This window comes from Simochromis diagramma, unplaced genomic scaffold, assembly GCF_900408965.1.
Source record: "Simochromis diagramma unplaced genomic scaffold, fSimDia1.1 OVJJ01000334.1, whole genome shotgun sequence".
Lineage (NCBI taxonomy): Eukaryota > Metazoa > Chordata > Actinopteri > Cichliformes > Cichlidae > Simochromis > Simochromis diagramma.
The window spans coordinates 3,644,521-3,715,598 of record NW_024386764.1 but is presented as its reverse complement, the minus strand read 5'-3'; the positions used below and the strand labels follow the sequence as shown (position 1 = coordinate 3,715,598).

Sequence of the window (71,078 nt, the reverse complement as noted above, 5' to 3'; positions counted from 1 at the left end):
TTTTCTGAACATGGCAGCACTAAAAGAAGTATTTTCACTGAATTCACTTGAGGAGATGATATAAATCCCTGGGAATGTTCTGGATACAGTTTAACCGACCTTTGAAAAGTTGGGCCAAAACAAAGCAGAAGATTGTTTTTCTGGTAACTGTTCTCTTTTCAACTTACGTCCTCTTTCATTAGTGTGTCTCATATTTTTGCTGTTTTCCTCAGCATCTATAATATTGCCACTTTTTTTAAACATAGTTTTATTCAAGGATGTGACAGGTTCTGTTAAAATAAAAATCAATCCTCAAGTTTGGTGAATGAATTTCCTTGGAAATGTAAATGCCTCAAAAAACTTGTACTCTGCCGGTTAGTCTGTTAAGACACAAGAAAAGTGAAATTAGCTTCAAAGTAACACAAAAAAATCTTTTTTTTCATTTCATTTTTTATTAGTTGTTGTAATTTTCAGCCACAATAATCCAGTCGACAAGTCTGCCAGACAGAATAATGTCTCAACTAATTAGAATGCACAATTAAAGTCCAAACAACAATTAGAGAAGGTGAAAATGTGGTCTGGCATTTTGAAAAATTCTTGTTGTCTTATTCAGCCTTTTGTTTGAGATGTTCTTTGAAGTCATGACTGTTATTTGGCTGGGAAAAGGGCTAAAAATGAACACAGGTCCCTAAATCAAGGCTCAAATACTCATGTATTGCATCGGTTAAGCATGAGGAAAACACGTTGAAACATCCCCTCTCATTGTGTTCTTGTCTCTCTCGTGCTGTTTTTCAGTTGTCTTGGTTGTGGTTTTTGGAATCTGCTGGGCTCCATTTCACACTGACCGGCTAATGTGGAGTTTCATCAGTGACTGGACTGACACCCACTTGGAAATCTTCCAGTATGTGCACATCACCTCCGGAGTGTTTTTCTATCTCAGCTCAGCAGTCAACCCGATCTTGTATAACCTCATGTCAACACGCTTTAGAGAAATGTTCAAGGAGGTCATGTGCCATCGGCCACATCCCATCACTCCCAGAAAACATTCGCTCAGTGTCACCCGGGTGACGCTCCGCAGTACCCTGAGTGACGCGGCGCTCAGCAACGGAGCTGCTGTTGTTGAGGCAGAAGACGAAGAAGTGAGAATGAAATATGAGACCAGTTTTTCTTGTTAAAAACAAACAAACACATTTTATGTCATGTTATGGGGGACACATTAAGAGAGACTTGCTTGTTCTGAGCCAGTGCATCCATCAGCTGTCATCAACATCCAGTCTGCACAGATGCATCAGCAAAATATCTAAAATAGTCTTAAGTGGAAGAGTTGCAGAAAAAAAGTGCACTCCTCTGCTGAAGCTGTCAGACCGCTGTCTGTTTTGAAAACTTAACCCATAACTCAGCAAACCACACACCCCACATGAACACTAAACTTTTTTAAGAGGGGAGGCTTATGCTGATCAAGCTATAAAATATGTTCCATGAATGTACACACCCATCGGTTTATAAAGTTCTCAATACAGGTCACTACTATACATTGCAAAAAAAAAGCACTGCAGTAAATGTGGTTACATTACTTTGTTGTTACTCCAAAAAGCACATTGTTACATAATTACCAGTTAACAATATAAACCTCCCAATCTACTTCTGATTATCCTAGGAACCACAAGTAAGCCTGCAGTCTGTCAGTGAAGTGCTCGATTTGGATGATATGATCCTGTGAGGTCTTTAAGATCAGCCTGACTATTTAAGATCTTGCATGTCAGGGGGAGGATTGTAAATTAGATTCTGGATTTAACAGGGAGCAAATAAAAAGTATATATATGTGCTCATTCTAGTTAGTCCCTGTCAGTACTCTCACAGCAGCATTTTAGAATGAAGGATAGCTGGTTATAGCATACTTTTAAATGATGACATCGGTGTATTCTGAGAACCTGCATTCTCAACTTGCACTACAAAAGAGAAGCGTGGAACTCAACTAGTCCTGAAATCTACAGGTTTCTTTATATAATAACGGCAGGAGGCCACTGAAAAAACAGTTTATTTAAGCAGGGCCTTAAACATGACTCCCCAAATATCTGCAAATAGACATGACCAAGATGGCTGCCAAGTGGTCAGACTTGTTTCTATGTGAACCAATAAATGTGAAAGTCAGAAAGAAGCCACATTTGTGTGTACAGTAGAAAATGCTTTAAATGATGATATCATTGAGGAGTAATCTAGACATACAGTTTGCAGACAAAATAATAACATGACCAGTTGTGTTGAATTTATTTGTTATTTGTTAAAATACTATGAATATAATTTTGAATGTAAAACATTAATGTCTTTTGATGTAAGAGGTAAACTACACTGTATGTATATCAAATTATTGGTTATTTCTATCACCACAAACTACCTTGATGTGCATTTGAAAAATGTGTATGTGTACTGCTTATACTGGTGTTTTAATGCTTTGTGTACTTCTTAGAGTTGTAATATAAATGTTCTTTACTCACTGTTGCCGTTCAAAGTCTCAAAGATGTAACATTTACACTCAAACCTTTTGAGTGGATTTTTTCGGAGTATTGTGTTGAAAACAAAACATATTCAATCTTGGCTGTAAATGTGTTAAAAATACACATTCAAACCCATTTTTAAATTGAGTCTAGAATTTGTTTGTTTAGTTTTGCATCAGGAATAAAATGTTACTTTTACAGTGATTAGCCCCATTGTGAAATGTAGGAATGGCAAAGCTTGACTTTATATCTTAATTGGTCAAGCATGTACTGAAAATTCACCTAAACTCTCTCACCAACCGGCTAAGGTCCCACTTCCACACTCTCCTGTCATTCCTGTTATTAGCAAAGGGACTCCATAACAATAGCGACTAGGTGAGTGATGATGCGTCACAACAGTTCACGTTACTGTCCTTATTTCAGCCTCACCACCCCTGAAAAAGACAAAAAATACAAAAAACAAATCGCCTCACTTTAACTTTATTTCTGGCAGCCACCTGTGTGTAACAGAAACAAGGAAAAGAAGAGACTATGTGTTGTGGTCAAGAAACACATAACAAGTTATAGGATCCACGTTCTCATCATTACGAAGACAACAGCTAGAACAATCTTATCTGCAGACATGCAGATGATGGGGGTCAATATTCTAAATGATTTTCAAGTCAGCGTGTCCTGGCATGTGCCACATGGTACTCATGGTACTCTCAGTGAAAATTGGCCTCATGTCGATTAATCAGCCACTTACCATTTTATTCTCCCCCCCAAAACAGTTTTGAGTACTTTGTTTCTGTGCCAGAACAGCATATCACATAACAAAGCACCTAAAGGTCTACATTAGAAGATAACTCAGAAAAGCTGCAGATTTCAGCATGTTAACGTCACCGGTTTTCCACAGAGGACCCTTTTAGCAAGTGCTGCAGGCTCCTGGGATGCTGAGTGTTGCGCTGCTTTGCAAAACACCACATGTCTAGCTGACGGCAGTGTGGGGTAGCAAGTAGAAAATAATAGGGTAAGTGCTTTGGCATTTTGGCAGCGTGTGCTTTTGCTTTTACAAGTTTAAATTGAGGCAAATTTTTAGAATGAAACCTCGGACAAGTCAAAAGCTCAGCAGGAGTGAGAAATGCAGCTAATGGTCACAGATGGTGTGAGCAATACAGCAGTTTGTCTTTCTTACCAGTTTACAGCCTGCTGTGGCACAACAGGGAAAGTAATGAAAGTTGTTTTGTTTTTTAAATCAAAAGGGTAAAATTACAATAAACGGATTCGACATTTTTCATGACAACATTAAACCAGTGGGGGCGAACAACAGCAGGAAACAAATTTCACAGTCCGCCTCCTGAAATTAGATCCTTTTGTTTCCATCTATTCATCGTAGCTCGACAGGGAAACTGTAAAGGGGTCTGCTTTCTTACCTCAAAAAGGACCATTTAGAAAAATGGAAAATACAAGTTTCAGTTAAACTTTTTACCACACATTGCACATGAGTTTCCTCCTGTCTTACTTCTCTCTCGCAGCAGATGGCCCCGCCCCTCCCTGAGCCTGGTTCTGCTGGAGGTTTCTTCCTGTTAAAAGGGAGTTTTTCCTTCACACTGTTGCCAAAGTGCTTGCTCATAGGGGTCATATGATTGTTGGGTTTTTCTCTGTATTTATTATTGCAGGGTCTACCTTACAATATAAAGCGCCTTGAGGCGACTGTTGTTGTGATTTGGCGCTGTGTAAATACAATTGAATTTAATTGAATGAGGACTGTGTATCAGGGGAAGCGCATCAGAACGAGAGCGTCTAATAACTTCAAATCTGTTCACTAAAAACTCAAGGGATGCAGATTTGTTCACACTATGTGTCATCACCTCTCAAATGATCTTCTGTTTAAACCTGGATTTTTTGTGACATCTCAAAACATTTTATCATGGCACGGCCTGTTATTTTGCTAAAATAACTGTATGACACCACAAAACAATTTTAAATATCTCTATCTGGCTTTGTTTAGCAAGCTACGGGTATTAACCATGTGTGCCTCTTCCTTAAAATTGAAAAGGCATTGCTAATGGATTTTCAAGGCCTTTCAAGATAATCAAATCTCTCAGGGCTGGAGGCAGCGTAGTTTTAGCTGTTGTTAAAACAATATCTGGTTTTCAGGCAGAACGTTTCTCCTGAGGAATCTGCTGGATCAGCGTAATCATTACCAACAGGTACCATCAGCCACATGATTCTCTGGAACATCTGCAGTTTTCATATGTACCTACTTGACATATCTGAACAAGTTGAAAAAGGTAAATTCTTTTATAATACACGTGTAATTTGTGGAGGCGGATTTTTTGCAAATGTCACACTGTGTGCGAGGTCAGGCTACTTTTTGGAGTAAAGTTGTGCGATAGGAGTGAGAGCAAAAGAGAGAACGGGTGAGAGTGGGAAGCATTTTTTCCTTGTAGTTTTGTGAGATATTTCTCATAATGCTACTTGAATCTGACTTTTTGAGGGGAAAATTTACAAATGTCAGAAATGCAGACTGTTTTATCCTCAGACTTTCATCCACTTACTAGATTTCATATTATATCTAACCCACAACTCTGTAACTCGCTCCATAGATAAACATGTTATGTTACAGCAGCATATTCATTACTGAGACGTGTAAGTATTGTAGATATACAGTACGCACAGTTTCCCGATATATCTACATATAATGTTTGATCAAATTTAATATGAGAACATTTATGAACGTTTCCACATTCATGGATAAATCATATCATGAGACATAGAAGTTATACAGTGCATACAAAACAAATATTTACTAGTGATGGCAATGGCAATAGTGATGGTCTTTCAATCCTTTCATATTTGAATTGTAATAACTATATATAAAATTAGTTTATATTTAAATCAGTGCAGGACCTGAGGAGGTCTTCTGATCTAATTTAAGATGATGACTAAGTCTAATTGACTGCCCCATCCAGACAGCAGCATGAAACAATGCTCCCACTGTGCTTATCCAGCCATGTAAGAGTAATCCAACAACGTAGTGGTGAATGGAGCCCATTTGTTCTGACTTATCACGCCGGTCTCTGTCTCATGTGTGCTGCAGGACAGTGAGTCCTCGACAGGGTTAAATAAAAGGGACTTGATTGCCTTTTATTCCTCTTAATTAGCTTTGGGACCTGCAGTAATTTAACAGCTGTAGTGAAATATCTACATATTTGAACAAATCTATCCTGCTCTAACCAAAGACTATGATGAGGCAAGAAAAACTTGGTCCCTTTGTTCTCACTTGCCTGGTTGGGGTTTCTCTTTGGGCCAGTGTGAAGCAAAGCAAAGAGTAATCAGGAGTCTGATCAGGTGACATCATGTAGCCTTGTAACCTGTCCTTGCTGTATATGGGACCCCAGGGTGAACATCAGTTGGAGGTGTGAAAAGGGAGCGTTTTGGGAAACTGAGTGAGGTCCTACATCAGCAACTCAGATGATGCTAAAAATAATCAGCTGTGTTAGTCAATTCAATTCAGTTCAAAGGTCCTGGGTTCAAATCCACTGGCTGGCTGGCACTTTGCTAAGTGGAGATTTTGTGCTCTTCCTGTGCCTGTGAATAACTGTCTGGCTCTCGCTGTGTGTACGCTGGCCTGTCCAGCATGTATGCTTCCTCTTGCTCTGTGACAGCTGGGATAGACTCCAGCCCCACTGCAACCCTGGCTTGTAGAAGCAGAAGAAAACAGATGGATGGCTAAATGAATAAAACTGTGTGGATCAGCTGTGAGGCATGCAATGAGGAAGCATTTATTAAACATTAATACTGACACTATGGGAAAAGGAATTTCCCATTTAGGAGTTTCAGCACCTAGGTGCTTTAATTTGCATGTTCTCCCTCCCTGTCATTCCTCCCACAGTCCAAAGAGGTGCTTATGAAGTTAACTGGTCTAAACAGACTGTGGATGTGAATGTGAGTGTGTGATTGTTGGTCCTGGTTGTACCTCACCTCTTGTCCTTTGACAGCTAAGATAGGCTTCAGAAAATGGATAGATGGGCGGTTTGGCTCTATCCTCACATTTCTTCATTTTATCTATCTGAAGATTGTTAAAGAAAATAGTCATATTTAATTCTGTAAAGAGTTTCCACACAGGACGAATTTCTTTTTAGTATCGTCTGGTCTTCAGGCAGAATGTAACAGAAAAACAAACATGTTTCATGATTGATGTGCTGGTTTGTATGAGCACAAACTGCACTTGGTTGATAAGTGTGTCACTCTTTGTGGTTAGTTGGTGCATTCACCTGGTCACTTTACTTGATGATGAGCATCATGGGAGAGAAAGCCAGCTCAGAAATTAGAAGTATATATTTTTAATAACTGCAGCCTGTTTTTAGAATAAGACATTTTTATTTGTGTCCATTTTCTTCTTTTGCAATAGGACTTGAAAATACCACATGAAAAGGAACTGGAAGTGCAGCGTGATGATTTAGAAAAAAACATAAATGAGAGAAGTGGACAATGTCCAGTTGATTCTGTTGGTGTTAATGTGATGTTTCTGCTGTTTTGTCTCCTGCAGCTTATTGGCTTTTCATTTCTACTGACCAGCAGTCAGCCACATTACCTCTCTTCCTAATGCTCTGTTTGACCACAGGTATTATCACCATCATCATTACCCGTGTTGGCTGCAAAATACCCTGGAACAATTTCAATTTTCAAGTGCACCTTCTTCCTGGAGGGGTTCAGCTACATTAGTTACTATTGTAACTAATGTAGCTTGTGGGAGATTGAGGGAATGGTTACCTCTAAAGGTAAATCTTCAGTACTAACATATACATAAAAAAGCTATAGCTTCAATATGATCTTTTGCACTTAACAAATGCCTTAGAACAAACCTTCTGCCAAGATCAAAATAAAGGAGCTAAAGTATTCTGTCTAATAATGGTCATTGCTCTAACATAGTAATAAAATTGCAATACGATAACATAAAGGTGCAAAACGTTTGAAGTTCTTAGCCTAACTGCATCATCCCAAGGCTTAGCAGCAAGACTATTAAATTTCACAGATAAGATGAATTTTACCTTGATGGGGTGATGTGGGCAAATCGTTGTACCACCCACTTGAAGTGGTAATAATTTAACCACAGCAGCGGTAAAGCTGCAGTCCTGCCATGTTTAATGGCACCACAAAGACAAAATACACAGAACTCCTTCTAACTGTTGAATATTTCTTAACATTGCAGTGGATTTTAATCCCAGAAATGAGCCTGCCGAAAGGTAATTATTCAGGAAGCCTGGACATGTGACCACATAAGGACCCTTCATATCAAAGGAAAACTTGCCTTTCACTGGAGCTCTTAATATAAACTCTTTCTCTCGCTCTCTATGTTGTAATATATGCAAAAGTCTTGATCCACACCTTATCTCTTTACATTTTACTCGTCAAATATATATGAAAATACCATATAGAGAGAAAGTCAGTATTTAGTGTGACCTCCCTTCAGTCTTTTATATTGCTTGAACCTTCTTTGGCAAGCTTTCTTCAAAGCTCTTCTTTGGATGTTTCTGCCTTTTGTTCTATTTTCGGTCAAGACGATCCCACAATGCTTCAATAATGTTCAGCGCTAGCCTCTAGATGCACCAGTAAGACCTGTTGCCATGGATTTTCACTGCAGTTCTTGTGTAATTTGACATACTTCAGCCTTTCCCCCTGTTCTCCTTTCCTTAAATATGGCTTTGTGAAAACCGCCACGAGACTGTAGCAGCATAGCCACAGCATAATTTGCAGTCAAGCAGTTTGGCATTATATAAATAAAATTGAATTGATTTGGAAATAAGATCCAGCCCTGACTATAAACTTTATCAAAAGTACACCTTCAAGCCTAATCTTAAAAGTACAGGGAGTGCCTGTCTCCAGAAGCCAGACAGGGAGTTGAGTGGAGTCCAAAACACATGTAATCCTGCCCTACTGAGATAACTGGACATTATACAAGTCTGTAAGATATTATGAGGTCTTACATCCTTGGAAATATGAGAGCATGTTCTGTCTTTCTGTTCCCCGTCAGTATTCTGAATGTGCTACCTTCCTCTAACTGTAATTTCTTTATAAAGTTACTTTAAGTTACGAACAATTGCAGAGAGAAATGGTTATGTCCACGCAGTCATGCAAAAATTATTAGGAGGCTGGTGCAGTGGATGACAAGATAACTACACAAGGGAGGCATCTTTAACTTTGCTTTGCTCTTACATCTGTTACAGCTGTTTCATAGCAACAGAGCTAAAATGATTCATGTCTCACAGTCACATCCTTTATTTCTAACTAAATACACTTTCTGGTTCTGCAGAAGCATAAGAAGATCTACTGACCGCACCAGGTCATACCCGGACATCCTCGAGCAATGGTTTGTTGTCTTTTTCCACGGCCCCGGGGAAAAGAAGGGGACAGAGTTTGCAATCAGACCTCAGAAGCGCTGTATCAACCTACAAATTAAGAAATTAGGATGGCAGAGTCAGTTGCTTTATTTAGGTCATGTTTGAAAGGATTCTTTTATAAAAAGCTTTCCATGATTTTGACTTTTTTTAGTCATTTTGTTTCATTCTGCCTCACCTGTAAAACACTTTGTAATGGTTTTACATTTAAATTTTATGACAAAGCGAAGAACCTGAAATTATTTCATAATGGACATGCAGCTATGACCTCCTTCACACTGAAGTAATCACTTTTTGTTGCTCACTTGAATGTGTTGTTTACACGTCTTTGGAGGGTTGATAGAAAAACAAGCAATGCCATTCACCAAAATACTATCAGTTTTATGTTTACTATTAAAGCTGTCGCGATTTACAATGGAAATTAAAACGTAAATCATATCATCAGTTTAAATTCTCTCATTTGCAGAATGAGCAATGATGCTAATAAACTTACTGACTAATGAACATCTGAAGATTTCATTTCTGATTACTTGATATGCGTGGAGGATTTATCTGTCTTTGCAAGAAGCTCATGAGACACAGCGCATGGCTAAACCCTCAGTCTTAAGTAGTGCACATGTATTTTTCTACTAAATATTTAATTCTGATACTATTGCACATGCCTCCTGAAAAGAAATGTTGGATATTTCCATGACACAAATTTCCATCTTGGATGCTGCCTGTTTTATCTTTTTGCCCCCCGGCGAGGTGAGTAATGATGGCACTTCTCTGAAGGATGTAGCTTAAATCCCTTAAAGCTTGTAAAGGCCTCCAACTGTGCATTTTAGCGATGTCAGAATTTCACATTCCCCCTCAATAAAAATGTCTGAAAATCACTGAAAATGAAATCTCAGCAGGACACGAGGTCAACTTGAATGAGCCACTTGAAGATCAAAGGAAACACTTTTATTTTATTATTCTATTGCCCTTGCACAGTCTATTAAAGCACTACCTGTCTGCCAAAGAAGCCTGCTGCTCATTTTTCTTTAATGCTCATTTTTCACTGACTCTAAATTTGCATACTGCAGATTGAAAATGTCTTTAAACTAGGCTGGAGCCTACTTTAAGATGGCATAAAGGCTGAGAGGCAGGACGAACTGTGTACAGAGTGCCAGTGGATACGAGGATTAATGCCCCATTCATGCTCATATTTACACACCTACGACCAAACTAGAACTACTGGTTAACCTAACACATACAGATGTCTTTGGGAGGGCGTCTAAGTACCCAGAAAGGTCCTGCACAGGGAAAAATGGAAACTGCACCTAGTCAGGCTCCAGCTAAGGGTTTGAACCCAGAACTTTCCTGCTGTGAGTTGACATTTCTAACCACTGTACCACTGTGCTGCCTCCTTAAGGAGTATGAGCTGTAGCTTATCCGCTCCAAGCTTCGGCATGTTCTCCAGTAACAAGTGGCTAGTTGAGTTGTCGTTGCCTTTCAATCAGCTCAAAGCAATTAGTCCACTCCCCTCTGACCTCTGGCACCAACGAGTCATTTTCAATCACAGAAATGCAATTCACTGGACATTTTCTTCTTTGCAGTCTATATAAACCATACACCACACACAACAAACCATAGTGATTGTTGTGTGTGGAGGTCGCAGTGGATCACTAGTTTCAGAAACACTCAGAACAGTTTGTCTGGCACTAATAACATTTTCTTCCCCGTCCTGATTCTCATTTTAACCTGCTGAGTCTATCAGCAGTTTGCCTTCACCATGTCTACATGCTTGAGTGCGCTGAACTGCTGCCATGTGATTGGCTAAATAACATATTATAAACATATTATAAACATATTTATCAGCTAAACAGATGTTCTTATGAAGTAATCTGTGAATTTGTGTAGCGAATGTAATGTATATCTAACAACATAGTAACTGAAATGTGCACAAACTCAAATAATATCTTATGTCATGATTGCTTAATTAGGCCTTTTTACTTGGTGTAAAACTCAGAAATCGTGTCATTTGACACATAAAAATGGCTGAAGACCTGATGCTGGGACAGATGGGGGCACTAGTACTTATCACACACAGGAGTAGACTGACATCAGGCACGTTCTCACCACTTGAAATCCTCTGTTTGATTTAGCCAAGGTGTGACACCCCTGGATAGAGCGTGCAGGAGGCAGGACATCACACCCGCTAGCTTTGAATTTTCTGAATATATTATCTGCTTTTCTCCCATATTGGCTCAGTCAGACATTAAACAGACTTTGTTCAGGGGAGCAAGTGCTGCAAAGACTGCTCAAAGATATTCATCGACACACGCAGCTCTGCCAGCTAATGCCTAGAAAGGCTCACGGCTCCCGTGCATGTGTGAAAACGGCTATAGACAGCCATCCCCAGGGGGAGAGGTGAAGACCAGGAAAACAAAGCCTGATGAATTCATCGCCACAACTCTCAACACAGAGTCTGTCAGTACAATGTAAAATGCAAACGCACGACCTTAAACGCAACCACTTAAACCCATCTGGGAGCGTGGAAACAAAAGATGAACCCTCGGCTGAAATTGCCCTGTCAAATAGGAACAACATTAATCTCACACAGCTGACATAAGCTTAGATCTTGTTTGATTTCAAAAAAGAAAACAAGGTGCACAGAGTGCATTATGGGCTCATTTCATCCCCCTTGTGTACTCTAAAGATGTCATTATGATCTAAGACAAGAGTTAGGAACAAAAGGCAGAGATATGAGAAGAACACACTGAGAACTAAGAAGCCGTAATAACATCTGGTGCATCTTGGACCAAAAAAGGGGATAATTTGGTTAATCATGAAAGGGCCTTATTTTCCTGTCCTACTTTCAACATTTCGGCATCAAGGAGACAAGCTGGGTCCTTCGTTATAGGCTGTGACTGATGTCAAAATGTCCACATAAGGGACAGGGAAACCAGCCCTGCTCAGACACAGACCCAGACACTGGCTAAAAATAAATAAATAAATATGAACATAAACATTTACAATACCTTTATGCTAAACTATAGACTAATTAGTCTTGCTAAAACCAGCGAAGCAAGAGAAAGCATGGTTTCCTCTTTGCTATCTTTTAACAACTGTGTTTTTGAGAGACTATTTTGCATTTTGGTCATGTAAAATTAAGTTACATTATACATAATTACAATGATGCACTTTACTGACTCTGCAGACGCGCATAAAGATAGACTACAGAACAGGATTGCATAAAAAACACTTTTGCTGCTATAAAAATCAAACCATGGTACAAATATGGGGGCAAAAGGCAGCAGATCAGGTAGGCTTGGGACTTAAGAGGTTAAATGTCTCGTTACCAAGGTTACCAGTAAAACAAGGCACTAGTGCAGTGGTGAGTTTTCTTGTCGGCTTTTCACCATAAAGTTTTGTTCGTTTCTTTGTTTATTTGTTAAGCCACACAAGGCATCTAACACAAGGCATGAACCGCTGTTACATCTGTTGTGTTGTTCACAACAGACAACTTGGCAAAGAAGTTTTAAATTGAACTTTTAGACACTTCGTTACACTTTGTGTTGGGATCTTGTCAAAATTGATGGATTTATGAAAGCAGAAAACTAATGTCAGATTTTCATCCAACCTTTAGTACAACATCTGTTTGACAACAGCTTTATTTTTTTAGTATGAAAATGATCCCAAACACACTGCCAGTGCAGTAAAATCATACCTGGAACACTATCCTCCCCCAGAGCCTACAACATTATTGAAGCAGTGTGGGATCATCTTGAGAGAACAGAACAAAAAGCAGTCGACATCCAAAGAATTATATTTTAATTCAGTTTTATTTATACATTGCCAAATCACAACAACAGTTGCCTTGAGGTGCTTTACATTGTAAGGTAAAGATTCTACAATATTGCAAAGAAAACAGAGAAAACCCCAACAATCACATGGCCCCATATGAGCAAAGCTGTGGCGACAGTGGGAAAGAAAAACTCCCTTCTAACAGGAAGAAACCTCCAGCAGATCCATGCTAAGGGAGGGGCGGGGCCATCTACTGCGTTGGGGTTAGGGGATGAAGACAGGACAAAAAACATGGTGTGGAAGAGAATGTAAATAACTGAATGCAGAGAGGCGCAAAAAAGAAAAACAAGAAGAGCTTTGAATGTCCTTCAATAACGCTGGAGAACTATTCCTGAACACTACCTAAAGGAAACTTGTCTGAGAAAGTTCAGGATGTGTATTAAAGTATTAAAGAGCTGACAGGATGGCTCAAGACTTACACAATACTCATACTGTGTATGGATTTGTCTTGACTGATATGATTATGAGTCGTGCCAAAAGCATCTCTGTAAAGAAGCTCCTAATCCTCATAAGTGTTTCCCTAGATACCTCTCTTTAACACACTCAAAGATTACCAATTTACACAGCCTTGTCTCTGGCTAACAGATAATGGTAGAGATCATGGTTGCTGTAGAAACCAGACAATATTTCAATAAACTCTAAGGTGAAGGAAAAATGCACCTGTTCCCTGTGCCCTTCAAGCAGCCATCTATAACAAAAAAGAGTAAATTGCTCTCTGTGGTAATGCTTCCTCCTTACGTTGCCCTCTGGGAATGTAATGTTTTGTAAATTGGCATCTAATCTTTCAATTCAAAGGCCATCACTGATGTCCTGTATGTATCGAAAATTGGAAAAATGGAGCCTGACAAAACCACTTCAAGGTTGCGCCCTGACCTTCCTTTTGTTTGGAGAATTTGGTGCTGTTCTTTGTAATAACGTCTGTCAATCAGGAGACAAAGTAAGCAAATAAATGAAAAAAGCACTCAGCTTCATTGAATTTACATGCACATTGCATTCACCTGCATTGCAACTGGGGCTACCAACCATTTAACCACCACCAGCCATTGCAAGTTAAAGACAGAGCTTAGAGTTGAGTGTTTCCTGATATCACCAGGAACAATCTCTCATAATTAATCTGCTATTAAGTTACAAGCATCTACTAAAGCCCTTTAGCAACTCCTCCCCCCCCCCCCCCCCCCTTTTTTTTTTTTTTTGAAGGCTTTAATGTAACAGACAAAATATGGTGGAGAGGATTCCTCAATAACTCTTCATTACTAAATAAATATACTTATAATATGATTTTTTTTTTATTTGATATAGACTGTACATCTGTGTCCCTCTGTAGTCATAAATGGATTGGTTCTTGTATAGTATTTGTCACATCATTCCCTCACACATTCATCCAAACACTTTTTCTATGTCTATGTCTTTTTTTTCCTTATCTTTCTACTGTAAGAGCTTTCTATTCTATGCAGTGTCTTACCCAAAGATAGTTCGGCATGCAGACTGGAGCAGCCATGGATGAAACCACCAACCTTCCAATTAAAATACTCGCTGATCTACTTCCTGAGGCACAGCCACCATTCACCATTCATCTGTTCGCCTATTCATCCACCCACAAACTCCTCCTACACAGTTGAGCTACATCTGTAAATGTACATGTGTGTCAGATCTATGTCGCAGACTGGAATCCCTTTTTAAACATTCACCTAAACCTTCTACAGAAGCTGCACCTCCTGAGATATGTAGCTACACGCCGGGTTGAATGGCCTTCCACTTGAATGGTGTGGAAGGCTGCAGTGTAAGGATGAAATGATTACTACATAAGGTAGGACGTAGAGTTCCTGCAAAATTCTAAATCAAGCGTCGTGCTCCTGAAGGTTACTAAAGGTACTGTTTAACTCATACTCTAATGTCACCGTGTTACCAGTGGGCTAAAATGACCCATTTTCAGCATTATTGCACTAATAAAATGATATAAAAGTATTACATTGTTTTTACTTCACGACAAAAAAAATCTAATTCATACCCAAAAAAGCTAACTAATATATCGTATTATTATTATTATTATTGAAGTCTTCACATTGGTTGACAAAACTACCTAACAATGAACTAATATCACAGTTATACAGAAGGACAGGACACAGCATCTACTCGTTTTAAAATTGTTACCTGCTGTTTTGTGTAATTATCCCTTTCATCTAGTTTTTAAGAGGAAAGCAATTTCCCCTTGAATGCATAATTATAAAGCAAAACTGATTAACCTTCACCTCCTGATTAAAGGCCGAGAGAGAGAGAGAGAGAGAGAGAGAGCGAGCAAAAATGCCTTGCTGAATGTATTTCACTCCTTACACCAGATTATCTTTAAGATCATATGCAATGACAGCAATGTAATTATATTAACTGCATTAACTGTTCATTTATTTGTAATCACAGCTTTAAAAGTTTCTGTTGCATTAGTACAATTTAAGCCTAGCAGTGTCATTGTTTATTCAGAAAATACATCATTATTAAAATAAAATAAATCATTAACAGAATCATAATTTTAATATATAAAGCAAAAAAAGTGTGGAGGCTGTGAAACAGAGCTATGACAGTAAACAAGAACACCAAAGGGAGAAACATGTAAGCCACTTCACAACACTTCAAAGTCCCATTAAGACTCACACTAGCTGATTAATCAGAGGTTTTAGAAAGAAAGGACTCGTGTTGGAAATATATTTGCCTGTATTTATATGTACAGTACACTGTGTGTTTTTTTCTTTTGCAGTCTGATAAAACTACTTTAAGGTAACCTTCCAAACACAACAACTGCTGTTAATCAGGAGACAAAGGAAAGTAATTAAATACATTAAAAAGTACCTGGAGTTTCATAATATACACTTCTTCAAACAAGCTTTCATTCAACAAGTGAAAAAGAGCTTAAATGATGCAGTTTAAAGGTGGAATTTTCCTAATAACAGGAGCACAAACAGCACTTCTTTATTTTGCTCAATGTTCAAATGGTGACTCATTAATTAGGTAACCAAATGTTACCAAGTGTTCCTGAGTGTAGTGTCTAAAAACAATTATATGGATGCGTTTTCTACACAGTAGAGGGCTAAATAGAGATTTCAGCTTAGTACATTTTAAGATTGACCCTGATTATCATCCTGTAGCTTAAGGTGTCAGAAAGACGGCTCTGTTGTTGGACATGAGCTTTGGTTATATTTCTGTACTTATCCTGTAATTGAGAACGAAGTAGATACAGAGCAGAAAAAAAGGTGGCTGGTCTTTGTTTTGTTTGTTTGTGTTTTTTGGTTTCAAAGCAGGTCAGGATTGTTCAAAGTCCAAACATAAAGCAACTCAAAGAAAAATCATTTTCACCAGAAACCTTGATGAGTGACTGCAGCCAATATTCTCCTACGGTAACAGCGGCGCATCAAAGCTGCTCATAAACAGCAAAGTAAATAACAGCAATAAAAACACAATTACTCTGTGGAAAGTATAAAAATCTGATACAAGCAGACAATGTGTATAACACGCTGCATGACTGAGTGAAATGTATAATCAATAAGAAGATTATAAAGTGCATGTAGGGAATGAAAAAAGCCAAGAAAAAAAAAGCTGAAACCCAGAGTGTTCACAAAGTGTGCACAAAAAAAACACACAAACTGCCACCAATAATTATTTTCGCCTAATTATATTAACGACCAATTCTTAATAGTTGGGTGGAACTTATGGTGACCACTGCATCGACTGTGTTCATGCAAATCCTGCAATCCAGTAATTATGGCTAATTTATAAATATAGCTACTGAGAGGGAGTTTGATTATCATTGTCAGCCACAATGATAATTACAGGTTGCCAGATTAAACTATGCAGAAGATATGGCAGCGTATAAAAAGACGACACAAATCTGAGCTACATCGAACGGTATTTTAAGACTTCTTGTGGATATGTCCTCCTCCTCTTTCAAACTCCCGTTTTTGTTCCCTTCCCTCTCCCGGTTTGATTTATTGATGCACTTAAATTGATCCTATTATGTTGTTCTAAATGTAAACCTTACCAAGCACCTCCAACAATCATCATTTTTAATGAAGTATCATAGAGCCAGAAAAAAAGTTTATAAAGAGATAAAAGTAAAAATTTAAACAGGATTTTAAGTCAAGATTTAATGAACATTCCCTCCAACTTCATTCAGTCCCCATTTATTGATTTATTTATTTCCACATGTTTGTCCTTACGTGATTTGAGCCAAAGTAGTTTGAAATCATTTCTGAGGGGCAGGTATTTAGGTGCATCTGCTGGCTTTAAGCCGGAAGAGCAATTAAGGCTCAAGAGAAAAGTGTTTACTCTGAAAAATCAATAGACCTGCTTAATCACTGCGTATGCTTTTGGGAATAGGCAAACTAAAAGTGAAAGGTTTAAATAACACATCCAAACATAAACTGTGAGGAACGCTGACCAGTCCATTATTTTTTTTTAAATAATAGAAAATGTGTCTGTGGTGTTTTATTCAATGACCTGGTGTAAACGTCATGTGATAAATAGGAGCATTTTTCACCAATAAAGGGCCAACTTTTAAGCATTATTAGTATTAGTATAGTATTAATAGAAGTGCTTGCTCCAAGGGGTCATATGATTGTTGGGTTTTTCTCTGTATTTATTATTGTACGATCTACTGTGCAATATAAATCGCCTTGAGGCGACTGTTGTTGTGATTTGGCGCTATATCAATAAAATTGAATTGAATTGAATTGAATATTAATACCTGTGACAAAGACAAAGGCACAGCTGGTTCCTGTGATACAGCTTTAAAACCCACACCGTGATGTCCAGTAAGTGGTGGTTGAGACTATTTTAAACAGGACATAATAAGCAACGCTTCTTCTGGGCTGCTGTTCTCAGCAAATCCCATTCAAAGACTAAAAGAAAAACAAATTGCTTGTTAGAGCTTCCTCACCACTTTCCAGCCTCCCCTAGTGTGGCTCTCAGCTCTAAGCCCTTCCCTCCTACTGAGAATATAAATCTTTAACAACTGTACACAAACATAATTGAATTAAACTCAGGAAGTCGTTTTTAAGTTAAAATACGATCACTGTTTCCTCCCAAACTCAAGTGTCTATAAAATATCAATGAAAAAAAAAAGATTCGCCAGTCTTTTAAATCCAGTATTTGATTTTTTTAGGATTATTTTAAAGAATTAAATATGTGAAGGGTTTCACCACTCGGTGAAACACTGCTTGAATAATTTAAAAAGAACCAAAATGTGAATTTTGAATTCATATGCCCATCCAAACGTCTTTTTTAATGAATTAAGGATGAAACACAGGACTAACTGGACAATATAATAATGCAAATGATCCATGCTAAAAAAAAAAAAAAGAATCCCTGAGTAAAGCATGTCAACCATTTACTACATTCAGGCACAACATCCTCCAGGTGTATCTAGCGTAAAACATAATTATACTGCTTCCAGAAAAGCAGCCAGTAGGGTGATGAAAGCAAATTATAATAGAGGGTATGAACAAAATGCCGCAGTCGCTGTCTCCTGAGTGACAAACACACAGCAGTTAGTATTTGCATTTACATAAAAAAAACTAGATCTAAATCATTTCTTACATTGCAAAGTCTCGCTGTGCAGTTCTTGAAAAAACATACAACTCTACAAGTGGTTTATACAGCCTGCTGAAAAAGGACTGTGGGGAGGTTTGATGTTTTAGTGCAATGTTAACAAAGCTCACTGTTTTCTGAATGAAACTAAAAAAAAAAAGTGCCGATTTTTCACATGATTGTGATCATTCACATCCTGTCAGCTGGACGTCCGTCTGAAATTCATCAACTTCTCAATAGCACTGTCTGTCTTAATATTGGTATTGGTGAAGAAAAAGGTGGTTGAAGTTTAATTAAAAGTAACCTGCACTTTGAAGACACTTATATCCTATTATATTAAAAATCTTCGGTTTAAATCTGATGTTTTTAAAAACTATAGAACTTAATTTTCATAATATTTTTAACAATCTCAAAACTCTCGCCCTAAGACAGTTGGGATAGGCTTCAGCGCCCCCTGAAAAGGAGAAGCAGAAGTGAATGGATGGATGGATAGATGGGTGGAATATCAATCTCACCATTAGTGCTTTGCAATGCACTCTGGGTGGTGATATCAACTGTCTGGAACGGTGAAGGAGCCTATGCTGAGATAAACATGTATTCTGTTCAACCTTTTTAATTTGAACCTGATCTAATGTAACCGAGGAGGAAAACATCAGGCAGTACTGAAAACAAGCAAAATCATTGGAGTTTGTGTTGCAGCTGCACATTTTTAATAGACCAAGACCTCCGTGGTAAAGAGCTAAGTTTCCTGTCATCAGCTGTTGGAGGTAAGGCTAGCAGAGGTATGGATCAAACTATCATTTCATGATGGCTGCTGGAAGAGAGAAGATGGATACACCGTGCTGGTAAAGGGATAGTCATGGTAACCAACTCAAATAGACTGATCTTTAAACAGTGCTCATTTGGTACTAAGGGGCCCAAAGTGTGCCAAAAATCATGTCCCTCACGCCATTACATCACCAATTCTAGTGTGAATCACTGAATGTTTCTCAAAGCAATGTTTTTCCAGTCTCCTATCATCCAATTTTGGCGAGCTGCTGTGAACTGTATTTTTAGTTTCCTTTTCCTAGCTGACAGGAGTGGCACCCGGTGTGGTCTTCTGCTGCTGTTCAAAGATGCTGTTTTGCATACCTTGGTTGTAACAAGTTGCATGTGAATTACTTTTATCCTTCCTATCAGTCACTTAAATCATCGTTCTGCCTCATTCTGATGCTCAGTTTGAACTTATTTACTTACTTATTATTTTGGTGCACTGAAAAGCTAGATTTTTTAAATCTGGCTGTGAAGCACAGCTGAACTGTAAATGAACTCAAATACATTATAAATATATATATTCAGTTTTATCAGCTGTGAGATGATTAGTGTGAATGGGATGCATTTAAAAAGCAGATGCTTTAATTAGTTAAAAAGATGCAAATATATGCTAGATTTGAGTTCTGAGGGTACCGGTATCCGGTGCCGTAATGGCACAGTGATCTCATGGGATCATAGTCACCAAGAAAACAGTTGGTAACATACTACGCCGTGAAGGACTGAAATGCTTCACGGGTCCCCCTGCTCAGAAAAGGACATGCATAGGCCCGTTAGAAGTTTGCCATTGAACATCTCAATGATTCAGAGGAGGACTGGGGGAAAGTTATGTGGTCAGATGAGACCAAAATCGAGCTGTTTGGCATCAACTTAACTTTTGGAGGAGGAAGAACGCTACCAAAGACTCCAAGAACATTGTGCCCACCGTCAAACATGGAGGTGGAAACATTGTGCTTTCGGGTGTTTTTATGCAAAGAAAAAGAGGACAACTGCACCACATCACAGGGAGGGTGGATGGGGACAAAACGTAGATGAGAATCTCCTTCCCTCACCCAGGGCATTGAAAATGAATCATGTGTGGATATTCTAGCATGACAATGATCCAAAACACACGGTCAAAGCAACAAAATATCAGCTCAAGAAAACAGCATATTAAGGTCTTGGAGTGGCCTAGTCAGTCTCCAGGCCTTAATCCCACAGAAAATCTGTGGAGGGAGCTGAAGGTTTGAGTTGCCAAACATCAACCATGAAACATTAATGGCTTGGAGAGCATTTGCAAAACTAGTGGCCATCTACAAGACACGTCTAACCTCTGTGATTACCAACAAAGGTTTTACTGTACATGAGTCTCTGGGTTCATGCTGCCCAGAATACCCACTGGATAGTTCAGCTTGGCTGGGCACTTGTTAAGACAGAAACATATATGAAAGTGACCTCCAGGGTGATATAACACAACTTTTCAATTTCATCGACAAACTGAGACAGAAGAGATCTCAGTTCCTTAACTGATGATCTTTGTTAAATAACTCCTAATTGTCACAACTGCTAACTGCTAACTGTGGTTAAAGGGAACTTGTTGTGTCCTTGGGCAAGACACTTCACCTACCACCTACTGGTGATGGCCAGAGGGGCCGATGGCGCGATATGGCAGCCTCGCTTCTGTCAGTCTGCCCCAGGGCAACTATGGCTACAACTGTAGCTTGCCTCCACCAGTGTGTGAATGTGAGAGTGAATGAATAGTGGAATTGTAAGGCGCTTTGAGGGCCCTGAAAAGCAATCCATTATTATTATTATTATTAAAATCCAAACTGTGTTTTAGCCCACATTTTAAAAACCGTACATCAGGAATGTAATCAACTAAAAGTAAATACAAATGTGTCTCACTTGTTTTTGATCTAATACCTTTAGAACCACTTTAAAAAAAAAAAAAAAAAAACCTGACTACATCAAACAGACTGAAAATGGCACATGTGACAGATAAATGGCTGGTAATCACTGGGATAAGTAAGATAAAGTATGTAATGGTGCTCACAGTGAAAGCCACAGTAGACCAAAAGATCAATAAATTCATTTTAATACTTTAATATTAGATTAAATGTATTTAAAGAAGTTTTATATACATTTACATAAGTGCCGCCTGAGTCATTTCCATCTGTGCAAGCAATGTTATATGAAATAAATTCCCTGTTCAAACTCAGTTGTTTTGTTAATTGTCTGTTTGATCTAGAGAAGTATGATTTCAGACATCATTTAATGGTGCCACTGCCACTGTGATGCCACCATCACTGCTGGATTCTAACTGATCTTCCATCAGCTCTAATTTCCATATAACTCAGTGAAACAAGGTAATCAACTCATCACACCTTTGTCTGCAATAACCTAATACATAGCTAATACAAGTCAATTCTGCCATATTTGCCAGTCATACACAGGAGTAAAATATTGTTTCACCCAGTCCACAAACAAAATAAGAATAATTCAAAGTTAGAAGAATATGAATTATGCATGTACAGTAAAGGTTTGAGCCCACGAAGTGGTCCATGAAGAAGACCAGGGGGACAGCAGTGAGCTTTCCTGCGCTATTTACTGTGCACTGCAGTAAATGGCACTGCTGCGGTTCGAGGAAGTATATTTTTTGAACCACACAGTGATGTAGGTAGTCAAGATGCTTTCAATTCTACCTCAGTATAAGGAGCACAAAATCAGCACCGGGGCTCTCGCTCTCCTCAATCTGCAGAGGAAGTTTACTGTGTGTACTGTCTTTTTTTGACCATAAATGCATTTTTGTTTGTCCAGGAAAAGTCATCTGTGTTATGCACATCCATAAATTTGGTGCTGCTCACCCTTTCCACAGCAGAACAATCCCTTTTGTTGTCTCCACATTTAAGAAGTCATTATTGCCACTGTACCACACGACCAGTTGGTTGGCCTCTCTGTGTTGTTTTTTTGGTGAGACCACATTACGTTTGTGTCATCCACAAAGTTAATGAAACCACATGCTTGGAGGACTGCAGTGCTCTGCGTGATGGTGGTCGATGTGTTGTTGTCGACCCAAAGTGCTTGTGGTCCCCCATTGATGAGGTCTATTATAAAGTGAGGAGTTTGGGCTCAGCGGGTCCAGTTTGCATACTGACTCCAAGGGGGATGATTGTGTTGAATGCCTAGCTAAAGTCTATGAACAGCATTCTGACGTAAGTTTTATTTTTTCATGTGTGTGTGTGTGTGTGCGCGTGTGTGTGTGCGCGCATGTGTGCCCTGGTGGGTGAGAGCTGAGTGGAGGAAAAAGGAAGCAATGTTACTGTCAAAGGTCTCTGGTGGGTGTTTGTAGTCCGTGATGGTCTAAATGCCTTTCCCCAGACTCCTAAAGCCTTTCCTATCTCTGTAGGAGTAGCGGTGTTTGGCTCTTCTGATGCGACATGTGACAGGTTGACCCTGGCTGCCCTCAGACTGTCAGCAGATCTGGAAGCAGTATCCCTGGCTTTAAGTAGTCTGTAGACTTCCTTATCAGCCATGACTTCTGAATTTCCTGTATACTGAATATCCTGGTGTGTCATACAATTATTATATTTGGTCAAAGTGTCAGTGTTGTTGGTTAAGTAACTGTCTGCTTCAACATGACCCAGCCTGTTGAGAAAAAGCAGTCCTGAGGTGCTTCAAATACCAACGCACTTAAGCTTCTTCTGCTTTGTCTCACAATGTTTGCAGTATTTCCTTTCTGAATGGAAAGACGTTACCAAGTTTGGTGTTGTGCTGGGCTGGCAAAGTAATGCAAGGCCCTGAAGTCATTATGTTAGCGTGCAGTCTAAGTTGTTATTTGTCATTCCGTTGATGTCTGGCAGAACCCAACTACTACACAACTATTTGCACACCAACAAAGACAACTGTGACAACCTTGTGCACGTTTGACTTGGTCTTATCTGCTTCACACTTAAGATTTACAGACTGTTCACAGGATAACAAATAATTATGTTAGTGGTAAGCTGATCATAAGCTGATCAGTTAACCTGTGACTTAAACAGCTTCAATCAACATCTGAGAGCAGCCCAAGAGATGACAGAATACACAGAGAGACTGGAGGAAGACAGTTGAGCAGTCTGGCTAAGGAACACAAGTAAGCCTTTGAAATAGCTTTTTAGGATTTTCTGGAAGAAGCTTCCCTCATCATAAGCACTCACCCTCCCTTTTATAGCCACAATCCAGGTCACTCAGGCCAGCCTGATCTTAATGGAACCAGGGTGATGGCTTAAAGTTACACCTCTATGTAATACCTGTGGCCACAGTTTAAAGGTCTGTCCTATAATCTCAGTAAACTATACTGCTTTGGTGAGAGACCCCTAATCTCAGAGCTCCAAAAGCAAACCCAACTGAGTTTCTGGAACAGCTTAAACATTTGAAGGTTGCTTGGCACTCCGAGTTTTGAGGACGAGAGACAGGTGGGCTGTTTAAGCAAAGAAATGTACATTTTTCAATTTTCTAGAAAAAAAAAAACATATTTCATTTATCTGGTGGATATCTGTCTTCATATGCATTTCACAATTTCTGCAGCATGCATGAGTTATATTGACTGTATGAAAAATAAGAAAGTCACTGCATGCACCATTTTCTGTGGATTGTTGCTAGGTGACCAAATAATTACCAAAAGCCATACATTTAACTAAACCTAAGGTATTTTGTATAGTGCTGTGTAATGTGTGGACTTTATGGCTTTGTTTATTATTGTTTTAAATGCCACTATGGCACTTTTATCATTGCCATCAAATTGGTATTTCTTTTTTTGTTGTTGTTGTAAACTACAGTTTATTTTAAAATAACAGTAATGCAGTGGGGCAGCAGCGTGTAGGGACAGTACCTTGCTCAGGGGTACCGCAGGGTAACCATTCAGTGGATTTGAACCTCTAACCTCCCGATCATGGGGCAGCCACTCTACCTACTGAGCTATCCCTGCCCCAAATATGAACTAACTAGTCAGTCTAGAATGTTTTGTATCATTTTACCATTTTTTTTAATAACCAGTGTACCATATACCCATAACAACCATTTCTGCTAATTCCAGTTTCTCTACTGCAAAAACAAGCCTGAACTGTGTAATGCAATCATCTGGAGTTTACTAACCTTTTATTGCACAACAGTCCCATATCTTGTATATGTTAGTATAAACTGATATATTATAGTCCCTAAAATGTTAAATTGCGGACAGAAAAAAGACTTAAAGGAAACATCTTAACCCTTGACCCCTGTCCTGAGTGCTTCTTGAGACTTTGTTGTGCTGTGGTGGATATTGTGACGGGTTGACTTTTTCTTTCCTTAGATATAAGTGTCACTGCAAATCAATAAAACCTTTATCTGTAATCCAATGTATTCAGTTACTGAACAGGTTTGTCCTGATGTGAGAATTCGCTTCCAAACTGACAATGCCTCCATCCAAAGGGCAGATGAAACCACATCTCAGTCCAATTAAACACCTATGGATTTTGTTGAACGAAGATCTTACATGTTTTTCACACAGACAGAAACACCTGCAATTCACTTTATTTACAATAAGAAGCCAGGGGGCTATGAGTGTAGACAGGGTGTCAGTACTGCTTCTGGCCACAGTCCAGGGAGACTTCTGGGCACAAGTATGGAAGATGCCTACATGTCATCAAGATGGAAAAAAAAAACTTTAGACATGACACTATGCCATATTTTTAAAACTAAATGCTAAAGAGTTTAATTTAGTACTAATGACCCAGTAACTAACAATTAGCTAAAGTGTCATTTAAAATTCAAGCTACAAAGTGATGGAACCAGCCTGATGAAGAAAAAAAAGGTAATGTAAACGTAAACTTAATGACATGGTCACAAAGTACAGGGAAGCTTTTCAGGCACGGTTTGATTATGGTGCTGTTCTATCCACACACAGTATTACTTCTGCAGCTTTATACAGTCCATTTGTCTTTGACATAAAAGGATGAAAAGACAGTCGAGCATGCAAAGCTATGATCACTTCACTTCTGAAAGTGACATTAAATAATCACAATAATGAAAACACCACAGAAATAACGTTCGCAATAAGCCAACAAACTCACGATGGCTGAATCTGTGATGCACTAGATCGCAGTCAGACTGACTTTGATTCAGGAACCAAAGGAACACTGAACAACCAGACAGAAAAATGTGTTGACGTCAATGAATTTTAAATTGAATTATTCATTCAGAATCCAAGAACATTCAATGCTTAACATGAGATATAACATAAAATGGTTCATAAATTTCCTGCATCAGTAAATAAAACTAAGCATTTAAAGATTCAACTTATAAACATACAAATGAAATCTTTTCTTGTTCTTTTATGACCTGTTTGTCAGCGGAGCCTTGTGTAATTAGCTCTCAGCTTGATGCCATCACTGTTCAAAACGGCATCACTTAATGAATATATGTTAATATATAGTAAAGAATAATTTGTTAATGTTTTGTATATTTACAGAAGGTGGGTTTCCTAGGCAATTCATGATTTCTTTTACTTCATCTTGGACATACTTAGACAGTCTCTGAGCTCTTATTTTGAAAGCTGCTGACAAGTTATCACATGGATAGACATTCATACCGAGGTTTCCTAAACTAACTCCATCATCTTAGACTGCAACTGCTGGTGAAATTCTACCATGAAGTTTTTTTTATAGCGAAATCCAACCAGGACCTAAAACTGTTTCCGAGTTGTTTCGTGCTCTGTGCAGAAACAGGGACCAGGAGTCCCGCCGCAAACTGCTGAACAATTTGTTTTTCCTTTGACGAAGTCGGGACTCGTGGCGGTTCCGACCCGAACACACATAACTTTAATTTAAAAAAAGAAAATAAAAATCCGTGCATCTGGATTTTGGCGATTACAGGCAGATACTGACCTCTGCTGGACCAGTTCTGCTCAGTCAACTGCTCGAAATAATACAATCTTTTGTTTTTTCACAATAACATTTTCCTGTACCAACAATAGCCTTTTGTATGTCTTTGATTCACTTTTTGTTGTGATAGTTGAATTTCAACAGTGTGGGATAAATAAAGTTATATTAACAGGTGTAGAGGTGAAAAATTAAAATGTCACCAAATATATTAAATCTGACCTTTATTCATTTGTTAGGTTTACTGCATAAAACAAACTAAAGACTCTTGTGAAACTGTATGAAGATAATGACACTTTAAAGGCTTTTGGCTTGGAATAAACCTGCCTGGCCTTTCTCTGTGCATAGAGCAGATGACCATGTTATTACATGTATTAAAAAATGCTGGAAACTGCACATTGAAAGCAGTCAGCTTTCAGAGAACTCACAGAGCTCAGATGTTATTCTCATAAACAGTAACTTGGGCATATAATAGACCCAAGTGAACATAAAGTATTGTAACCTTGTATACAGTAACAATATATGTATCATTTTATACAATTACAATGTTTTGAGGTAAAAAAAAAAAAAAAAAAAAAAAGCCATAACAAGTCTTTGTCCTTAATAAGTCACAAAATCTCAATGAGGTTTTTCATTTTTAAGACCAGATGTGCGTCGCTTCTTTAGTTGAGGCCAGCTCATTTTCATGTAAAAGTCTTTTTTTCCTGTGGTCCATCCGCTCTTCCTCAGTAGTAATAGCTTCCAAAAACTGCTACCACACAGAACAAGCTGTCCTGTGGAAGGACAATCAGAGTGCTTTTTAGAAAGCGGACTCGAGTGATGAAATTGTGACTGAGCAGAGCACTTACATTCATGAAAACATCCTCTGCATAGCTGTCTGTGTCAGCATCCCAAAAACACCTGGAAGACATCCTGGGGAGAAAAAAAACACAAACAGAGACCAAGCTAAGAAAATCTTAAAGTTTGAACTACTTAAAAAAAAAAAAACTACGTTGAAAAAATGTAAAATAATGGTTGTGTCTTCTTGAGACGGTCCTACCGTTTGCTTTTACTGATACTTCAAATTTTTAGTAACTTTGAATCACTACAGTTTTACCTTAATCAGGTGTTTGCTGATACTGATGATGTAAATATGAAGAGCAGATCTTTGATAATAACCTGAATGATCCGGTCTCCGTTCTCTGGTACAACATATGACTTGTCTAAAAAATACACTGAGCCCTGAGCCCTAACCGTAATCCCTGTGTCAAAGTCAGTTTCTGAAAGTCAAGAGCAAGACTAATGTTTCCAGTACCAAATGAAGACTTACTTGACTCCCTGCCCTCGTTGTTCTCCAATGACCACCTGCACAACAAGCTTATATTTGTCAAATCCTGAATCTGTTCACAAAGAGAATAGGATAGTATTTTATATGTACATCCAAAAGAAAAAAAATACTGTGTAATATGAATATTAGTCAATATTTTTTACTAATCAAATTTGTTTAAATGGGAAATAATTCATTAACATTGTGGGGCCAGGAATTTATGGTGTTATACATTTATTGCTCCAACAGGCTGTTGTGAAGATCCACAATCCTTTTAGTCTTGTCATTGCTGCATTTCCACTGCTGAAACTTTCAGAAATGTTTGCATTCAAACCATTGTGGTACTGGAGCCCTGAATAAGTCAACACACATCAAAAAGCTAACACCAATAGAAAAAGATAGATCCCCAACACCACTGGCTAAAAATACAGCCCCCAACCATGACAGAGCCTCCACCGTGTCTTATAGATGTGTACACACTCACTGTTGTGTCTCTGTTCTGACTGTCCTCTGTCTATACATACTGATGGCTTGAACCAAAAATTTCAAATTTGAATTCATTACTCATTAAGACATGTTGATTTTCAGTCCAGATCTTGTGTAATTTGGCGTAATTTCAGCCTTTTCTCTCTTTTTCCTTTCTTAAAGAATGGCTTCCTGACAACCACCATTCAGTGAGACCATTTCTGATGAACCTTCAGTGAAGAGCAGATGGATCAGCAGAAGGGGCAGTTCCATCTCTCAGGTCCTGTGTCAGGTCTCTGCAGGATTTTTTTCCAACTTCTTAAGGAAAAAACCTTATTTACCTAAAGATGTCTTAATGACTTTCAGATACAGTTCATCTGCTGTACATAGTTTTTTAAGCCTGGCACGTCTTCTTTTATCTTCCACTTCGTCAGTTTCCCCAATATAATGCTAGCACACTGGACACTATGCTAAGATATCCTTGATTTTGACAAAATAACTTGTTGGAATCACCATGTTGGCTCAAAAAATATTTTATGCCTGTCAAATTATATGTTCATTTTTCTTATATTCAACTAAAGCAATGGGAACAATCATGTGTTTTTGTGACAGGCTGCTTGTAACAAAGTGCCTAAAGACACAATTTAAAATGAGTTCTTTGGCAAGTTTTCTGTTATAAGTAGACACAAACACTGGTTCATCCCCTGAATGGTTTATAGATCAGTGCTAAGTAGTTAATTAGTAGTTAAGTTAAAAATTACGAAAATGATGCAAATGGTCAGGTAAAAAGGACTGGACTGAAAATGAGAGAATAAGTTGGCCATGGCATTCAGAAAGCCTGGAGAACTATTGCTCAGGACCAGTTTTTAAAAATGTAAAAAAGTTTGGCTCCTAAGAAGAAAAATATGAAGAAATGCGGGGTGACTCAAGATTTCTGCACAGTACTGAACCTGGAAATCATGACACATATTGGCCTGAGATGTAGTGGTAGCTGCATGAAAAAATTTACATGCAGCAGATTAAAATGCCTCATCTTTACAGGTCTGAGTACCACAGTGGAAATGCAGAAAACAGCCGTTTGAAGGAACCTTTCAGTTACTTGGAAAAAGGTGCCTATGACACCTGGGTACCTCTACGTGAAACACAAGTTTACTGTTATTTAAACAGATACACAGATGGTTGCCACATTCTATAATTAAAGTGGTCATTATAAGCTGCGGCTAAAATTTTTAGAAATAATTGAATGTTCTGTCCTTTTGACAGCACATGAGAGCGACAATGCTTCACTCACTCTTTACTTTGTCCTTCACAGAGTCTGCCAGTGAACGGGTCAGCGCTGGGACTTCCTCTGGATTGTACTGCACCCCAGACAGTCGCTCCCTCACAATTTCACGAATACACTCCTTCACAACAGCTGGCCTGAACCTGCAAGATTTACAGGAAAACAACAAGACAGCAAATTAACCTTCAAACGAGCACAATGAGCCTCTGATACACAAATATCTTAATAATGGCAACATGCATGCTAATAAACGTCATGTGAACAATACATTCTATATTCAATAGGCTATAAGTTTTTTTTTCATTTGCATTTTAAACTTATTTACCTATGGCACTGTATATTGTAATTACATGCCTAAAGTAATCACATTTGAATGCCCTGGTACATCTGCATTGTACAGGAAAGATAGGTAAAGTTCCTGCAGATAAATCTGCATGAACGCTGTAACAGACTAAACTTCGGTTAAAAATTCAAGTTTGCACACGTAACCACATTATTTTGATTGACGAATGGTAGTATTTATACTACTAAACTAAGTTTGACGTTAGATGTCATTTATTCAAGGCTGGAACAACTGCGCAGCTAAAAGTAGACCGCGAATCAGCTAGCTAAAATGCTAAATTAAGTTTTCTTTACTTGTGTGGGAAAAAAGCCGTTTAACCACATGAATCAACTCACTTCTGCTGATGATTGGGTCGTATGTGGTAAGTATCGGACTCCCCCATGGTATATGAGTACTCAAACTACAGTATCGAGCAAATAAATGTGAAGAGCGTCTTTAAGAAGCTAGCCAAATGCTACCCGTAACCATGGCGACGTTTTCCCTTGTTTCCTGTTTCAAAATAAGAGTACCGCTTAGCTAACCGGTTCGTTTTTCTTCCGTGTGTACATTAAAGTTGATCAAAAAAAGCACGAAAATCACAGAAAATGGCGCTACTGGACACTTTTCACAGTTTTTAACACTCGATTGCAGTTTCGATTAAACTCCGCTCTTCTCGGTGACTAGCTGAAAGATCAACAGCAGTAGAAGCTGTAGTAGGCCTCAAACCGGTTGTCAGTGACACTGCCCCCTGGTGATCGTAAACAGCTACAACATGTGGACAGCTGTCTGCAAGCCTTCCTTCATCATCTTGTAAACCTAAACACATAAACCTTCTACTACTTATGAAATCGTTTCTGTTTCCACCTAATGCATTTATACTCTGTCCCCATTAGTGATGTTTTACTGCCTTTACTCATACATGATTCACACTGTCTTAAAATGATGTTTTTTAATATATGTAATAATTTCAACTACTGGGCTACTCATGGTATCTGCATGACTTCTGAATGCAGCTGGTTCTAAGGCCTTTTAGCTGCAGCCTGATCAAATCATGCTTCCCATTGCTCAACGTACCTGAAGAAACAGACCCAAAACTGATAAGATGTGAGTAAATTTGTCTTTAAGGAACAACTTCCAGCTCTGACAATATACAGATGCAGACACATTTTCAACAGCGATTTCAAAAGTTTTAATTCATTTTTAATTTATGCTTGCTAAATAGTGTCATTATATGTGCAAAATCTGCATCTTTTTGCAATTTTTATTCTTACTTTAAACCACAGAGGTTGTTAGCAAAGAGGCACAAAGATGCACTTGTTTCATTTCAGTTGCTCGTTATATAGAACACTTCAGACCAACAGGGGGCAAAGAAAAATATAAATCTTAATAATAATAATAATAATAATAATAATAATAATAATAATAATATTATACAGTTGTATATGATCTTTCATGTCATTTAGCTTACTTCATTAAACAGAAGACAAATAAATAAATAAACTGCTATCCACCTCAACAACAATGCATTCAACAGAAGAAACAATATCATAAATTCCCAAATTCTTATTGCAACATCACCACTATGTTTTTTTTATTTTATTTACAAATCATTTTGACATAGTGACTCTTGTAAACATTATGCTACATTTACTGATAGTAGACAATTTTGACTTATGTGCATTTTGTTTGTAAACAGTAAGTTTTCACATGTCTAATCACAAATGGACTTCATGTTTTGCTTGTGCAGAATTTGTGAATTGTATACCCTTCAGCTTTGAAGTAATGACTGAGCACTAACATTACCATTATTTGAGGCAAACAGCATAATTAAAGCCCCTGAATCAGATATTGATAATATAAGTAAATAGATTTAAAACTACAGATTGTTTGTACACACTCCTTTTATGCACCCCTCACAGTGTTTAGGCTCATGGGGACTTTTGACTTCATAGAGTCTGAAAGGTCGGTGGCTTTCCTCAAGGTTTTCATGGTAGCACTTTTGTTTTATTTTCTCCACCAGTTTTTCCATGAGGGTGTTTATGTTCTCAGATTCCACGCTGGGATTCTCCATTGGGGCATTTGTGCACTTCTTGCAGTTCTGACGTAAGGGCCTCACTTTGACAGTGCCCTGCCCATTTCTCAGGCACATGTGGAAGAGCACTTTCACCTTGTTGGAAGGCCACTTTCTTCGACACATGGAACATTTGAAACTTGAAATTAAAAAAGAGAAAGAGAATGTCTCTTTAGAAGTCAAAATGACTTTTAAAAAATTCAGAATTTTTCATTTAACCACACAAACTTGCACTAAACTCATGATTTGTGTAAAAGCTGATAGCTGCCCTATGTGTTGCACTCAGAATTACATCTGTAAGTAGTAGAGATGTTGGGTGGAATCAAATGCATTTACAAGGGCAGTGGGAGGAGATATAACTGAGCTTCTCATGCTTAACTGTGTCCCCTCTGATGGATGAATGTGTGATTCATATGATGTTTATGTTTAAATTTGTTAAAAAAAATTTACTATCGAGCTATGAAAGTTGAATATATTTCAAAGGGAAGAAGCTTGTGCTTTTTATGTTTACTCAGCTTTTTTGTTTTATTTAGAGAATACTCAGTGGAAACTTGTGGATGGATAGGTGAATATGACCTTAGTATATTCATTACAGTGTTACAGTGATGTGCCACCACAGTAATACAATACATGTCATAAAAAGAAAGAGGAAAATCTAATAAATATATCTTTAGATGTAACTGAGCAGACCAAATTATTAGCTTTTTGGCTAATTAATAGTGTAATAATGACATTTGAAAAGTGAAGAACAAGAACATAAAAGGAAAACAAACCATCTGATGTTACTTATTCCAGTTTACACAATACCAGACAGAGCTAGAATCGCTAGAATAGCTCTTAAAGGCAAGTATTGGTAGACTAAAATCTGTATTTTTAGGTAAAGTTGTATTTATACCACTTCCAATTATTTTCCATCATTCAAACTCTGGAATTGTACCAAACAAGGAATGAACAAATATTCCTTAATAACTAAAATGTATTGATGTTGTACTGTTATCACACACATTGCGTAATGTAAGGCATATTAATGTAACACAAATATACAATAGTGTAAATATTAACACTCATGCAAATACTCAATGCAAACCTGCTGCAGTAATTAACAGTTGTTCAGCATACTGACCTTGCACTTGTGTTCCTGATGTACTCCTTCCAGTCCAAGTTTGGCTTATTAGGCTCAATATTTTCATCATATTGTAATTCCCAAGAGTCTCCTTGCTTAAGATCTTCTGCTTTAATCTGAAAGATTTGTGTCCATTCTGGTGACATCTTTTCAATTAAATCGGCTGAAGAAGAAAGAAACCCCTAACAGCTGATCTGTACTGTAAACAAGGAACTCGTGAGAATGACTCCTCAAGCTGCGAACTTTAAATAAGGCTGTACCAGCTGAGAGGAAACCGAAAAGCTACCAGTGCAAAGCAGGCTTCCTTAAGTTTCAGTTATGGTTTATACAATGAACATCAGAATATCAGATAACAAATCATTAGATTGTAAGTGAAATGAAACTGAAATGTTTTCTAGCAACACTGGAACCTGCTGGTTTATTATGGTTTAGCCTTTGTGCACACATTTGTTGTCAGTCACTACTTTGAGTGAAATATTCTCACTCTGGCAAAATAAATAAATAAATAAATAAAGTGGTGAACATGTAAAATTAACATCTTTTTTGCTCTTATGTTACCAGAAAAAGCAAATAAATAAATGAATGTTATATATTCTTATTAAACATTATTATAATTAATGACTCCATAGTGTAGAGTTTCACACATTTGCTTAACAAGTAAAAGATTACCTGCTTGAACATGCGCACAGACATATGCAGCGCTACCTGCTACCAGGGAGAAGCTACAAAAAGAAAAACAAAATCAGTAGAGTGCAGGTATAGTGCTGAGTTGAGTTATAAGCACGATGATAAGAATCACGTGTTCACTAATGTTTTTTATCAGCTCTTTTTTCCACTAATGTTCACTAATGTCTTTTTTTATACACAGTGAAAACATTTTGCACATTTTCACCACACTGTGTGCAAAAAGTATAGCAATACAGAAAAGCCTTCTGAGTCTACCTGGGCAAAGAGGCGCATGGAGAGCAACCAGAAGGTGTCGGTGTTGCTTAACAAGAAACGCTTTCAGTATCGATTGTACAAAACTGTAACTGAAACTTAAGATAGCGTGTTTTATAGTTGTAAGTTTTGTCTTCCCCACAAACTCTTCTGGCAGAGCCACAGTCAAAGTTCGCAGCTTGAGGAGGATGACTCATTCTCACCAGCTGTTTGTTTACTGCACACATCAGCTGTTAGAGTTATCCTTCTTCTTCAGCTACCAGCGACCACTTTAACCGAAAAGATGCTGCCACCTGAATGGATACGTATCTTTCGTATTAAAGCACAGAGTCTTAAACGAGGAGACTCTTGGTATTTAGAGTATGATGAAAATATTGAGCCTGACAACCTAGACATGGGCTGGAAGCAGTACATCAGGAACACAGGTGCAAGGTCAGTGTGGTTTGTATATTCAGTATGGTATATTTCATAGGTTAATATATAAAAAATATAGTTGCATTGCATTATGCCAATTACTGTGCATGAAGATTGCAACATTAAAGATGAGGGAATAAATGTAGTTGCTAAGGAGGCTTAGTTCATTAAAAGTAAAACGAATATTCCAGAGTTTCAATGGTGGGAGCATATTTTTTAGACTAGCAACACTAGAACTGAAGATGTAAGATGGAGCTGACATCATTTGTTTCCTTTCACTTCCTTGCGTGGGTGCCATCTCGTTAAAAAACAATTCGATGCAAGTTTAAACTTGTATTAAAAATAATCATATAATCACTCTAGACTCTTCTAGTAAAGTAACACATGCTCTTTTTCATTTCCAAGGTTTAAATGTTCCATGTGCAGAAGAGAATGGCCTTCCAACAAGGTGAAGGTGCTCTTCCACATGCGCCTGAAAAACGGGCAGGGCACTGTCAAGGTGAGGCCCTTACGCCAGAACTGCAAGATGTGCTCCGAAGCTCCAATGGAGAATCCCAGCGTGGAATCTGACAATGTGCACATCCTCATGGAGAATCTGGTGGAGAAAATAAAACAAAAGTGCTACCATAAAAACCCTGGTGGACGGAAGCGGTATTTCAGAAGCTTTGACGTTGACAGCCCGCATGAGCCCACACATTGTGAGGGGTGCATCAAAGGCGTGTGCACAAAATGAGCTGCTTTTAAAGTCAGCCTGTTTCTGTTCGATCATAACTTTGCCTTCTTTCATTCAGTTTTATTGTATTTCTTCTTTATGTAATAAGCAGGTGCACATTGTTGTATTTATCCTTTATTTGTGCTTGGTAGCAGACAGCTTTAGCTAATATATTGCTTTGTTTGTTAAAAACGTTAATTAGCACAAAAGCTCCCATACATTTACTGTTACAAATGAATTAAATAAGTCAAGATTTAAATATGACATGAAGGTCTACATGAGTCACTTTTCACATTTAAATTCGTATTTTCTGATTTTGTAAATAAATAATACATATTTTGGAAAAAATAAGCATGACATTATTGTTCAAGAGAGGTGGGCAACATCTTCTTTTTTAATTTGATTTAGAGCCACACACACAGCTTACACATGAAGCATGGTACATACCATGAATTTTGGTAAATATAATACATTGTTTTACAATGAGCCTGGGTAATTTTTTCAAAGAGAAAAAAACACCATTCTTCAAGAAAAAATATGCAAAGATATTATTGGATTGGTATTTTAAGAACAAACATGAGCATGTTCATAAATATTAATAAGTACACTTTCTCCTATGTTACTTTTTTAATTGTAAAAAAAAAGGAGGGGGGGGGGTGAACACGTGCTGTTGTCTCAGACGATATTGTTTTCTTACAAAAATTAAAAAAAATGAAAATCTTCTGGAAATGTATTTTATTTCTCCATTTTTTTCAAACTCATCAGTGGAAGAGGAGACTTTAGTGCGTCATGTTTACTGATCCTGCAACTGTAGTTAAACTGCCTTTATGAAGTGTTTGTAGTGCAGACAAAGATAATACAAAGAATAAATAAAAATCTGCCTTTAAATTATAACTTACTGTTTTTCATGATTTAGAAAAAGATATTCAAACATCAGTGCAAGCCCCCTAAACCTTATAACTGGTTATGTCATCCTTTGGCAGCATGAACTGCAATCATGCATCTGTGGTAACTGCTGATGCGTTTTTAACGTCACTGTGGAGGAATTCTGGCCCACTGTTCTTTGCACAATTGTTGAAAAAAGGAAAAGGTTATCTGATAGGAGGTTTTGCATGAAAGCAAAGTCAACCTGTTTGTCACACAGCAACACCTCTTCATTTGCCTGTGATCAGCAGGTGTGGCACTGACATTGCTGTGGTCAGTCCTCAACATTTTTCAAGTCACACACTGAGGTACAGTACATTAACTGTGGTTTATCTGCATGTTGTCTGAAAACACCTACAGGCAAAGCACTTGCCCTGCCTTTAGTTTTGCCTGCTCCACAACTTTTCCATGGGTTTGTCCACATCACGTTTTGTTTAGTGACATTATGTATATCTTGGCCATGAAGGCTGACTTAGACTTGCGAGAGTTAGTTTCCCAGATAAGTAGAGACACACTTTAGGACTGTAGGCGCTGACTAATAGGGCTGACAGCAAAATTTTTTGAATGTGTCCATTTTTGAGAAGATTATTATTCACTAGTATATATCAAAGAACAGTTTCCAAAGCAGCTGGAATACAACAATTTCACTTTCAAAATGGTAAGGTATACCTGCATTGTGTTTATGTTATGTTATTCCTTAGGATCAATACAGCACCACCAATTCAATACATCCTCTGTTACTTTATTTAAACATTTCATCATTTAACCATCAGACCTTTTGATTGTACTTGGTTTTATTCAAGGGTCTCCTGTCATCAATCAAGTCTACCCTGATTATTTCCCTCAGTATCTTCATGCCAGGTAAGAATTTTCTGAACCATACTATGAGTATTTGAGTTTCATTTTCAACAACAGGTCAGCATCAGTTTCAAAAAGAAAAAGTCTAGAAGAAAGTTTTTGGTGTCTACTGAACAATGTTTGTGTAACATAGTAAAAGAACTTCAGGATTAGTGAAATTATCTTGTACTGAGTTATAAATTGGAAATTCAAATCAATACAGAATTCATTAAATTCCAAATGATTTCTACAAAGTACAAGATAAACACTGATTTTTTTTTCTTGTGAAAACCTCATTGCAAGCCAAACATTGCAACATAATTACACTCAATATTATTTCATTGTCTCATCAGCTTTTTGCAGTAATTACACCATTAGCTGCTCTCAGCCAACCCAACCTGCCCTGCTGGAGGCTCTGTCTCCGGTCTTTGACTTGAATGACATACGGCCTGTGAGGAACATGTCAACATGCACCAATGTCACTATTTTCTTCACTCTGTATGGGATTCTAGGGGTGGTATGTTCACCGATCAGAACATCACATCACATAAAATGTAACAAGTGTGTATACAGACTGCACTCTAAAACTCTTTAAGTAAAGGCAAAATACTTAGAGAAATGGATAAACCACATCCACATTGCTCAAATGATTCTCTTTCCATAGCGACACCAATGTTTTTTAATCCCTTGGCATACACTGGGTTGTCTTTCAGGATGAAAAGGCACAACTCTTGACCGCTTACATTTGGCTACAGTGTGTGAGTACTGCAATGATCCGGCTACATTTGTTCTTCTGTGATACAGGAATAATCATATTTTTTAAAACATCGTGATTACATGTAGCATGCGTGATCTATCCATTGTCATGAGTTTTGTTCTTTTAGTTGTGGATAAATGAATTTGTCAGCTGGGACCCAGTTCAGTGTGGTACAGACATGATGGCTCTTCCCTCAAACCAATTTTGGATTCCCGATATTGTAATCAATGAATTGTAAGTGATATATTACCAAGCCTGTGCCTCTCAAAGCATACACATATTATAATCTATGGAACCAAAACAAGTCTTTTCCTTATATTTTCCTAATAATAAATACATTTTGTATTTGTCTTTGTTAATGTTTGGCCATCTTACAGCAATATTTATTACATGTAACTGTGCAGTTGCTATGTTTTTTATAGGTCCATAATTGTCTAACTACTAGACACTGTAATTCTTAGCAAATGTTCAAATAGGTGCCATGTTTGTTATTCACGCCATAATTTTTCTAATTGTTCTTACAGTATGGAGGAAAACAAGGCACCGCCTGTTCCCTATCTGTACCTGTACAGTAATGGTCTAGTGAAGTCTCGCTATACCTGTCAGAGTTGTTAGTTCCTGTAACCTCAATATCTACACCTTCCCCTTCGACATACAAAACTGCATTTATACCTTCAACTCCTACTTGCACTATGGTCAGAAAATATTTTATACATATACATTACATGTGGACAATTAGTGAGCTCACCTTTAGCTCAGTATTTTCCTCTTTGCTTTTCCACAGCATCGGATATAAAGATTTATCTTGGAAGATCTGCAGAACTAATAACACAGATCTCCCAGAGTGTGATGGCCACCATGGGTGAATGGGAGCTGCTGGAAATCACCGCCAATAAAATCAATCATGATGGAAAGAATGAGAATCTTTATTATGATGAGCTTGAATTTCATGTAGGTGGATTGCAGTGCCAATAAACTGCTGTAATTAGGCAGAAAGGAGCACATACTTGGGCTTGTTCACATACCTCGTATTAATGTGTCCATAATGACTGTTTTGTAAATCCAACACAGCTAAAATCACGATTTGCTTACATACACGATCCACTTGGTCACGATAAGAAGATTTCACAGCACAAACATACCTGACCAAGTTTTCCCTTATTGTACAGATCAGATTGAAGCGCCGGGCCACTCTGTATGTGGTCAACCTCCTCCTCCCCAGCTGCTTTCTCATCACAGTCGACCTCTTCAGCTTCCTGCTGCCACCACAGAGCATGGACAGGTCCGCCTTCAAGATGACCCTCATCCTCGGCTACACCGTCTTCCTGCTCATCATGAATGACCTGCTGCCGGTCACCGGAAACACCATACCCCTCATAAGTTAGTGACACTCAACAAAATGTCTACGGGGATTTCTTGAAACTGTTTGTAGTTATGTTTTTTAATTATTAACTTATCCTATACTAAATATATATATATATATATATATATATATATATATATATATATATATATATATATATATATATACACATATATACACATATATATATATATATATATATATATATATATATATATATATATATATATATATATATATATATATATATATAATATGAAAGGTACTGGTTAAAGAAAGTTAAGGGAACCCTTACATCCCATATCAGACCTCGATCTTATAGAGTCAAGTTGAAAATCTGTACTCACATACATACTGTAATGCAGTATTAGCATTGTATACTTATATACTTGTTATAGATACACATACATAACATGTGTGAAATAGTCAAATCAATATTATTATGTCCAAATTTGTAAATAATGTTCACTTTTTTTAAAACTATATTTACATGTGCATTTAAAGAACAGCTTTTAAGATAAAAAAATATATATAGATTAGTGGCTTAGACTGTGACATTGTAAACTTGTATTGTTTCTGGGTTCCTTTGTCTCTCTGTAGACGTGTTCTTTTCTCTCTGCCTGGCTCTGATGGTGGCCAGTCTGCTGGAAACAATCCTCATCACCAACCTGCTGTGTGGGTCTGCTGACTTCTCTCCTGTCCCTCACTGGATGCGAGTCCTTGTTCTGCAATTTCTGGGTGTTATTGTTTGTATGCCACAAATGAATAAGAAGCCAAGAGTTTCAGGTATGTCGAACATAAGTAGCGAGTTTAGAAATCTAAGGTTACAAGATTAGGTGACTGTGAATATTTCTTCTTGACTTTGCTTAGAAATAGACCTTAAGACCAGGACTACTGTGGCAGCTATTGAAACTTATGTGGGGCTTCAAGAGCCAAAGGGGCAATCAGCGGAGGACCTGGCTGTGTATGAACTCAAGAAACTGGGCAAGGACCTCCAGGCCATTCGCCTGAAGGTTGATCAGGAGCTAAAGGACAGCCAAAGCTCAGAGGAGTGGATGCAGGTGGGTTTCATCATAGACCGCCTGCTGTTTGGCCTCTACATTCTCTTCATCTCGGTCAGCTTTATCACCATCATCATTATCTGGGTGAACTCGTACAATAAGTAGACAACTGCCATGTGTTTTAAAGCTCTCCATTTGTGCTAGTGGGTTGAATGTTAGTGCATTTTCACCAAGATTTTGTCATTTTTGTAGATGGTGTGAAAAACTACCTTCTTAGAGCACATTTATGCAGTATGTATAGTGTCGTTATACTGTATTTTGCATTATTGTTTCATTATTGTTTCATTATTGTTATTGGCCATTATTGTTCCCCCCCAGCATGTTTACACTGAGTAGGAGATGCTCTGTATCTCATTGTACAACTGTATAGTGACAATAAAGGCATTCTATTCTATTCTATTCTATTCTATACTGGACTTTAACTTAGCTCTGCTGCATTTATAATCATTCATCTTTACCCTTCTGTGTTGTACTGTACAATTTTTAAATGGAGGAAACCACTGTATACAAAATAAAACGTCTGTAAAATTTAATTCAATTTGTTAGTGACATTCATTTCGAAACGCACAATCATATCCCTGTGTAGATTATATAAATGGTATCATATAGTATAATGGTTTCCTTCTAAGTACTTCAGACTACAAGCTGAACTTGAATCATACATTTAACCCTCTTTAGACTGTGGGAGGAAGCCAGAGCACCAAACCTATCGAGCCACACAACATAAAAAGTTCACACAGACAGGTCCCAAAGCAATCACGTTCAAACAGGGAATTTAGCTTTGAGACGTTATGCCAATCATGGCATCATCTTCTGCTTTCCATTTGATATTTAAAACTTCCAGTTTCAGCACTGTAGTTTTTGTTTAACACAAAGGTAGGCTATATGGGATATTCTTTATTATTATTATTATTTATGTTTTATTGCTTTTCTTATTTATACAGCATGTACAACAATACAACTTAATTACAGTGGGGGGGGGACAAAATAAAACAAAAAAACAAACGGACAAGAGGAAAACAAAACAAAACCGAAAAAAACAAACAAACCAGAAGATACAATGAGATTATACAAAATCGGGCCTCCCATTTTGTACATGTTTCAACCATTTCAACCAGTAATCCTCAAATGAGTCCGCCTGCAACTTTAGCCTAAAAGTTATTCTTTCCATTAAAAAAATAGTCTACAGGGTGGGCCATTTATATGGATACACCGTAATAACATGGGAATGGTTGGTGATATTAAAGTCCTGTTATTAGTATATGTGAGGGGGCAAACTCCTCAAGATGGGTGGTGACCATGGTGGCCATTTAGAAGTCGGCCATCTTGGATACAACTTTTGTTTTTCAATAGAAAGAGGGCCATGTGACACATCAAACTTATTGGTAATGTCACAAGAAAAACAATGGTGTGCTTGGTTTCAACGTAACTTTATTCTTTCATGAGTTATTTACAAGTTTCTCTTTGTTCACAGCCATTGACATGTCAAAGAGGTTAACACGTGAGGAGCGGATCGAAATTGTGTTGATATCTGGTGAACGCAGTTTTTCTTGTGACATTACCAATACGTTTGATGTGTCACATGGCCCTCTTCCTATTGAAAAAACAAAAGTTGTATCCAAGATGGCCGACTTCTAAATGGCCACCATGGTCACCACCCATCTTGAGGAGTTTTCCCCCTCACATATACATATGTGGATGTGAATAGTAAGTATAGTTCCTTGCTGTTGAGTTAAGGTTCCTCCAAGTATCCACCAATCCCATCTCCTCTATCAGAAGGTTTAGTTTTCTAGTTAGTTTTTGTGATAAAGATATTCTCATCCCCGCTGCGTCCAGATGTGGTTTTAATGTAATATTAAGGTCTCCTCCACAGACAAGTAGTCCCTGTGCCTCTGTCACTACTTTCTCGAGTACTTGCCTATAGAAATCAAATGTGGAACCTGGAGGAATATAAACATTATAGAACATGATCAATTCCCCATCCAATTTGCCCTGTACCAGGATAAATCTGCCTTCTCTATCCCTAATTGTAGCAAAAAGTTCAAAAATAACCCTACCTGATATTAAAATAACCACCCCTCTTGTATGTCTTAAACCATTTGAAGAGTAATAAGCATGCTTGAAACCTTGTCTCTTAAGTTTCTCGTGCTCAAGGCCCACCAAATGAGTCTCTTGTAGAAATGCCACATCAATATCCTCTCTTTTCAGTTTACTAAGAATTTTTCCCTGCTTTGCCCGGCTTTGGAGCCCATTTACAGTAAGTGAGAGTACCTATAACATTGGACTTTATTATAACCAGATAGAGCCATGAATGTGCATTCCAAATGTCACTGAGGTAAAACGTTGCGCCCCCACTGTTAACACAAAACTAAGATAGGTACAAAAAAACAATAGAGCCAATATAGAGTCCTCCAATTACTCAGGATCGTTCAACCCCTTTAGGTCCCTGTTGGGGAGAGGAGAGAAAGGACCCACTATACGGTGGGAGCTCTCCCTAGTGTTGTGGCGACTGTCCAGCAGGTACATCCCACTTACACTAGATGAATCCAACATATATGGCAACTTATAAATCTGATCAACTGAACTATCAACGCACCAACTTGAACAGCAATGAAACCAAATGGTGCATATTCCCTTCTTATATAGTCTGTTTGCTTGTGAGTTTAGCTCTTATCCTCCTTGTCATTCAAGTCTCTTCTATATTCCCGCAGTTTGCGTCGGACTTGAGTTTCCATTCGTGGGCCTCTGTCCCTCTCCGTATCCACTCCATGCCATGAAAATGCGTTACGTACTCTCTCTTCGGTGCTGGGTCCCGGGTTCGCACGTGTGGGGGCCACCTCAATGCCCCGTGCTCTCAGCTCCTTCACTGCGTCCTCTGCGTCCTTGGGCGTCCGTGGGCCGGTGCTCCAGTGGATGTGAATCCACGTGAAGGGCGTTTGGAACCGAATGTTCCTCTCTTTTAGTGCCTTTTTTATTCCCATGTATGATTTACGTTTCTCCATGACTTCATATGCGTATTCGTGGTCAAAAAAAATCTGTTTGTTTCCCAGCAACACTTTTTTCTTCCAGGCAAACCTAAGTCCCTCTGCCCTAAGTCCCTCTACGTCCCTCTGCCTCCGCAATGGCCTTACCCTGTAACTGCTGTGTAGCTACACATTCGAGTAGCTTTTAGTTTAGTTCCTGTTTAAACACTGCCAACTCGTCAGCCAGCTTTTTGCCAATATCCTCCTTGAGTCCTAACAATGATTCTTGGACTTTGTCTTTAAAAATGCCAAGCTCCTTGGACACTTTTGCGATCTCCCGTAGGATAATGTTATCTCCTGACTCAGACAACGCTGGCTCGTGGCTAAGTGGCAAGCAGCCGTCATCTTCCTTGTCTTGTGGTTCCATTCTTTCTTGGATCTTTGCCTCCTCAATCTTCGATTGGTTAGTATTTTTCTGTCCTCTTTTAGATTTTCCCTTTTTCATACCTTATTGAAAAATCTGGCGCTATTACTTTCGAATCTGGAGGCCGTAATTTAGATCAGTTGAAACAGAGCTCAGTGACTATGCGTCCATTGCGCTGCCACGCATCACCCGGAAGTCCCAGCCTCCGGCTATATAGGATATTCACTCCAAGTATGGTGAACTGTGAGTATAGTCTTAAGACACTCAAGCACACTCTAAACACTTTCCCCCAGTATTTTTTTTTTAAATATTTTTACAAATATTAGGAGTTTCAGTGTTTAGTAAATTAAATGACAAAGGTGATATTGATATGATGCTTCAGGATAGGTCACTTTTTTTTTTAACATGTACTGATGTAGCATTTATAGATCATGTAGTTCATGCCGATCTAGATTTAGTATTTATCATGAGGTTTGATTATGAATAAATACTTATCTTGCTAGACAACATCTGTAAATCTGACTGAGTGTAAAAGTTGTTGAAAATTTCATTGAAATACTGGATGTCTATGAGGTATCATATCATCCAAGCAGAGAACTGTGTGAAATTTTACACATCTGTCCACTCAGTAGCTCTGAAGCTAAACTAAAAACTAAATAATCAGGAGCACAATGAATTGTTGGTGGCTTTTACTTTGTGGAGTAAGAAATCAAACTATCATCAATCAAAAAAACAAAACAGATATTGCAACAAATATAAGAACCTGATATGTTGATATGATCCCAATATGTATTTTATTTAAAATGTTGCAAGTTCTCCATCACAGTTAGGAAGACAGTCATTAAATGTATATGGAAAAGTAATAGGCTTAATATTATGCTTTATAGCTTGTAGCCATGCTACTGCAGTATAGGTATAATAGTGTTATAGTTAAATTAATTACTAGATTATAATTTAGTCTGTTAACACTTTTCTGTTCACTGATAAACAAACAAAGTAACGCTTAGGCTGGGAATCTTGTTGTGGTGCATTATGATCACATATCGAAAACTTCCACAGTTGGACTAAAAATTAGACCTGATACAAAGTATCTTGATACATAACTCATAAAGGAGAAAAGAAAATTACATTTTAAATTCAACAGAGAATTTGACGCAGTGACGCAGACACACAGAAAGTGATTATAATCAAAGCAAGTATAGCCAAGATGACATGAGGAATTTTGTTTCATTATTAGTAGTAGTAGTAGTAGTATCATCTCAGGTTATTTCTTTGTTCTCATCGAATGGGTGAATTTTAATTTATTTAAAAAAAAAAAAACATGTTACATAAAATAATAAAAGCTTGTTTGGCAGACTAACACCTGCTTGTCACAGGTTTCTCTGATTTGCCTGTGATGGGCATGTGTGACACTGATGCTACTGTGGTCAGTCACACACTCAGGTACCTTGCATTACCTGTGGTTTATCTGTGCTTTGTATGAAAACACCTACAAGCAAAGCAGCTGTCCTGCCTTCTGCTCCGCATCATTTGCCCAATGTTTGTCCACATCACGCTTTGTTTAGTGACAATATGTATATCTTCGCAGTTTAGTCTTGCAAGAGTAAGTTTCCCAGATAACCAGCAGACACACCTTTGCTCTGCTGCTGCTGACTACTACAGCTGTCAGCAATTTTTTTTTTTTTTTTAAATGTGGCAATTATTTAAGGAGATGATTATTCTGTAGTATACCAAATAAAACAGTTTCCATTCAAAAAACAGCTGGAATACAACACTTTCACTCGCAACATTATGGTAAGGAATTTTTTCTCGTTACATTGTCACAAGTGTTACTGCTGAAGTTAAATACTAATAATAGTGCATATCTGTTACTTGAATCCAAAATGTTATTACCATTTTTTATCCATAAATCCTCCTGATTGTGATTACAGGAGCTTCTTCCGTCACTCAAGCGAACCATGATTTTGATCTTCAAAACAGGTATGTGTTTTGTTAAGCACAATGAAAGTGTTTGAGTTTCAGTTTTAACAACAGTGTGTTCAGTAGTTAATCAATGACGTTAAATATAGTAAAAGTATGAGCATTAAATCTGGAGAGAGACAATTGAATTGACAACTACTTCAGCCAAATCCCATTGCAAGCCAAACACTACAACGTAATTACACTCAGATTCATGATTTTGTTGCCTCATCAGCTCTTTGCAGTGCTTACATGGTGAACTGCTCTGCACCAGACAAACCTGCCCTGCTGGAGTGTCTGTCTCCAGTCTTTGAAGTAAGTGACATATGGTCTGTGGAGAAAATGACAAATTCCACCGATGTCAGCACTTTCTTCGCTCTGTGTGAGATACTAGGAGCGGTATGTCACCTGTCACATGAGCTTATTTACAATGTCATTAGTGCTTCCCAACAGTGTGTATGCATATTTTATATTTTGGTATCTATTGTATCTGAAATTCTTGAGTTGAAGGACTGTCACAAACTAGTTCAAACTTCTTCAAAGAGAGGCTTTCTGTGTTTTCTGTGTTAGAGACTTTTTGTTCTGGTCTTCCAGGATGAAAAGGCTGAACTTCTCCTCACTTATTATTGCACTATGTACTGCAATAATTTTAGTAGCCATGCAGGGGTTTGCCTGCTATTTGTGCTGATACAAATTTTGTTGTTTTAGTCTTGGATCAATGAGTTTGTCAGTTGGGACCCATTTCAGTGGCATACTGAGCTGCTACATCTCCCCGGAACCAAATTGTGTGTTCCAGAGCCTGTAATCAACGAGCTGTAAGTACAAAATCATTTACTCTTTATCTCAAACTCCGCACAAGTATTTCCAAAAGAGCAGACATCTAGAAACTCTAAAAATGAAATTTTCAGCATTATGTGGGACACTCTGTTGTTGTAAATGCCACAAATCCTCTGTGCCTTTGTCTTGAAATTACAAATCTAACTTATATGCAAACAAGAGAATATGATTACCCTTAATTAAAAACCCTAAATCTAATCCCGGGATTTGAGAATGTTGAATTTTTGGATTTTGAAAATGGTTCTCCTGAATATTGTGCAAAAAGACACATCAAGAAGTATTTTTACAAAATAATTTAGTTTTAGTTTTTTTGCTGTGACATAATGGGGTTAGTGTTGGGGTTGTTTGTCAACATCAACAGTGCTTTTAATTTATGCCATGTCCTCATTTCACACATCTACACCCTGTTCCCTGTGTAGTAATAGTACGGTGGATGACGGTCTACCTGTCAAGGCTGTCAGCTCTTGTAACCTTGATATCTGCACCGTCTCCTTTAACATACAAAACTGCACTTATACCTTCAACCCCTACTTGCACTTTGGTAAGAACATTTAACACTTATGCATATCAGTTTCACCCTTTTTACTTATATCCAAATTGAATGTGGGCTTTAAGTGAGCTCTGACTAAAGTCAGCATTTTTCTCTTCACTTTTCTTCCCCGCACAGCGAGGGACATAAAGATTTTTCTTGGAAGACCTGCAGAAATAAAGGCAACAGTCTCCAAGAGTGTGACGGCCACCATGTATGAATGGGAGCTACCGGATATCACCTCAGATAAAGCAACAGAGAATGATATTAACAGTGATGGTTTATGTGCTGATGAGTTTCAATTTCATGTAAGTTGATTCTAATGAGAAGCTACAATAAATAGTAAGATAAAATCAAAGCTATGTTGTAATTTTTTTCCTATATTTTTTAAATGTTTAACATTATTGCAAAATTAAAACACACCTAAAAATATAAATTCAGTCTAAATCCTGAATTATATAGTTATATCAAACATTCATGTACCAGGTAATGACAAGCATGGTTCACAGCTTAAGAGTACCTCAGTTATCTCTTCTTTTCTTTCCACAGATCAGATTGAGGTGCCGGGCCACTAAGTATATGGTAAACGTCCTGTTCCCCAGCTGCTTTCCACATAGTGTGGACAGGTCCGCCTTCAAGATGACCCTCATCCTCAGCTATACCGTCTTCCCCCTGATCATGAATGACCTGCTGCCGGGCACTGGAAACACCATACCCCTCATATGTGAGTAACACTCAACAAAAAGTCTACACTGATTTCTCGAAACTGGCTACAGTTGTGTTTGAATAGAAACTGGACTGGGAACATTCTTGTGTGTAAAAAAAAAATAAAAAATATGTAAATCTTACATGGATCAGGTTTCCATGCCAACAGTATTTAATGCTAATGTTTATGTCCAGGCACACGCACAAATTCAGTCAACTAGGCTGCGACATTGTAAATCTGTATTGTTTCTGGGCCTCAGCACACACCGTTGTCTCTCTGTAGATGTTTTATTTTCCATCTGCCTGCCTCTGATGGTGGCCAGTTTGCGACAAATAAACCCCATCACCAACCTGCTGTGTGGGTCTGCTGACTTCTCTCCCGTCCTTCACTGGATCCGAGTCCTCACACAATTTCTGGGATTTCTTGTTTCCATGGCACCAATGAATAAGAAATCAAGAGCTTCGGGTATGTAGTTTTTAAGTAGCTTTGAAGTGGTTAACAATCAGTAGCATGAGGAAATTCAGGATAACAGAAATAATTGATTTTACAGAGTTCAAAATAATTTATTTTGCAAAGTTGTAAAAAAAAAAAAAAGACCTAAATCAAACAATCCTCGGCACATGAACTACTCCACAGGAAGGCAGCACAGGACAATAAAAACCAAAATAAACGGCACATATTGAGGGGCTGTTGTGATTGTAAATAATAAACAATAACTGAACATTGATATGTGCAATCAATAAGGACTCAATTACACACACATGTACCTATCTATTTCTATACTGTTTATACTATATTTATTTTCAGAACATATTTTTTAATTTTTATTTATGTATTTTTTCAATAGTTAAACTGATTGTTTGCTTCCCTTGCTTTGCACTGAATGGAGTAGCATATAATTTTGTTGTGCTATTAGCATTATGGCACTAAAGATTCTGATTCTGATACTTTTTCTCTCATTGATTTAGAAATAGACCTTAAGACCACGACTGCTGTGGAAAATATTGAAGATTATGAAGGGCCTCAAGAGAAAAATGGGCCAGCAGTGGAGGACGGGGCTGTGCAGGAGCTAAAGAAAGGGGGCAAGGACCTCCAAGACATCCACCGGCAAGTCAACCGAGGCTCAGAGGACTGGATGCAGGTATTCAAATATTTATCTATTTTGAGTGTACAAAAAATACATTGTAAATATGTTTGCCAACCTTTATGGTCTTTTAGGATGGAGCCTTGGATATTTAATCTGTTTTTAAGACTGGAAAAACATGAAAAAATAATGTTGTGATATCATGAAAACAGAGGCTCTCCCTCTTATTGAAAACCCCAATAGATATTTCTGTATTTCCTGAGATTATATCAATAATATGTTTACACAGTGTTACCAGTTACAAAATGTAATTTTATCTGCAACTTAAGAATACAATGATGATTAAACCATATTGCAGTGTGGTACTTAACCCAAGTAATCTAAAACATCAGTTTCAAGACCAAGATACACCTCATTCATTATTCACACTTGTAACTACTGTTGATTGTGTATATCTAACAGCTAAAACATATAAACCTGCTTTTACATTGTGGGCATACAAGGAAGGTTTGCATAAATTTCATACCAGATGTTTAACAGATCTAAGATGAAGAAATATTTAACAACGTCAAGGTTTAACAGTTAGATTCGATTTGAACGTTGATTTTTTTTAATGACCTGTAATGACTGTCTTTAAAAAGATTCCCACGCCACTGTCACACCACTCAAACTGACAACCACAGTTTTAATGTTTTCAGTGCTGCTCGCTGAAAGTCAGGCCTTCAAAGCTTCTATTAATCTTCATCTCTCTGCTCATGCATGGTAAGTTCCTATAATGTACAAATACACATTTATTTATATTATTTAAAAAATAACTAATTCTTATATTACTGATTATTTGAATCTCCTGTGTAATTAATTGTTGATGTGTTGATTTTCTCACAGTCACTATCCAAAATACTAAATAGTATTTAAACATATAAATGACGCATTGTAATGGTTCATCAAACTGTGTTATTATTTGCACTATACCGCTTATTTTATGTGCATGATCTTCAGTGTCTCCAGACATCTTATTAAAAAATAATCTTATTACAAAATGATGTTAAACCTGTTGAAATTCCGAACTGCAAATGTGATTTCCTATAGTCCGATTATAACACCTATTAAAGGATAAAGTGTACATGTTTTGTATTGGAGGATTTTTTTTTAATTTAAGGTTGTTGCACTTGACTTGTTCACTTTGTCAGCGCCACTCACACTGACAGTTAGCTAGTCTTATAAATATTCAAGGAAGAGGAAACATGAGGTACTAGCAGCCAAAAATTGTCTAAAATACACATTTAGCCAGAAATGTTATGGACCATGTTGTCCAATTCATTCCTGTCTAGATTTTAAAGATTTTACTTTTAGATTAAAAACTGAAATTCAAATTTGAAACTTGATAAAGTCAAGTTTAGATTTAGATAAATGTAGATTTACATGATGCCTCACTCGTATTTGGGTCGCGTTTGCCAGAGTTGTAATTGTGGGCATTCAGACAAAGGTATTTGCTGCGACATCATAAGGGCACATTTCTTCTTTCCCTTGTAGCTCAGTACAGCTCCACCATACTGAACTGCTCCAACCCTGATACACCGTCAGTGCTGGAGGCTCTTTCGCCAGTCTTCAACCTGAACGCCATTCGACCTGTGGTGAACATAACAACAGTCACTAACGTTGGCCTTTTCTTAACTGTGTTTGGCATTATGGGAGTGGTAAATGACACCTTTGTTACCATGAAACCATTTCATTATTAGATCATGCGTATGCGCTTTTCTGCATACTGTACAATATTAAGAGCATAAAATGGTCAAAAGCAATTTTCCATGAGAGCAATTTTTTTATTTTTTTGAGAATAAATAAATTAAAATCTTCTTTTTCAGGATGAGAAAGCCCAGCTCCTCACAACATTTCTATGGCCAGATATTGTAAGTATTTTTTTCATGGTACATTTTCAAGCAATAATGAAACAGCTGATTTCTACCCATATCTATGCATAAAAAATGTTTTTATAGATGAAAGTTTAAGTTTTGCCCTTGAAATCTTTTTGGGCAGCAAATAGGCAAACCCATTAGTGACATAAAAGTGTTAAGATAAAAGAAAAGTTTTTGGGGTTCCCTTTTAAATTTAATTATCTCGAGTTTTTAAATGGTAGCCAGCAGGTTTTATATTGTGTTTATGTTTACATCTGCATGGTTTGTGTTGCAGCAATGGGAAAATGAATTCACCAAGTGGGACCCAGAAAACTGTGGAACTACTCGGATTTCAATTCCAAGAACAAATCTCTGGGTACCAGATATTGTAATCAATGAAATGTAAGTGCCATCTTCAATAATTAGCAGATTAAGATCATTTCTTTTTTATGTATACGTGTTATCTTGAGACCTAGCCTGACGCATCATTAGCCAATAAAGCGCTAACTCTACTAAGCAGCAAAAACAAAAATGGAGAAGGTGCATACAGGTGAAAGTAGAAAGGCATGGTCTCTGTGCATACTGTTGTCAGGAAATATTTGAGTTGTGACTCCAACTAATTTCCATCTATCCGTTTTCTTGCTCTTATCTGGTCGCGGGGTCAGCAGCATCAGCAGAGAAGCTCAGATTTCTCTCCCAAGCCACCTCCTCCAGATTAGTTAGGGGAACAACGAGGAATTCCCAGGCCAGTCAAGAAAAATAATCTTTCCAGCTTGTCCTGGGTCTTCCCCGGGACCTCCTCCCGTTGAGATGTGTCAAGCACACCTCACCAGGATGCATCCTTATCAAATGCCTGACCATCATAACTGGCTCCTTTCAACTGTCATAGTTTGCTGTGTGACAGACCCAAATGCAGGACTTATACACGGGGGAGTAAACCCAAAACAGCAGCTTTATTGCTGGAAAAACTCCAACACTGATACAAAAAACAAAACCAAAAAAAAGAAACTAGAATCATGAAACTCAAACCAAAAACCTAAGAAACTAGGAAACTTAACCTGGGAATACAGAAGAAACACACGCAGCACAGAGGTACATCATGGTTAACAACACGACAATGGACAGAGGAAAACACAGGGCTTAAATACACCAGGGAGTAACGAGGGAATGGAAAACAGGAGGGAAACAGCTGGGACTAATCTGACATAACGAGACGAAGGGGAAGCAAAACTCAAAACAGTGAATGCAGGACACAAGACTATCAAAGTAAAACAGGAAACAAAAGACAGGTGCAGAGACGCAGACTTGACAAGTAGGCAAGGCTGACAGAGAAAACAGAGTGAACGTGAAGCACAGAGGCAAGAGTAGAAACTGCGACATGGAGACACAGGGAACACAGAGACAGGGGAGAGTAGACATGAAACGTGGGACACGGGAACAGAAACTCAACACAGGCTAAGATGAACACTGAGGGAGGGAGCACTAAGATTCCTGAGAGCTTAAGAAACCCCAGAACCCCTGGGATCAGTAGGACACACAAACCCCTCCACTACTATAAGGTAGCGATTCACATAGGTGTCCAACTGATGTCAGTGGAATAACATAACAATAGTGTAGATAGGATAATAGAGCGGCTTGGTAAGACTGCTATCCACTATATGAAGGTATAATCTTTTTGATCTGCCTCCTACAATATTTAGCAGACAGAATGAAGCAGACAAGTTAACACTTAGCAGTCATACTTAATATTAGGCGGCACTCTACATATCAACTGTAAGCCCTTTCTTCATACATTTTCTATTTCTGCCATGTAGCTATCTGAGTAAACTTAATTTTAATAATGAGGGCTCTATCAGCAAACAGGCGCTTGTGTTTCTAAATTTTATGTCTTTCATCTTCCTGCAGCATGGATGAAAACACTGCTCCAAACGTCCCATATACCTACGTGCTTTCTAATGGCATTGTGAGTGATTCAAAGCCTGTCAAAGCTGTCACCTCCTGCAGGCTTGACATCTACTTGTTTCCATTTGACATTCAGAACTGCACTTTAACCTTCAACTCATTCACACTCAAGAGTAAGTTCATGAGGATCTTTCACAGTCTGTCCTATGAAATGAATGGTTTAGTTTATAATACAATAAAATTATTTCACTGACATTGATATGAATAGTCTTGTCTGACAAATTGACTGTTTTCCATGCAGGTAATGCTCTGCAGCTTTATCTGACAGAGACTCCAGAGAGGATGTTTGAATACTCTAAATCTATGATGGCAACGATGGGTGAATGGGAATTAATTGGAATTACAGCAAAGAAATACACACTACCATCTACAGCATCGGGCTTTTATGATGAAATTCGCTTCCATGTAAGACACTCTTACACTGTAAAACTATAATGTTATTGTATGATTTAATTATTCATACTATAAGAAAACGGAGGACACAAAGGCAAAGGCTTTTAGAAAGTAATCCGAAACAAGAGTTTTCTCTTCATTATCAGATATTTAACTGTTCAGTTAGTATATCAGAGGAACTTAGGATCTATAGAACATTTAAATCAAATACATCTAAAAGTTCTAAAAACATCAAAAACACCCAGGAACATCAGCACCGTCCTTAGTGTTAAGTTCTCACTTTGCTGCAGATCTCATTGCGGCGCCAGGCCATGCTGTATGTAGTGAACCTCCTGCTCCCCAGCTGCTTCCTCATCACTGTGGACCTCTTCAGCTTCATCTTGCCTCCCAATGAAGTCGACCGGTCTTTGCTCAAGATGACACTGATCCTGGGCTACACCGTCTTCCTGCTCATGATGAATGACCTGCTGCCTGTTACTGGAAATGCCATACCTCTCATAAGTGCGTTTACATTGTCTGGTTTGGTATACATTTCGTCCCAATGTGGCTTTTTGGCCCAAATACAAAAGGGCTGCTTGTTCTGACCCACCTAGAGATTTAACAGTATAACTACCATAATGTAATGATGAAGCTACATGTGAGAAAGAAAACGATGTATAATATATTCTTAAAAGTAATAATAATAATAATGATAATGGATAGCATTTATATAGCGCTTTTCAAGGCACCCAAAGTGCTTTACAATTCCACTATTGATTCACTCTCACATTCACACACTGGGGGAGGCAGCTACAGTTGTAGCCACAGCTGCCCTGGGGCAGACTGACAGAAGCGAGGCTGCCATATCGCACCATCGGCCCCTCTGACCAACACCAGCAAAAGTATACCTGTAAAAAGTACAATTCATCATATCTAATCATTAACAAAGTGCCAGGTTTTTGGTTATACTGCACAGTTATGTTTGGCTATTTTGTTTCAGCTTTGTGTTTCTAGGTCTGCACATTTCAGTTTAGTTCTTATTATATGAAAATGTTTAGTTTTAATTTAATTGTTATTAAATTAAATTAGTTTCAGTGTTAGTTTGGGTCTTTTTAATTATTAATTATAAATAATGAATAACAAATATGTCAGACTCAAGATTTAGGAAAATCAATATATATGCATTACAACAAACACACAAAATTTTTTGAGAGCAGTTGACTCACAGTCTCAGAGATTAAAGCGTCATCTGTGACAATTTTTGTCACCAAGCTGACAGGGGCTGAGGATATTTCTTAAATAGTTTACGGCTTGTCTCCATTCCCCTGAATAGACCAAAAATATTCATGATTTTAATTTTTAAGTATTTTGTCTGGATTTGACTTGTATTTGTCTGTAAAATGTAAACATTAATTATTATTCCACTACCATTATTATAGATGTTTTCCTGTCTATGTGCCTGACTATGATGGTGGGCAGTCTACTGGAAACTATTGTCGTTACAAGCTTCCTGCACAGTTCCTCTAACTATTCTCGAGCTCCTCGCTGGATCAGAGTGCTTTTTCTTAAAATCCTGGGTCGACTAGTATGCCTTCCTCCAAAGCCCAGAGATCGGAACGACACAGTGATCCAAAATCCGGTCACACAAGGTAGGAAACAAGATCAGGATATGCAAATTCTTAAAAAAAATGTCAAAGCTGACATAATCTTCTGACTTGTCTCCGCTCAATAGAAATGCCAATCTACTCTCCAGTAACAGAGGAATCCAAGACTCTGGAGCAGAAGGGGCCACTGAGTGAGGACAAAACCCTGCAAGAGCTGAGGAGCCTGGGCAGAGGCCTCCAGGCCATCCACCTTCAGTTGGAGAAGCATCTAAGCAAAAGCCTGAGCACAGAGGAATGGATCCAGATAGGTTTAATCATAGACCGCCTGCTGTTCATCCTTTACATCATCTTCATAACAGTCAGCTTCATTACCATCATCATTATCTGGGTGGTTTCATACAATGCAACCTAATTTAACTTTTAAACTTGTCTGTTCTTTAAACTCTTTGTATTCATTTTTCTTGTTTAAAAAGAACATTTAACACCACACATTGAAATACTTTACCTTAACCATAATTCAATACTTGTTTTGTCATTTTAGTATGCCAGTTATGCAAATAAATATATAGCAGAGCCCTGTTTTCCAACAAAGCCCTTCATCTGTCTTAAATTTCAATGACTTTGTGAACCAATAAGACAATTAAATCAAGATATTTTAAAGTCAGGATAATAATTTACTTAATCTTACAAATATTCTAAGCTGTGTAAAAGCATCTTAACTGATGATAGTTTTATATTGAGTTCTTGTGAACCCTATACATACATTTTCTATAGCAGCAGTTTTCTGTATTTGATGTTTGGTGCTAAATTACTCAAAAGGCTTCAAAATTAAAATAAAATTAAATAATAATACAAAAGCACTCATAGTGTGCAACCCCCACACTATGGTGTATTTTATTATCTTCACCCATTTTGGCTGAAATTGTTTGCTTCTATAAGCTGTAAAATTCCTTTAAAGCCTGAACCACACTAGCGGATCCTTTTTTTGTTTTTGAAAATGGACTGTTTATTGACCCTATTGATGACATTTTTAAAAAATCTTAAATATTAAATTCAGTATAATTTTCATTTGTGTCATATTTGCTACATCCTGCATTTGTTTGTTATTTTAACGCTTAGAAAAAAAATTCCAATTTATTTCACGCTGACGATGCAGAAGTTTCAAAAAACCCCAAACTCATGTAGGAAATATGACACAGATGGTTTTAAAGGGTTAAGATGTTTTCATGTACTGTGTGATTTTGCTACATTTATGGCGTCATTGTGATTGGGAAAAACTATGTTTTGCTCAGTTCTCTACATGCATTTTCATATGATATATTACTCAGTGTGCTTTGGGGGGGGTTCGTGGTCTTGGGATATAACAATACTGTCCGTCCTTTCAATTCAATTCAATTCAATTTTATTTATATAGCGCCAAATCACAACAAAAGTCGTCTCAAGGCGCTTCATAGTGATTTATTCCATTCAAATTCTCACCACCATGGTCATCACACTGAAAATCTTAGGATCTATATGATTGGCCTTGTTACCATGCTGTTGATAAACTTTATGGTATGCTGAAGAGGTAATTCAACCATTTGATTCAGCTGTGTTGGAGTAGGGATGGATCTAAAGCTGCAGGACAGTAGCTCTGGAGTAATTGGAGTTGGAAACACCTGGTTTGAAGCATATTGCACACTATTCTATACTGGCCCCCTGTGGTCATCTTACACGCAATGTAGCATGCCGAAGTTGCATGTCACAATGATGCAATGAGAATCCTCCTTAAAATAGCCAGAGAGGGCTGTAAGACGTTTTTTCAGATGTTTGGAACTGCAGGTGTTTGAACTTTTAAAGCACTTTTAAGAAAGTTAATATTTGGTTGGTTTTATATATTGTGCTTTTTTTTTTCTTTTGTATAATCATGAACTTAAGTCTGTTAATAAAGCTTGATTAATGAATTATATAATCACATGGAGCACAAGCATACTTCCAGCCTATTGTAAGATTGTGTTGTATAGATTATATTCAAAGTGTTTTTTGGATTTTTATTAAGAAAAAAAAACATCAAGAAGACACAAGCAAAGGGAGAACACACAATTGTATTCATCAAAATGATTTATTAATCAAATTGACATAGCATAATTTTTTCACCAAAAAATATATGTTCAAAGCACCAGAACGGTAGCCCAATATCCCACAGAACCGTCACATGATCTTAAACAGAAGCTGTCAAATCAGCTCTGCAGATGGGGCAATCATAATTAGGGATGGGTATCGTTTAGGTTTTATCCGATACCGGTGCCGGTGCTTAAACGGTGCTCGAACCGGTGTTTTAAGAATGGAGAACACAAACTTTGTCCAAAAACCTCTCATGTTTAGCTGTTTTTCTTTGTAAAAAGATAACAATGTTATCCTTTTTTGTAGCTATAGGGCATATATGGTATCACTCTATCAAACAAGAAGACAGCCGCATGTACTAGGGCTGGGTATCATCACTGATATCTAGAATCGATTAGATTCCAATTCACAAGGTCCTGAATCGATACGATTCGATTCAATTCTATTTGAATCGGGGAAATTTTGCCTCAGACAGTCAGAAATATTATATTTCAGATCATGCGTCAGTACATTTCCATATTTTTATATCTATAAAAAGAAAGCTGACACTTGCAAGACTTCATCAGAGGTATAAGCATCACAGCAGATGCCTTTGTGTCAAAGTAGATGAGGATAAAACACAGAAAAACATGAAGGCAATTTTCCTGGCCTGGGATTTTATAAAAAATATTCTGCAGTAGATCAAAAACGCTGCTGAAGTGAAACAGCAAAGTTACAGAGGTTTGATTAGAGACACAGCTAAGAGTTTTGTAAAAGTTTAAATTTGTTCAGTATTGAACAGCAGAAATTAGGTTTTCTTTTCAGAAGTAAGTAAAAGGAAAAAAAAAACCAGCATCCGACAGCGCTGTACGTAATAAGCAAGTTAATAATGCAGAAAACAGATTTTTAGACGGGAAACTGTTCTTGAAGTGTACAGAGAGAGAGAAAGAGAGAGAAAGCTGTGCATGAAGTGTGATTTCATCGCTGGGAAGCAAAACAGCAAAAGTCAGAGGGAATCCATGACGATGTTTATGTGAAGCCTACACTGTAAAAAATGTTTGTGAAATTAACAGTAAAATTGTGTAAAATCTTGACATCAAAAATGTGTAAATAGAAAAACAAGGAAGCAATGTTTAATTTACATCAACATTTTGTAAATAATACATATATACCTGTAAAGTCCTGAACTAAATAAAAGTGTTAATTTTACAGTAGGAATATGTTTTAAATATCAAATGTCCTTGTTGAATTTACAGTTTACTGTTTTATAAACACTGAAAAATTGTAATTTAAAAGTCAACACATATAACTGAAACGGTAACAAAATAATGTTAAAATTACATGTTTTGTAAGTTTTTTTAAATTCAGAAAGTATCTGTATTACATTTCACAAATTCATTCAAACTCATTTACAACGTTGGTCACATGCAGACAACTTTTTAAGTGGGACAGACCAGTACAATTTCTGTCAGTGTAAGGAAGTTATCAGAGATATCTTTATATGACAGTACAATTTCAACAGTACTTGTCAGTTTTTCTACATTTTAAAGACAAACTGTTGTAGTAAATAAATGAAATCATTCAGCATAAGTCTTTAGTCTTAAACTGTAATAAATAAATGTTAAAAATGACCTAAAAGTTATGGCGGCCCACTGGCCAGACTGTCATGTAATTATAAAATAGAAAGGTTTTTGTTGTTTCATAGAAAATGTCCTGTTTTTTTTTTTTTTTTATAGACAGTGAAAAGACAGGAACTTTTCTTTCATTTAGTTGTTATTACTTTGGTGTAGTAGGAATGACTTTGGGGGAGGTCTTTTTCAGTGGGAGAAAAATCCAAAACTTGTTAAAATCCAAATTTCCAAAGCTGGCCAGTGGGCCAGACTAGAGTCTGTGCTGGGCTGATTATCTTTCAAATAGACAGCTGGTCATCTCCTCCATGTTAGTCATTTCTTTAATTTTGCACCACGTTCAATCAATTTTAGCCAGATTTAGTAAAAGTTAAATTAACCATTTGCTCAAACATTTATTTTTTTAATGCCCAAAGTGTGTTAGTATTTAAAACTACACAAGCTCTACCTTGGCAAATCACTGAGCGTGAGAGTTTGTTTCTGTTCTTTGATTGGACTACTTAAAATTATTGCGGGAGTAGCAAGCTTGGCGGCTCATGCCATTACGCGCTCAGTCTGCAAGCAGAGTGGTGGAGATGTGTATACGTTGAGATATTCAGCTATTTTAGCACAAGCAAAAGTTTTGGTAAGCTAACATTGCGTTTTCTGTTATCTTAAAATACATGAGAGTATGTTTTCCAGTAATAGTATTAATGGCGTCTGACCGTGCGATAGGCTACTCCTATTTTTTCCATGCTGTTTTCAAGCAGTGGTTATTATAAGGTCATAGGAGGTTAGTAACCTAAAACAAATGTGCTGTCGACAGCTACAATGATTTCGTGCTCTTTTTGCAACAAAACGCTGAAGACGTTGAGGGGTTATGTGCTGCATTGTCGCGTTCACAGGAACAAACCCCATCATTTTTTCAAATGCATCGGTAGTGAATGCAGGCATACATTTTATGCTTGCGCGGCCTTTAAAGCCCATTTCTATCGGGTTCACAATGTACCTGCACGCCCTATTGCTGGTAGCGCCATTTTTACAGACTTAAAATGTGCCACAACACTCTGTGAGCGCCAATGTCACACAGTGAAAGAACTTATATCTCACTTAAAACAGCATAGAGTGGAGGGGTGACCTGTGGCATGTCCAGTAACTGGTTGTAAAAGTATGTTCTCTGTGAAATCGTCATTTACTGCTCATATGTCCAGAAAACATAGAGAATGCTCTGTTGAAAGCATAAACGACATGTATAGGGGAACACTTCCTCAGTCTTCTACTGTATTTGAAAAAAATAATAAAATAAAAATAATATGTACATTTGATGACAATATGTACTTCTCTCGGAACACAGACTCATTGAGGTGTGTAAGGTCGACACATATGCGTACATCTTCTGTCTTCTTCAGTACCACCACCACCAGAAATCAGCGTCAATTAAGCCCGAAGCTCCTCGGAAGGTGCGAGTGCCGCTGGGTCCATGTTTGGTCAGCTCGTACTATCACGGCAGCCGAGGCGAGCCGCGTGGTGTTGGAGGAAAAGGACCCAAAATGCAGGCAGTTGACTGATAATGCAAGTGACGTTTATTTACAAGTAATGGGGTGACGGAACTGGCAGTGACAAATGACAAATGACTAAAGAAACCTAAACTGGGAAAACCAAATAACAAACCTGAGAACATAAGAAACGGGGTGCGGGGCAGAGAGACGCAGAGAGAGGAACGAACCACCATGGAACACAGACGAGCCGACAATGAGCACAGACCGACACCCACCATCAAAGGCGTTTGGAAAGGGACGGGGGGGATGGGTGTGTGCATATCAGTGTATATGTATGTGTGCGTGTCCAGAGTTCAGCTGAGACAGTGTCCTTCGCCCTGCCAGGCTAAGTAAACAGTCTTCCAGCCAACCCAGGTGGCCTTGCATGGAATGGGAAGGAACAGTATAAACACAGTTGTTATCAGGGTGTTTTTGTTCCGCTCCAGCCTTGGGACCGCAGCTGGTGCTGAAAGGGTATCCACATGAGGTGTTGGTGCTTTTTACTTTAGTGCAAACAGCTCATATGAATTTCAAAGCTGTTCTAACAGCCCAACACTGGTAGGTAGATATCTTCAGCACTCAGGCTCACCCAAGCCCAAACTTCTCGTTGAGAAAGGGGTAATCAATTGCATTTAGGGACCAGTTGATCAAATCCATAATTCCTCTTTTAGGTTTTAGAGAACAGACTGTGAGAGAGTGTTCCAGGGAAAAGTAATACAAAAAACATGAGACTAGACAAGGACACAAGAGGCAGGGAAGCTAAGGGAGAGGAGGAGAGGAGAAAAGTGCGACCGCCTTCGTCAAGAGCAAGAGGTGATGAATAGGTGGCTGAGCTGAGGGCGACTGAAGTAAAGGTGGAGATGATAATGGTGGTGAAGTTGGAGTAGGTGATGGAGTAGATGACTGCACTAGCGGGGACACAGGAAACTGAGCAAGTGAAAGAAAGGATGACTGGGCTTGTGGCTGGGCAGCTAACTGAGCTTGCGGCTGGGCAGCAAACTGAGCTTGCGGCTGGGCAGCAAACTGAGCTTGCGGCTGGGCAGCAAACTGAGCTTGCGGCTGGGCAGCAAACTGAGCTTGCGGCTGGGCAGCAAACTGAGCTTGCGGCTGGGCAGCTGACTCAAAAAACACAGCCCCGGAATAAACAGTCACAAAGTCTGGCAAAACAGAAAAAGTGTCTTTTCCACTCACCACAGCCGGCAGTTCTGAAGTCCCAACATCTGGCTGTGGGGTGACGGGCCGACGGCGCGAACGTCGCTTCCTTCTCGGAGACGGCTCCGATGGGCCGGGTAATTCCATATCCGGCGGGCCGGGCCGCAGATTCCCTCGCGGGCCGTGCAAAACATTCACCGCCGGGCTGGGTAGGGAAGCGGTAGCAGCTGGAGGGTGAAGGTGAAGCTCGTGGAGGATAAAATCCTGTGCGAGCAGGTGAAGAGAGTCCAGTAGCCAGGGGTGAGCAGAGATTAATTGCTGTAGCCTGTAGGGGTGGGGGGGAAACAATCGATACTGTGTAGTATCGTGATATTTTGTTTGCTAGTAATGTATCGATACAGGGACAGCAGAAATCGATATTTTGTTACAAAAAAAGGTTTTTGTGCTCTGACTTCAGAGCATGTTGATCCTTTTTCTGAGCAAGAATCCTGACATTCCTACACTGTCCAAATGTGTTTAACTTTTTTTTGGCAGCAATAAACATGACAGTTTACTTGTTTTAATTTAAGACATGTTTTATTTTAATTAAGTTTAAAACTTTTTTATTTAATGTAAAATTATATTTTGTTTTAATTTACTTTCAAATTCTTCAGTTGCTGAAGGGGCTGCATAGTTTTCATAAATTGCATAGTTTAGAATAGCTATAATTGTACCAGATGGTTGCATTCAGTTAAGTTGGACTAGACTGTAATACAAACCGTTCAGTTTGTCAACAATAAAACTGACTGAAATGAGAGAAAGACTGAGTGTGAGACTTTGATATTAGATAAAGTGAATATTGATAAAGTTTACCTTTATGTACAGAATCTGAATATCGCAAAATATTTAAAAAAAAATTGCAATAATATCGTATCGTGCGTTAAGTATTGTGATAATATCGTATCGTGGGATGTATGGTGATTCCCACCTCTAGTAGCCTGGCTTCCACAGTGCGGTGAAATCCCTCTCCCTCATGTTCGAGCCACAGGTTAACCAACCTCGAAACAGAGTCAATTAAGCCCGAAGCTCCTCGGAAGGCGCGGATGCCGCTGGGTCCATGTTTGGTCGGCTCGTACTGTCACGGCTGCCGAGGCAAGCCGCATGGTGTTGGAGGAAAAGGACCCAAAATGCAGGCAGTTGACTGATAATGCAAGTGACGTTTATTTAATAATGGGGTGACGGAACTGGCAGTGACAAATGACAAAAGAAACCTAAACTGGGAAAACCAAATAACAAACCTGAGAACATAAGAAACGGGATGCGGGGCAGAGAGACGCAGAGAGAGGAACGAAACACCATGGAACACAGACAAGCCGACAATGAGCACAGGCCGACACCCACTATATATACACACAAACAAGGAGACCAGGAAATGACATACAGGTGGGAGCACAGCTGATTCTAATACACAAGATGACCTGAGGATACAAGCTGAACACAGTGACAACAAACACAGACCTTCAAAATAAAACAGGAAATCCACAACACGAACAGGGCACAAGGGGAGGACACAGAATACCAACATCAGAATAAACTAGAACAGAAGACAATAATAATATGAAACACAAAACGCTGGGTCAACGACCCAGCACCATGACACACCTTAAGGGGTAGGACTGTCACATCAGCACCCGTATCAATTTTAAATGACACGTTCTTGTTGTTTATGCTTAAGCCGACAGTCCACGGCTCACCCTCACACTTAACAAATGCCTAGGAACAAGCCACGTTCATCCTCTTCAACCTCATGCACGGTTTTGGGTGCCCTGCATATGCTCCTGTAATGTCCTTTTTCCCCACATGCATGGCATTTCCCTTCATTCGCTGGACAATCCTGCTTTGAATGGGATGGAGCGCCACCACATTTCTGACAGGTTGGCCCTTTTTTGCCGTCTTCTCGGAATCCACATGTTTTAGCTTGACGACTATCAGCCTGGAGAGGTTTGGTTCTAACAGGCTTACGACTGATTTTGTGCACTCTATCTACGGACTTAGCATCGCTAGCCTCAGCTCTAGAGTCAGCTCGTAAGGAGGATTGTTGTCGCTTTACCTCTTCACTTTGCCTCGCCATGTTGATAGCCTTCTGCAAAGTCAAATCTGGGTCAAGCTGCATGCATTCTGACAGCCGTTTGTCCGTGAGACCAAAATGAGCCTGTCACGTATCAGCTCATCATTTAGCACTCCATAGTTGCAATGTTCTGCTAGCACATACAGTGCAGTCACAAAAGCATCCACTGTCTCATTTACGCTCGTAGATCACATTCTTCTTCACAATGAAAAAAGCCTGGAAACCATCATGTACCCCCTCATATGTTGTCCTTTGCTCAGCTGTTAAACTCAGACCGCGAAGCACATCGTCCTCCTCGTCTCCCATGCAGTAAATCAACGTGTTGACTTGGTTCTCCTCCGAACTGACGTTCAAATTACTGGTGAGATGGAATCTCTCGAACCTCCGTATCCATTTGGACCACTCTTGTGGTTTTGAAAAGTCGAAGGACTCGGGTGGCTGGATGCTGAATGTCGCGCTCGGCCCCGCTGGTGCTCTCTGTGCAGTCTCATCCGTCACATTCTCCCCCTCGTTTTTACGCAAGCTCCACCAGACACAGGTTCGTTCAGTCGAGGTTATATGGATCAGTACAGGACTTCTGTCGTGTTATTCAATTGTACGCGGGTCCACTGTACAATTCTGCTCCCCACATAACATAACATTCTATTCAAAACATACCGGTCTCGCCCTCTAGCTGCCGTCAGCCTAACTACACTGACCGGCTGCATTAACATCTACTGTACAATGCAATTACACCACAATAACAGGCACCACACCCGCAGTAGATGTGCTCGGTGTGAGGTCTTTCAGCAAGCTATCAAACACGGTGCAAAGGGGCAATCGTGGCTCAAGAGTTGGGAGTTCGCCTTGTAATCGGAAGGTTGCCGGTGGCTGTGGCTACAATGTAGCTTGCCATCACCAGTGTGTGAATGGGTGGATGACTGGTTGTGTAAAGCACTTTGGGGTCCTTAGGGACTAGTAAAGCGCTATACAAATACAGGCCAAAAAATGCTATGCGTCACCAGGTGTTTCATCAGATTCGAGGTGTTACATCCTTTGCACAGTATCACCTTAAAGCGCTTGTTGCAGGCTGCTGAGTTTGCATCTTTTGCTGTGAAGTACAGCCACACTTTTGACCGCTTCGCCTTGGGCATTTTTAATCTGTAGCTCTGCTCTAAAAGAACGTACGTACCTGGGCCCGCCTACTATCCTTGGAAAGGTAAAATGATTGGCTAGAATCCAAAGTGTATGACATCTCAAGAAAAAAATGCACAGAAATAAAGCACCGAAATGTGCGCTGCTTTTCGGTCTGGTTACTACCGTTTATGTCAGAACCGGTGCCATACCGGTATCCATCCCTAATCATAATGAAGCAGTTCATTTCAAGTTGTAGATTCAAGCTGTTATTTATATTTTTGGCCACCAGATGTCAGCCAAGAGGACTGTGTTGAAAAATTTTGCATAATGAACCCCTTGTCAACATAAACTTCAGGTCTTCAGAAAAAGTATTGGCCACAAACAAGAATATCAAGAACAGGTGTGTGATTACACCAGGTGGGTGGAAACAGAAGACAGGAACCAGAGGAAGGCCCCACTTTTGCACCAAAACCAATTCATGGTTTAAAACTTTAAAAACAATTATGATGATTAAACATTTATGGTATCTAGCAATGAGTTTTTCACATCACTGCGGAAGAATTGTGGGAGGTTTTGCCTGGAATATTTACATTTTTTTTTCTGGACTGAGCTGTAATTGGAAATAAAAATTCATTAAATTCCAAATTATTTCTAAGAAGTACGAGATTAATGTTGAAATTGTTATATTGTGAAACTCATATTGCAAACCAAATGCTGCAACATAGTTTGACTCAATATTATTGTACTGTCTCATCAGCACTTTGCATTGCTTGCAAGGCTAACTGCTGTAAGCCAAATGAGCCCACCCTGGTTGGTTTGGCCAACCAGTGCCAAAATGAATTAAATAAATACATCATTAGACCATTAATTACATTTGTGATTAATAAATTAAAATAGGCAAAAATAAATATATAAATAGTTAACTAAAAATCAGGCAATTTCATTTAAAACATTTATGAAATGATTCATTTATTTCCCAATTTAATTAATTCATTAATGACACATTTAATTAGTTATTCAGTTATGTATTTAATTATTTATTTTCAGCTTACATAAACACTGACTGCCACCAGACACAATTCACTTATATCTGTTGGGTTAAGTTTATTTCGCTGTTTTATTTGTTCCTGAGCAAATTAATATTAAGAAGTATGCATGCATTGTTATTGTATATAACTTAAACCAAGTCTGAAAAAATAGTAGACAAAAAAACTTTTTCAATAAACATGTTATATAAAATGATAAATAGCTTGGCTAGTAGGAGGTTTTGAAACCAAACACCACCTGTTTCTCACAGGTTACTCTTATTTGCTTGTGATCAGCCGGTGTGATACTGACGTTGCTGTGGTCAGTCTTCACCATTTTTTGAGTCACACACTGAGGTACATTACATTACCTGTGGTTTATCTGCACTTTGTTTCAAAACACATACAGCCAAAGCAGTCGCTCTGCCTTTAGTTTACCCTGCTCCACATCATTTGCCCGTGGTTTGTCCTCATCGCGCTTTGTTTAATGAGAATATGTATATCTTGGCCATGAAGGCTGGAAATTTGGAGCTGGTTTCCCAGAAAAGCTGCAGACTCTGAAGTCATGAAAAGGAATCTTCTGGTCTTTATGTTATGAAGTGTAACTAATAGGTAATGTACATAATAACTAATAGCAATAGTGCATCTGTTACTTTAATGCAATGTTTTACTGCTAGCTATTATTAATAAAACATCTTGATTATACTTCCTTTTAATTATACGGGGTCCTTCCATCATCAAGCCAACCATGATCGTTATATATATATATATAAATTTCTGTTTAACCAATTGGTGAAAATTCAATTCAATACTTTATTTTCTCACAAGGAGAAATTAGTTTAGCAGCATGGACAAAAAAAGACAACATGCATGGGAACATAATTAGACTCAATATTATTGTTTAACTGTTTCATCAGTTCTGTGCAGTGCTTACATGGTGAACTGTTCTGTGCCAAACCAACCTGCACTGCTGGACTGTCTGTCTCCAGTCTTTGAACTAAGTGACATATGGCCCATGTCAGCCCTTTCCTCATGCTGTGTGGGATTCTAGGAGTGGTATGTTCACCTCTTTGAAAATGAGCTTGATATATAATTTAATGAGAGTATATACAGGCCGCAACATTTTCCAGAACTGCTTTCTAAAACTCTTCAAGTGTAGACAAATTACTGAGAGAAAAGCTTCATGATTTTATAAATAAATATTACATATGTTCGCAAACATGGCCAAAGCCTTGAATGTGAGTGTGAATGGTTTTCTGTCTTTATGTGTGAAATGTGTGTTCTTTGAATTTGAATGTTATGTTCTAAAAAGACTTTAAAACACACATTGTTATTGTTTTCCTGGAGTTGATCTCAGGTGTGGTGCTTGCATTTCCATGGTCAAGAGAAACCCCTCCACAATAGCCAACTGTGCGATATCCAAGTCTACCTTAAGACTGCATGAAAGTACTGGAAGTATTGGACTTTGAACATTTTTTGAACATCTAAAAAAGGCCAGCAAACTTCTGGGATAAAAAATCTTTGGACAGATGAAACCAAGATCAACCTCTACCAGAATTATGGCAAGAAAAAAGTACGGAGAAGCCGTGGAACAGCTCATGATGCAAAGCACATCATCACCACATCATCTGTAAAATACAGTGGAGGCAGTGTGATGGCATTAGCGTGCATGGCTGCCAGTGGCGCTGGGACACTAGTGTTTACTGATGATGTGACACAGGACAGAAGCAGCCAAATGAATTATGAGGTGTTCAGAGACATAATGTCTGCTCGATTTTGGCTAAATGCATTCAAACCGATTGGGCGGTGTTTCATAGTACAGATGGACAATGACCCAAAACATGCAGCCTAAGAAACCCAGAAATTTATTAAAGCAAAGAAGTGGAATATTTTTGAATGTCCAAGTCAGTCACCTGATCTTAACCCAAGTGAGCATTTCACCTGTTAAAGACAGGCCCACAAAAAAAACAGTAACTGAAAGCCTAATGGCCTGACAGAGCATTAAAAAGGAGGAAACCCTGGTGATATTCATGAGTTCAACACTTCAGACCGTCATTGCCAGCAACGGGTTTTCAACCAAGTATTAGAAATGAATGTTTTATGTTCAGTTATTTAATTTGTCCAATGACTTTTGAGCCCCTGAAATGAAGAGATTATGTTTAAAAATTCTTAGTTCAGTTCCACTGAATTAAAGCTGAAAAACTGCACTTCACATGCATCTGAGTTGTTTCATTTTAAATTCATTGTGGTAATGTCCAGAACCAAAATCTATCCAAATACTTATTTAGCTACAATATGTAAAGTAGTATGATAATCCTATAAGTCCTATAAAGTGAATTAAGGGTTTAGATTTATATTTTGTAAATGTAATGACTACTCAGACCTGCTCTTTGTGCTGACACCAATTTTATTATTTTAGTCCTGGATGAAAGAGTTCGTCAGTTGGGACAAAGTTCAGTTTGGTACTGACCTCCTGCATCTCCCCAGAACCAAATTCTGTCTTCCCGATATTGTAATTACTGAGTTGTAAGTATCATCATACAAAAGCATATAAAACTGCACAAGTATTTTCCAAAGAACAGTCATTAAGCAACAGTATTGTGGACTCAGTCTCAACAAAATATTTTTTTATAGGAGAAATGTTGAGATAACCTCTAAATAAATAAATAGTTTGTTTAATTGTTTATTAATTCTTTGAATAGGCATATAATTTATTAAAACTACTGTACACTAGGTTTTGGTAAACAATTGTGCATAATTCTGCACGAGTATTTTTGAGTCTTCAGAAAACTTTTCTTTAAAAGGAGAGATGTGGAGATAACCTGTGTTTTCCTTACTGTCAACTATTATCATAAAAATCTTTCCAGTATTTAGACCTGTTAAGCTTAGGTTAATAGGTAAATGAATAAATATAATTGTATACTTTAAATCTTTGGGTGCCATTCTCTCACTTCACACATTTGATCTGGTCTCGCAGTATGGAGGAAAACAAAGCACCACCTGCTCCCTACCTGCATAGCAACAGTAAAGTGGATGATGCTCAGCCTGTCAAAGTTGTCAGTTCCTGTAACCTTGATATCTACACCTTCCCCTGTGACATACAGACTCTACCATCGGTGAATGGGAGCTACTGGATATCACCTTGGATAAAAAAACAGAGAATGATACTGGCAGTGATGGTTTATGTGTTAATGAGCTTGAATTTTATGTAAGTTGATTGTAACTATAAACTACTATAAATAGTCAGAGTCAAAAGTAAGCAAATTTATATTGGAAATTAATTTTCATTTTTAAAAAGTTGTTCTTGTATAAGTCAAACACACCTAAAAATATGAATTCAAATAAAACCGGAATTATACAGTTATATAGTGAAGATACATGTACAGGTAATGACAAGACAGCTTAAGGACGCCTCTTATCTCTTCTTATCTGCACCCAAGGTTTCTCATCGCAGTTGACCTCTTTAGCTTCCTGCTGCCTCCACAGACCGTGAACAGGTCTGCTTTCAAGATGACCCTCATCCTCGGCTACACTGTCTTCCCGCTCATCATGAATGACCTGCTGCCAGTCACTGGAAACACCACACCCCTCATAAGTCAGTGACACTCAACAAAAAGTCTACAGTGATTTCTTAAAACCTGTTACAGTTGTGTTTACATGACATTAATAATTTACCTTACTGACTGACAACATTCTTACAAGAGTGTCTAAAAAAGTGTACAGTGTAGATATAAATAGAAACCTTGCTTGTAACGTCTACACTTAATGCCTACAGCATGTATTGCTCTTCCTTCATGAGCATGTGGGACAATTAATGTGGCACAAGGGCAAAATTACTAAAAGTGTTTATTGTAGTTTACATATATTTAGTCGATTAGACTGTGAAATTGTAAACCTTTGTTTCTGGGTCTCAACACAGACCGCTGTCTCTCCGTAGCCGTGTTCTTCTCTATCTGCCTGACTCTGATGGTGGCCAGTCCGCTGGAAATAAACCTCATCACCAACCTGCTGTGTGGGTCTGCTGACTTCTCTCTTGTCCCTCGCTGGAGCCGAGTCCTCGTTCTGCAGTTTCTGGGCTTTCTTATCTGTACAGCTCGATTGAATAAGAGATCAGGAGCTTCAGGTATGTAGTTTATATTTTAACAGAAACAACTGAATTCACAGAGTAGTTGAAAATCATTTATTTTGTCATGAAAAGTTGTAAAAGAAGAGAATCACACTGAAAAACTAAAGCTAAACAATATTTTTCCTGAATTAACTTAGAAATAGACCTTAAGACCACAACTGCCATCAGAATAATGAAGCCTCAAGAAACAATGGGGCCAGCAGTGAAGGACAGGGCTGTGCGGGAACTAAAGAAAGTGGGCAAGGACCTCTAGGACATCCACCTGCAGGTCAAGCAGCAGCAGAAAGAGAACCAAGGCTCAGAGGAGTGGATCCAGGTGGGGTTTTTTATCATAGACCGTCTGCTGTTTGGCCTCTACATTCTCTTCTTTTTAGTCAGCTTTATCACCATCATCATTATCTGAGTGAACTCATACTTCATTTTTTAATTGTTTTAAATTGTCTGAAAAAAAGAACTTTTATACAATACATATCATACTCACCATTAAATAAGCTCTTCTACATTAATTAGAAGATTTCTTCATCTTTCAGTGTTACTGAATAATTTTTAATCAGAGGGAACCATTGTATACAAAATAAAACTATCCCAAAATTTCATTCAGTTTTTGATTTACATCAGACATAATTTTGCAAATAATATGTCAGTTTTCTAATACATTTAGAAACTAAAGCTATTGCTATCAGCGGTTCACCTAGAATAAATAACAGAAAAGATCCTGTTTTTCATCATCTATTTTGATATATAACGTTGTCTGTGAATGAACAAAAACAACAACAGTTAACCTGATCTAACAATTAAGGTCATGGTTTAACAGTTAGGTTAAATTTCAATGGTGACTTTCTTAATGACCTGTAATAATTGTCTTTAAAAAGATGCCCGCACCACTATCACACCACTCAAGCTGACAACCACTTTTAACACAGCTTTAATGTTTTTAGTGCTGCCCGCAGAAAGTCAAGCCTTCGAAGCTTCTATTCATCTTCATCTTGCTGCTCATGCATGGTAACTAAAGCTCGTATAACATGCTAATACACATTTATTTATGTTTCTTATAATAGTAATTCAAAATTGCAAAATCGATGTCAAAGAGCCAGATTATAACACCTATTAAAGGATAGTGTGACATTTTTGGATTTTGACAGTTAACTGGACTTAAGATAAGATAAGATAAAATACCTTTATTAGTCCCACAAGGGGAAATTTCATGTTAAGGCTGCCGACCTATTGCACGCAATGGCGGCGCCATCTTACCTTTTCTTTGCAGCTCAGTACAGCTCAACTATGCTGCACTGCTCTAACCCTGATAAAAAAATAAATAAATTCCAACAGTACCTGAATGCTGTTGTCAGAAAATATTTGGGATGGGACTACAGCTACTTGCACTGAAAATAAAACAATGATAAAAGGGTGGATGGGATAATTTAGTGGCTTGTTAATACTCCTATTATGGTGCAATATGGCAGCCTCGCTTCTGTCAGTCTGCCCCAGGGCAGCTGTGGCTACAACTGTAGCTGCCTGCACCTGTGTGTGAATGTGAGAGTGAATGAATAGTGGTATTGTAAAGCGCTTTGGGTGCCTTGAAAAGCGCTATATAAATCCAATCCATTATTATTATTATTATTATTATTAATATTTGAATGTTTTTGTCATCCAAAATGTATTTAGTCATGAAAATAAATTGAAAATAATTAGTGAATATTTTAGATACAGCGAATAGGCAAATATTCCGCAAATAATTTAGAGTGAATCTCTGTGAATCTGCGAATGCTGCACTGCGAATAGGCAGGGGTCGACTGTAGATGTAATTTTAATGATGTAGATTGGTTTTATTTAAAATCCATACTGCAATAAGGTCAAAACTGTGAAGCACTTCAAAATGTGTTTTAAAAACAGCTGTACAAATAAAGTTATTATTACTATTAACAGGAAAACAATGTAAACTATCACACAGATGATTTTATGTTCTCACAAAACTGGTGAATTTTAATTACCGTGTTATAAAAAATGACAATGCTTCACTGGTAGGAGGTTTTGAAACCACCACCTTTCTCAACGGTTACTCTCATTTTCTTGTGAGCAAAGCAGGTGTGGCACTGATGTCACACACTGACTTGAAAACCACATTAACCGTGGTTTATCTACACTTTGTCTCAAAACACATACAGCCAAAGCAGCTGCCCTGCCATGCCTAGTTTTTCCTGCTCCACATCATTTGCCCGTGGTTTCTCCAAATCCGCCAAATCAATCTTTGTTTAGTGACAATATGTATATCTTGGTCATGAAGGCTGACTTTGAGAGGGGCAAGAGTTAGTTTCCCAGGCAAGCTACAGACATACTTTTGCACTGTAGCTGCTCACTAATGCATCTGACAGCAAAATGTTTTGAATGTGACAATTCTTTAAAGAAGATAAATATTCTGTAGTAGTTTGAAGACAAACTTCTCAGAACAGCAAGAATACAATTTCAC

The 71,078-nt window shown here is 38.1% G+C and overlaps 7 protein-coding genes across 8 annotated transcripts in view; 5 read left to right on the top strand and 2 right to left on the bottom strand.

The window, feature by feature from the left end:
- nmur1a (neuromedin U receptor 1a) overlaps nt 1-3,204 on the top strand; it is a 5,187-nt gene extending 1,983 nt beyond the window's left edge. Inside the window, exon 2 of the mRNA XM_040032273.1 lies at nt 775-3,204. Within this exon, the coding sequence (XP_039888207.1) occupies nt 775-1,154 (380 nt within the window). The 3' untranslated portion in view covers nt 1,155-3,204. The remainder of the gene's footprint in view (nt 1-774) is intronic.
- Nucleotides 3,205-24,585: 21,381 nt separating this feature from the next.
- dynlt2b (dynein light chain Tctex-type 2B) lies at nt 24,586-30,372 on the bottom strand. Its single transcript, XM_040032260.1, has 5 exons — nt 29,679-30,372; nt 29,010-29,143; nt 27,257-27,326; nt 26,796-26,859; nt 24,586-26,720 (listed from the first exon to the last, which is right to left on the bottom strand). Exons 1-5 carry the CDS (start codon nt 29,723-29,725, stop codon nt 26,673-26,675), a joined length of 363 nt encoding a protein of 120 aa, XP_039888194.1. The 5' UTR covers nt 29,726-30,372; the 3' UTR covers nt 24,586-26,672.
- A 115-nt stretch (nt 30,373-30,487) lies between these two features.
- LOC120733812 (receptor-transporting protein 3-like) lies at nt 30,488-32,765 on the bottom strand. Its single transcript, XM_040032247.1, has 2 exons — nt 32,517-32,765; nt 30,488-31,532 (listed from the first exon to the last, which is right to left on the bottom strand). Exons 1-2 carry the CDS (start codon nt 32,660-32,662, stop codon nt 31,199-31,201), a joined length of 480 nt encoding a protein of 159 aa, XP_039888181.1. The 5' UTR covers nt 32,663-32,765; the 3' UTR covers nt 30,488-31,198.
- An 823-nt stretch (nt 32,766-33,588) lies between these two features.
- Nucleotides 33,589-35,284, top strand: LOC120733803 (receptor-transporting protein 2-like). Its single transcript, XM_040032238.1, has 2 exons — nt 33,589-33,887; nt 34,275-35,284. The coding sequence occupies exons 1-2, from the start codon at nt 33,739-33,741 to the stop codon at nt 34,600-34,602; spliced, it is 477 nt and encodes a 158-aa protein (XP_039888172.1). The 5' UTR covers nt 33,589-33,738; the 3' UTR covers nt 34,603-35,284.
- A 114-nt stretch (nt 35,285-35,398) lies between these two features.
- Nucleotides 35,399-40,040, top strand: LOC120733794 (5-hydroxytryptamine receptor 3E-like). 2 transcript variants are annotated; one of them, XM_040032216.1, is made up of 10 exons: nt 35,399-36,163; nt 36,309-36,366; nt 36,696-36,859; nt 37,056-37,100; nt 37,227-37,333; nt 37,624-37,794; nt 37,884-38,050; nt 38,269-38,479; nt 39,063-39,248; nt 39,333-40,040. In XM_040032216.1, the coding sequence occupies exons 7-10, from the start codon at nt 37,949-37,951 to the stop codon at nt 39,626-39,628; spliced, it is 795 nt and encodes a 264-aa protein (XP_039888150.1). In that variant the 5' UTR covers nt 35,399-36,163; nt 36,309-36,366; nt 36,696-36,859; nt 37,056-37,100; nt 37,227-37,333; nt 37,624-37,794; nt 37,884-37,948; the 3' UTR covers nt 39,629-40,040. The 2 variants fall into 2 exon arrangements, with proteins under 2 accessions (XP_039888150.1, XP_039888159.1); XM_040032225.1 differs by lacking the exon at nt 35,399-36,163 and having other exon boundaries at nt 36,194-36,366.
- A 4,340-nt stretch (nt 40,041-44,380) lies between these two features.
- On the top strand, nt 44,381-55,994 carry LOC120733745 (5-hydroxytryptamine receptor 3C-like). Its single transcript, XM_040032133.1, has 18 exons — nt 44,381-44,704; nt 44,842-44,890; nt 45,105-45,184; nt 45,578-45,684; nt 46,126-46,247; nt 46,374-46,543; nt 46,785-46,959; nt 47,224-47,406; nt 47,910-48,082; nt 48,724-48,787; nt 49,559-49,722; nt 49,891-49,935; nt 50,216-50,322; nt 51,826-51,995; nt 52,124-52,287; nt 52,566-52,776; nt 53,694-53,903; nt 53,987-55,994. Exons 1-18 carry the CDS (start codon nt 44,702-44,704, stop codon nt 54,268-54,270), a joined length of 2,481 nt encoding a protein of 826 aa, XP_039888067.1. The 5' UTR covers nt 44,381-44,701; the 3' UTR covers nt 54,271-55,994.
- Nucleotides 55,995-70,794: 14,800 nt separating this feature from the next.
- Nucleotides 70,795-71,078, top strand: part of LOC120733780 (5-hydroxytryptamine receptor 3C-like) — a 9,716-nt gene continuing 9,432 nt past the window's right edge. Inside the window, exon 1 of the mRNA XM_040032192.1 lies at nt 70,795-71,078. This exon is cut by the window's right edge and continues 13 nt beyond it. The gene's annotated coding sequence lies outside the window, so the exon portion shown is untranslated.

Bases quoted from the DNA above. Each gene is read 5' to 3' on its own strand.
- dynlt2b (XM_040032260.1), bottom strand. From the start codon at position 29,725: ATGGGGGAGTCCGATACTTACCACATACGACCCAATCATCAGCAGAA. The intron at 29,144-29,678 runs GTGAGTTGATTC...TAAATCTTGCAG, and splicing joins CGACCCAATCATCAGCAGAA to GTTCAGGCCAGCTGTTGTGA. The intron at 26,860-27,256 runs GTAAGTCTTCAT...TTTTCTCCCCAG, and splicing joins CAACGAGGGCAGGGAGTCAA to GATGTCTTCCAGGTGTTTTT.
- LOC120733812 (XM_040032247.1), bottom strand. From the start codon at position 32,662: ATGTCACCAGAATGGACACAAATCTTTCAGATTAAAGCAGAAGATCTT. The intron at 31,533-32,516 runs GTCAGTATGCTG...TTTAATTTCAAG, and splicing joins ATCAGGAACACAAGTGCAAG to TTTCAAATGTTCCATGTGTC.
- LOC120733803 (XM_040032238.1), top strand. From the start codon at position 33,739: ATGCTGCCACCTGAATGGATACGTATCTTTCGTATTAAAGCACAGAGT. The intron at 33,888-34,274 runs GTCAGTGTGGTT...TTCATTTCCAAG, and splicing joins ATCAGGAACACAGGTGCAAG to GTTTAAATGTTCCATGTGCA.
- LOC120733794 (XM_040032216.1), top strand. From the start codon at position 37,949: ATGGCCACCATGGGTGAATGGGAGCTGCTGGAAATCACCGCCAATAAA. The intron at 38,051-38,268 runs GTAGGTGGATTG...CTTATTGTACAG, and splicing joins ATGATGAGCTTGAATTTCAT to ATCAGATTGAAGCGCCGGGC. The intron at 38,480-39,062 runs GTTAGTGACACT...GTCTCTCTGTAG, and splicing joins AAACACCATACCCCTCATAA to ACGTGTTCTTTTCTCTCTGC.
- LOC120733745 (XM_040032133.1), top strand. The intron at 48,083-48,723 runs GTATTCAAATAT...TAATGTTTTCAG, and splicing joins GCTCAGAGGACTGGATGCAG to TGCTGCTCGCTGAAAGTCAG. The intron at 53,904-53,986 runs GTAGGAAACAAG...TCCGCTCAATAG, and splicing joins CCAAAATCCGGTCACACAAG to AAATGCCAATCTACTCTCCA.